This window comes from Nelumbo nucifera, chromosome 3 (assembly GCF_055504915.1).
Source record: "Nelumbo nucifera cultivar China Antique chromosome 3, China Antique-T2T, whole genome shotgun sequence".
In the NCBI taxonomy this organism is placed as follows: Eukaryota; Viridiplantae; Streptophyta; class Magnoliopsida; order Proteales; family Nelumbonaceae; genus Nelumbo; species Nelumbo nucifera.
The window spans coordinates 74,188,494-74,260,582 of record NC_142651.1 but is presented as its reverse complement, the minus strand read 5'-3'; the positions used below and the strand labels follow the sequence as shown (position 1 = coordinate 74,260,582).

General features: G+C 38.7%; 1 protein-coding gene and 1 pseudogene across 1 annotated transcript; one reads left to right on the top strand and one right to left on the bottom strand.

Annotated features, from left to right (window-relative positions):
• Positions 1-25,634: 25,634 nt before the first annotated feature.
• On the bottom strand, positions 25,635-50,566 carry LOC104585876 (cationic amino acid transporter 1-like; annotated as a pseudogene).
• Positions 50,567-55,534: 4,968 nt separating this feature from the next.
• Positions 55,535-58,538, top strand: LOC104585860 (cationic amino acid transporter 1-like). Its single transcript, XM_010242874.2, has 2 exons — positions 55,535-56,836; positions 56,974-58,538. Exons 1-2 carry the CDS (start codon positions 56,434-56,436, stop codon positions 58,386-58,388), a joined length of 1,818 nt encoding a protein of 605 aa, XP_010241176.2. The 5' UTR covers positions 55,535-56,433; the 3' UTR covers positions 58,389-58,538.
• Positions 58,539-72,089: the final 13,551 nt, after the last annotated feature.

Here is a 72,089-nt window from a genome sequence, read left to right as displayed (position 1 = left end):
AAAATGAAATAAATTGATAAAATATAAAAATATTATATAGTTACAAATTGAAAATACAAAATTATATGTTAAAAATTAAAAAAAATATCAAATAAATTAAATAAAACTAAAAAAATTTATAGTAATTTAAAAAAATAAAAAATTTTATACAAATAATCAAATTCATGAATTATGATTCATGACTTTCATCTAACTAACATAGCATAAGGTAGTAAATATGCTGAAATTAGGACCACCCTTCATAGAATCTGCATAAGTCACTCCCTCTTCCTCCAAATTCATACTCACCTTTGAGCTCTTACCCTGTTTCTCTTTACATTATGGTATACTCATATACCTCCAAATATTGGGCTGATAACCATGAAAATACAGGTCGGATGGCAGTCACTTTGTGCAATAAAATGCCAAAGGTTAGGTATGTATCCAACCCACCCTTTCCCCAAGACGCTAGATGGCTAGGACCAATGTTGGGTAATGTACCTTACACCTTCGTAACATTTTATTAATCCTTAATATTGAAAACTGTTATCTCCTTGCCTTGTAGAAAATGTTGGTATTGCCCAGTGTCCACGACATCGTGTCAAATTTCTACTAAATCTCCCTTTGCATGGAAAAAAGTCCCTTGATTTATTGTTCCTTTGCCTTCTGCAAAAGCCTACGAAGGACATAGATGACAATGGTGAAGAGGATATCATTTTTCATTGAGTTGTATTGGTTCCTTGAATGCATGATCATGAATAGCATTATTTGGCTTGAAATACTGTTCTGTATATTAATCTTAGCTTTATGAGTTGTTATTCATCTATGAGATTTCCCTCATTTCTCAGTGACGGAGACTACGGGTTGTCTTTGAAATGTGGGAAATCACATAGGGTGCATGGAGCCAACTGTTTCAGCTGCATAACCCCACCACCTTTCTGTGAAGGATCATATCCACTCATCATATGAGCTTTCCCTTTGGCTTCTGTCAGACAAGGTTCAGAGCCGTTTTCAGGTAAACCTTTCTGTCCAGTGAGTGCTTACCCATCATATTCGTGGACGCCAAGGTACCGTGAGAGAGTTCCCATTTTCTGGTGAAGCCCCTCCCACATCGGTCTATGACGCCCCTATCATCTTATGAAACACTCAGACAAGCCCAACAGCAAATGGATAGCCCATTTTCTGGTGCATTTCCTCATTACTGAAGGACCCATCTTCATGCTAATGATGGAAGGCCTTTAGAGAGTTCATCATATGAATCTTCCTATCACATGCACTCATATTAGCTGGAGGGAACAGTTAAATACGCCCTAGTTCTTATTTTAGGTCAAACCAAAGTGGCTCCCACTGACTTTCATGAAGCCAGATTTCGGTGGGCCTAAATCGGCTAGGGTTCCGCACGTAACCTCTTGATGAGGTGTGGGGCCCACCACTTAGGAAGGTCATCCAATGACCAAAAGGGATACCATGGCAATGATGTGCATTCAGCCATGTTGTGCACAAGAGCCATTGTCGATTGAGCTTGGGCCAAGCACTTATGGCCCATGTACGTAGCACATCACACATCCATACATCACATGCAGGGATAAATTGATCCAATCAATTAATCATCTGTAAGGCCCATTTGAAGCCCATTTTAAATCCATAATATTAATCATTAATATTATCTAGGTATATGGGCCGAATGGTTCAGCCCATATAGCTTTAAATGTTAAGTGGGCTTTTAGCAGTTTTAACTATTTAAAACTGGGCCTTTCAGGTTGGGCCGAATTAACTATTTAATTAAACATCAATCCTCAGGCCCATTAGTGGGAAAATTAGGGCTGACTTTCAGCCTTGATTAAACCCTAGATTTGGTCCAAACAGTTTGAACCAATCTTGGTTCGAATGGGTCTAGGGTTTGATCTTTAATTAAATCTTTAATTCAAGAAAATAATATGAAATTAAATACTGATAAAGAAAAATCAAGAATCAGTCAATCAAGGTTGTTCGCACAATCCATCCTACAAAACAGAGGTTAGATCACTGTTTGCAGTTTCATAAACTACAAATCGCAGATTGTAGTTCTCCCATCTGTGAAATCTCCTTCTCTGCGAAATCTCCTTTTTTGCGCCACCATCTTCGATCCAAAAATAAAATAAATAGAAATCATATTTCTATTAATGATTACATCAGATCGAATACCTAATACATTGAGTCTAGAAAATAAAAAAAAAATTATTTACAGACCAAATGTAATGAATAAATCAAGAAATGCAAATCTTGCAGGTTCCCTGCGCAAACCAAGAATTCGATCTCCTCTTGTATGAACAACCCATAAATCAAGAAAATCATAAAGAACAGTTCTAAATAATAATCAGATTTATATAAAATTAATTTCAGATTATTCGCCCATTAATTTTGGGAACAGATTTCCCAAAACCCATATCTGCGCAAATCGGGTAGAACGCCTTCTTTCCATTTGTGCAGGTTCAGATCTGAAACAAATTGGTTCAAGATTTGAACCATGGCTCTGATACCACTGAAGGGATGAGAGATCCATCCCATGGACGCCCAAAGATTGCGGAATAAGGGGCAAATTTCAAAAATTTTTCTCTCCCTTCAACTAGGAATCGCATTCCCTATTTTAGAAAATCATATTTTCAAGGATCATCCTTGAACCATGAACTGAACCAGATCTGAACCAGAAGGAGTAGGAGAGGATTATACCTGATACGGAGAAGTAGTATCTCCCAACGAAGGTGTTCACGCCCAAGGAAGGATCCAAAGATTGCTCCCACTAAAGATGGCGCAATGTAGGGTGGAGCAGAATCAACAATGTTCTTCTCCAAGAACTCTGTCCTTCGCAAGAATCAGCAGGATGGTACGTGAGCACAGCTTCCTTTCAATCATTTCTCAAAGAACTGAGGTCAAGATCCAATCTTGACTTCTCCTACAACTGGAGATCGAACTGGCAAAACAGGGCGGCAAGAACAGGGAAGCGGCAAGAAAGAATTCGCAGGGTGCAAAATTCTCTCTTCTTGTGATTTCAGCACTAAAGAAAATCTGATTGTGTGTCTCCTAAAAGCTGCCACCCCCTCCTTCTTTTGTTAACCTAAAAGATCAGCTCCTAATCCAATTAGGAGTTGCTTATCCAAATCATATTTGGATAAGACCCCTTTTAGGTGATAGGGTTAAACCCTTATCTTAACTGCAGATTAGATTAGCTTTCTCCTAATCTCATCAGGAGGTTTCTAGATCTGGACTCTATGAGTGGATAGGGTCAAGACCCTATCTTATCTGCTAATCCATCTCAGAATTCACCCCATTATTAACTAATAAAATAGCCCAGTTCGAAATGGGCTTTAGGCCCATTAAGCTTATGTGCTCACTTAACCTTCCTAACTGCTACCCAGTTTGGCTTCCTTGTGAGGCATGGGACCCAAGCATTGATTTACACATCAGCCACATGGGTTCGGCCCAGCCTTTGTTACAAGGCCTGGCCGAATACACTTTTATGGACAGTGCACCCCCTGAAACCCATCAAATGGGCTCTATGGGCCCAACACTTACCCTAAGTGGTCCCTGGGCCAAGCCACCTTGTAACACCTAGGGACTGTGGGCAGATGCAAGATTAGCCCATCAGGTATTATCCTCAATGGTCTTACACTTAACCTCTCAGCCCATAATGATCATACACTGCCCGACAAGAGAGGACCTCTCCCCCGGCTGCAAGGAACAGTGTTGCACTCTCTACTTGTATGGATCCCGGGAATTAAAACCTTCTTGCAAACATTTTAGAAACCATAATATATATACTTTTATATCTCATCTAAAATATACTTTGCAAAACAAACCTCAACGGTTGAAATCGACTGCCGGCAGTCTTGATTTCCATCAGTGAGAGTGCATCCCCGATCATTACCTTTGTCCGACAAAGGGGCTGATCCTGTCACTATGATCACCCACTCAGATAAATTCTCAGATTGTCCCAACATACCCAAGTTTTGACCCCCGTTAAGGATTTCACTGAATGGTACATCAAAGACAGCCCAATCCGACACCTAGTGCAGTATCATAATCGAGTCTAGGGGTCGGGTGTAACTTTCCAGTTTTACCCATCAATCTCCAAGGTCCAGGGCAATACTGGAAATCTGGTCTAGTTTAAAGATTCAATTAATCCTACACTGTATGTGCCTAGGGTCTCACCTTGGCAGCTGAGACAGGCCACCCCAACTGACTTGGTGGCACCACAGTGTCAACCTTGTCAGGATAGGTCTCCCTAGACCGATCCACTGGCTATGAACATTCTAAACTAACACAAGTCTCATTAAGTGTCCAGTTTAAGGGTATTATATAGAAACATACCAAGGGAACATGAATCAAATATGCACTTTTATTCATTTACAATAAACTCATAAAGTACATCATTCTGATTGAAGCTAAGGGCATACAAAACTGTCTAACAAACCAATGTAGAGTTTAAAGCTCTCTGATGTATATCAGTCTAAATCAAGTATGGTTATAGACTTCAAATCAATTCATTGTATGATTTCTTTGCAAATCTACCCATATATTGCAAATAATGGTTATTAGAGCACCCTAGAATATTTGGCACTAATAATTCTGTCCTCTTAAGGTGGATAAGATCCATATCCTATGTTGTAATAGTGGATAAGACCCACATCTTAATAATGGATAACAATGCTATAACCAAATGGCAATATGTGATGTTACTGGTGGAAAACCAGCTTCTAATAGTGGACAACAGTATTGTAACCAAGTGGAAAACCAACACATCTGTCTCGAACACATCTTAATTAGTACAAAATCTATTTGGCTCTACCTTGGAATTTGAAACTGAATCTCTAAAACTTGAAAATCAACATCAAGAAATTTTTGGACTAAATATGCTATAGTCCGAAATCTGTTACAGGAGAATGTTGGGTTGAATGTTAGCCCAACCAAATAAATTGTCAGTCAAAATGTAATGAACTGACTATAATATCACAAAATACTAGCCTAAATTACTTCCTTTAAGCACTAGAAAACTTCAACTATGGATAGCTCTTTAAATAGAGCTTAAATTTTGAGAAAAAAAACAAAACTATCACTTGGAATATTTATGAGCTCATCGGTAATATGAAGTTCAATGTTTTAAACCTTGAACCCCTCAGTTTTTAGAAGATTACCCTATGGTGGGTATTAAAAAAACTTGTATGGAGATTAGTGCTCCCTTTTGTCATTTCCTTTTGTTTTAATTGTCTCTTTTTATTTTATATAGATGGCTCATGTAAGTTCTTCGAACTATAGGTCAGAGGCAGAGTCCTTGGCCTCTAGTTTGGTCGGCGATCCTATCTCTTACTATCTTGGTCCGCCTTCTCTATCTTGTGTTCTTCATGATCCCTTATCTTTCTATTAGGTCATTCCTACTCGTATTTTAGTTGTGTCTGTGATTCCTCTGCGTTGATGTATTTCTGAGCATGGTTCATCAGCATGGCTATAGTTTGAGGAGGGTTCTTCAAGATGGAGAAGTTGAATGAAGAGGGGTGTAGACCATGCTCAATGGCTGTGACGGCCACCGACTGGTTCAACGATCAGACTTGCAAGGCCTCGGTGTTGAATCTTCCTAGGTAGTCTTTGAGAGATTCTCCCTTCCTTTGCCGCACCTACATGAGGCTTGCCAAAGTCTTCCAGTGCTTTTGACTAGCTGTAAACTGTGCCAAAAACTGGCTCTCCAACTGCTCCCAAGAGGAGATGGAGCGCAAGGGAAAGGAAGAGTACCACGTCAGGGCTACCCCTTTAAGGGTTGCCATAAAAACTTTACACATCAATCTTTCGGACGAGCCACGCAGCATCATTTGGGCTTTGAAGGCCTCAATGTGATCACCGGGGTCCATGGTTCCATCGTACCTCTCGAACTGTGGTGCTTGCCATCCGACTGGGGGTGCTCGTCTACAAACTACAGTGTCTTGTATGAAGGGTGGCTCCTTGGCAGGCTGGCTGTTCGGTTCCGTGAGCCAAACCACAAGAGGGGTTACACTTCTCTGGTGTTAGCACCTAATTTTTGCTCAGTCCCTTCACTCTACCTCTTTGTACCCCCTCTTAGACCCCAAAAACTCAAAAACACAACCAGATCAACTTGAGAGTTTCCAAAACCTGAAATGCCCTCCTTTGACACAATCCATAACACAAAAATAACCTTGAGATCAACATCAACGTCCGATTAGGGACCATACTTGAGAAACTACAACTTAGTTACACATCATTTTTCATGACTGAACTGCAAAGATCCACCATTCATCATGTCAACATCTTTCTAACGGCCCCCAATCCATACAATATTCAAACTCCAACTCCTTAAATTAGGTGATCGCCATCAAACTACGGTGTCTTGTATGAAGGGTGGCTCTTTGGCAAGCTGGTTGTTCGATTCCATGGGCCGGACCACAGGAGGGGTTGCACTTCTCTGGTGTTAGCACCTAATTTTTGCTCTGTCCCTTCACCCTACCTCTTTGTACCCCCCCTCTTAGACCCAAAAAATTCAGAAACACAACCAAATCAACTTGAGACTTTCCGAAACCCGAAATGCGCTCCATTGACACAATCCATAACACAAATAACAGCCTTGAGATCAACATGAATGTCTGATTAGACACCATCCTTATACTTGAGAAACTACAACTTAGTTATACATCATTTTTCACGACTAAACTACAAAGATCCACCATTCATCATGTCAACCCCTTTCTAGCGGCCCCCAATCCATACAACATTTAAAGTTGAACTCCTTAAAATCAAATCCAACACACCCATCACCTTAAGATCACTAGAAAACAATTACCTAACAAATCCCAACATGAATCTACAATGATCAAACGCAAAAACATCAAGATTTCATTCCGATGGTCCTGAGTGATTACCAAGATCAACCTTATCTTTCTCAGATCAGAACCATTCACTTGACTCCCCACCCTAATCCATGCCTACCTACCAAATTGTATCTCAAAATTCCCTCATTTGATCCATCATCAAGTCTAGTTCCTAGTTCAGCAAATCTCATTAATTAAAGCTTACCGTGTGTTATCCTAACTTCATATGACCAATCAGACCTTACAATAGTGTTCGGAGACCTAAAAAGCCACACCACATTAAATTTCATGACCAAATTCCTCCATTTGACCATTAAAAAAGTAAGATTTCAATTCGGTCCCTCTCGTTGATTGAAAAACCATAAGCTAAGACCATGATCTGAACTAAATCTATCAATCCTCTAATTAAAGATCCATCACTTCCATTAGATTCAGGATGTTCAAAAGTGTCAACCCACCAAATTTCATCTCAAAATTCCCACGTTTAACCCTTTATCAAACAAAGATTCTATTTAAGCAAATCTCATTGATCCGAACTTATCACCCAGAGATCACAATTATCCCGACCTTATTTGTCTGATAAGACATCACCACTGTGTTCAAGGAGCAAAAAACCCTAGCACTCCAAATTTTACACCCTAATTCATCCGTTTAACTATTAAGCTAGAAGGATACCATTTCAACGCACCAGATTAAATTGCCACATCATCTGTCCCAACCTGAAGTCCCAAAAGGGTTATGGCTGATGTCAGACCCATTCTTGACCCATTAAAACACCTGAACCAATCAAACAAAGCATAATAGACCCAAAAAGCACAAAATACCAAATAGACCCCTCCTTAAGACCAAGAAAAGACAAAATAGCTTTAAAAAGTTCAACAAATTTATGTTTTTTTGCCACTGTTAGCCCCAAATACGAGACTGCAATGTCTGGCACGCCCCAAGCTCCTATTTTATGCACAAAACCCATGAAAACTACCCCCAAATCGAAGAAATACTTTCACCAAACATATAAGCTTGACTGAGTATCCATTTCTTTGAAAAATCTTTACCTATTTTTGTGAAAAACCTCTGTTGAATCACAAACACTGTAGCCAGATGAGTTCCAGACCATGAGCCCCCTCTCTTGTCTATAAATATTTGTCTAATCTGTACTCAAAGGAAGAGGAGGAAGGGAGGAGAACCCAAGAGAGACCGGGGAAAGAGGGGAAACCTGAGGGAGGTCCTTAGAGAGAGGAAAAGGTCAAGAAGAAAAGAGTTTCCCAACTTCTGTAACACACTCAGTTTGCTTGAAACCCCAAAATACTTGTAGCTAAGCTCAAGCCTCATCTCCTGTTTTCCAGTTTCAATACTAGAAACGCCCAACCTAGCTCCTACCTTGCTTAAGTTTCATTTGAAGTCCTTTCAACTGCTGGAAAGATTGTTTCAAGGTCGTACACGAGAGGTAAGCCTTTCATTCCACCGTATCATTGCTTTTAGTTTAGTTTCAAATTACTTAAAGCTCTGAAATCCTGGGAAACTTGCATTCCCAGATTCCTTCGGATTAAGAAGAAAAAGTAGTGAGGCGAGGGTCTTAGGGAAACTAGTACCTAAGACCCGATAACATCGCCTTAAATCAATTTTCGACGAAGTTGGGAACATTTTTTCCAGATTTTAGGAGCTTTGAGCAATCTTGTTAGCTCGTGTTTTACCAAAATTTGAGCCTGAATTACTCCCATAGTGGGTTGCCATAGCATCTTGGAGAGACGGGTGCCTAATACCTTCCTTCTCCCAATCCTTAGAACCCAAACTCTCTCGGTTGTGTGCCTTTCCCATGAAAAATGGAGTCACTATCAAAGACTTGAATCGAGTTTTTCAAATATGAAAATGAGGGCCCATTTCCTCTAAAAAATGGGTGGCGACTCCAACTCTTTTGAGCCGGCCATGAGCTTCCCGGAGCTCACAGTTGGTGACTCCACTAGGGAAATCTAGAACCTTTACTGGGTGTTGCTCATACTCAGTTTCATTCTTTTTGTTTTGTCTTGGTAAGTTTAAAGCTTGCTGGTTTGTGATTCAAAATCGCACCTCAAGAAGGCTGGCCATGATAGACCTTTCCAACGCAATCACCCAAAGCCATTCCCATTCCAAAATCGCACTTGAAGCTTCACTCAAAACACTTCTTCAAAATCGCACCTTATTTCATCTTTGTCATGACTTTAAAGTCCAAAATCACACTTCCTTCCAACCTTATTGCAACCCAGAAGTCCAAAATTGCACTTCCTTTCAACCTCATCACAACCCAGAAGTCCAAAATCACACTTCCTTTCAACCTAATCGCAACCCAAAAGCCTAAAATCGCAATTCCTTTCAACCTCATCACAATCCAGAAGTCCAAATAGCACATTCTCAGAAGCGCATCGCAACTCAGATCAACCTCATCGTAACTCAGATCAATTTCATCGCAACTCAGTCTAACCTCATTGCAACTCAGACCACCCTCATCGCAACCCAGAAGCCCAAAATTGCAACTCAAATAAACTTCATTGTTTTTCAGTTCAACCTCATCGCAACTCAGGTCGCCCTCATCGCAACTCAGTTCAACCTCATCGCAACTCAGTTCAACCTCATCGCAACTCAAATCAACCTCATCACAACTCAGATCAACCTCATCGCAACTCAGATCACCCTCGTTGCAACTCAGTTTAACCTCATTGCAACTCAGATAACCCTCACTGCAACTCACATCAACCTCATAACAACTTGGTTCAACTTCATCGCAACTCATTAGCTATTCATCGCACCTTGGAACCTACCCATCGCACTGTATTTCAGTCTTACCGCACCTAATCGCATCCATCTACCCTTGTCGTGCCCTGTTATTGCATCACACCCTTCCTTTTTTGTTTTTTTTTTTTCTTGGGTTTTTTCCGTCCCCTTCTTTCCCATTCGTAATCTCTCAAAATTTGTAGTTTTTGCTTTCTCTATAACTGGGTGTGTTTAGCTTAGTTTTGTGTAGCAGTAAATTACATTTGTTCCTTGTTCTACTTTTTTCTCCTCTTTGTTTTAGTTGAAAAGCATCAAGAGAACTTAGCTTCTATTAGATCCCCAAATGTAGCCACCTAGAAACTTGTAGGATTGCTTGTAAACTTACACATGTGGCTGCATTCTCTGCTTGTTTTCTGTTTTCCTATTCAATTTTCTTGCATGCTTGAACACTCACAGTCACACACACTCATGTAAATAAAATTATAATCCCATTTTACCTATTAGGGGAAGGATAGTAAGTGTGTGCCTCTAGACTTTGGTCCTCAAAGGCTCCACCAAAACCTTCAAACTAGCTACTAACCAAAGAAACCTATTTTCTATGGGTGGAGGTTTGAAGGCTAGTAACCTTGCTGGAACCTTAGAGTCTAGAACCCACCCGACAACTCCATGCATCGCACCTAAAATCCCCATACATAGAAGCCTTAGATGAGAGTAGGATAAAAGAACCGTAGTATAATTAGGACTAGGACACTATGAGTGTTGCACTATGTGGTTGCCATCTTTAGAAGTAGGATAAAAAAAACATGAAGTCCAAACTCTTACAACCCTTTAAAAAAACACCAAAAAAGAAGATATGATTTTCCATTAAAAGACACTAAAACATCATAAAATTCATCGAAAGAAACACCTAGGCCTAAATTTCCAAATGTTATCCAAGTCTAAGCTAGATCCTAAGTAAGCTTCAACATATTAAAATCTTGAATCAAAGCCAAATAACAAATAATAATGTAGGATAAAAAAATCCAAACCAATTAAACAAATTAAAATCAAATCTACAAATTTCATTTAAGATTCAAACTAAAACAACAAAAAAAAAACAAACAACAAAAAGCAAACAAACAAAAAGAAGATTTGATTTTTCCTAAAAGTCACTGAAGGCAATACCCATGCCCAAATTTCTAAGTCTAAGCTAAATCCCAAGTAAGCTTTAACATATCAGCATCTAAAATCAATAGCCAGATAACAATAATAATGTAAGATAAAAAAATCAAAACCAATTAAAATAAAATCAAAATCAAATCTATATGTTCAAATTACAATAAAAAATTATCAAAACATACAATTATCAGAAACTCTCATCTAAGATGACCATCTTTCGACTCCAAGCTCTTTGTTCCCTATCTTGGCTAAGTAGATGCATGACTCTATGAGCTCAGCTCTTGAGGGGTAGCAACTATTAGACAGTGTATGCTCTTAGCTCCAATCAAATTGATGTACATTATTGACATTTATTGTAAATGAATAAAGTATATAATTGATTTATGTCATTATGGTGTATTTCTATGTAATACCTTTAAGCCGGACACTTAAGATACTCATGTTATTTTAGAATCTTCATAGCCGTTGGATAGACCTAGGGAGGTTTATCCTGCCAAGGTTGACACTAATATGCTGCCAAGCCAGTTGGGGTGGCTTGTCTCAGCTGCCAGGGTGAGACTTAAAGCACATATAGTGTGGGTTTACTTGAAACCTTGAACCAGACCATCTTTCAGTTATGCCTTAGACCTTAGAGTTAGATGAGCAAAACTGGAAAGTTACACCTGACCCCTAGACTCAACTATGGTATTACACTAGGTGTTGGATTGGGCTGTCTTTGATGTGCCAATCAGTGAGGTCCTTAGAGGGGGTCAAAACCTGAGTATGTTGAGGTAGTCCAAGAATTCACCTAAGTGGGTGATCATAGTGACAAGATCAACTCCTTTGTCAAACAAAGTGAATGATCAGGGAATGCACTCTCTCTGATGGAAACCTAAACTGCTAGTAGTTGATTTCAAACTTGTTAAGATTTGTTTTTGCAAAATATATTTATATAGAGATATACATATATATTATGGTTTTACAAAATGTTTGCAAAATGTTTTAATTCCCGGGGTCCATGTGAGTAGAGAGTGCAACACTTGTAGGTCTATAGTCCTTGGGCCTTCATAAGCTGGCTGGACCCAAGGACCATTTAGGGTAAATGTTGGGCCTACTAAGAGTCCATACTAATGGGCTTAGGGGTTCACTATCTTCAGTAGTGAATTCGGCCAGGCCTTGTAACAGAGGCTAGGCTGAACCCATATGGATTATGCTGAGATCAATGATGGGGTCCTATGCCATACAAAGAGAGCCAAACTAGCCAGTAATTAAAAGGGGAAGTGAGCCTGAATGTTTAATGGGCCTAAGGCCCAATTCGAACTGGGCTAATTAGATTAGTTAAGAGATGGGCAAATTTGAGTTTAGATATGCTTCTATATCAGCAAGAGGATGAGATATGTCTTATCCACTTGGGAGTTCTAATCTAAATAAGGATTTGGATCAAAGAACCATCTCCTGAAATGATTAGGAAGCTGATCCAGGAAGGATTATAAATAGAGGGAGAAATCCTTTTGTTAAACACTTTTGCAAATCTCAGATGTTTTCTCTATTCTTGCCACCCTACCCTGTTCGATCTCCAGTTCTTGGTGTGATCAAGATTGGATCTTGATATTGTTTCTTTCTAAATGGTCCTTGGGTCCACCAATAGTGAACCCTTGGCCCAACATTTACACTAAATGGTCCTTGGGTCCAGGCATCTTATGAAGGCCCAAGGACTGTGGGCAGATGTGATATTAGCCCATTAAGTTTATTATCCCTAAATGGTCTTACACTTAACCTCTCATTACATAATGATTAAACACTACCCAACAAGAGAGGACCTCTCCTTCGATTGCAAGTGTTGCACTCTCTACTCACATGGATCCCGGTATTTAAAACCTTTTTGCAAACATTTTGTGAAACCATAATATAAATGTATTGAAGGGATGGGAGATCCATCATATGGATGGTCGAACCCTATAGGAAGGTTGGGCGAAATTTCAAAAATTTCTTTCTCTCCCATCCGGGAATCGTATTCCCTAATTTAGAAAACTACATTTTCAATGTTCGCTCTTGAATCAAAATCGGACCAGATCTGAAACCAAAAGGGAAGAGAACGACTTTGAATCAAACAAGGGCTAGTGAATGGACCAGAACCATCAGCAGGATGGTTCTTCAGCAAGAACCTAAATTCTTCAGCAATAATCAAACAAGGGCTAGTGAGAACGACTTTGAATTGTTTATTCCAGCAAGAAACAATATCAAGAACCTTTCTTGATCAGCTCTGAGGTGGAAATCGAACTGGGTAGGGGCGGAAAGAACTAGGGAAGAATTCTACAGGTTGCTGAGTGTGTCTAAACTGAGGAATTCGCCCCCTATTTATAGCCTTCTTTGGACCAGCCTCCTAATCCAATTAGGAGAGAGTTTCTTGATCCAAAGCTGATATTTGGATCTGGACTCTTAAATGGATAAGACTTATCTTCTCCTTCATCTAATCCTAATCAGGTTATAAATCAGATTTCACCCCCTTTTAATTAACTAACTTAAGCCCAGTTCGAAATAGGCTTTAGGCCCATTAAGTCACATAGCTTACTTTCCCTTTAATATGCTGGCTAACTTGGCTTTCTTTGTATGGCGTGGGTGTTAGACAGTGTATACCCTTAGCTCCAATTAGAATGATGTACCTTATGACATTTAATGTAAATGAATAAAGTATATATTTGATTCAGATTATTGTGGTATGTTACTGTGTAATACCCTTAAACTAGACACATATGAGACTCGTGTTAGTTTAGAATCTTCACAGCCGTTGGATAAATCTGGGGAGATTTATCCTGCCAAGGCTGACACTGATGTGCCGCCAAGTTGGTTGGGGTGACTTGTCTCAGCTGCCAGGGTGTGACTTGAGGTACATGCAGTGTGGGTTTTCTTGAAACCCTAAACCAGACCAGAATTCCAGTATTGCCTTGGACCATGGAGATAGATGGGAAAAACTAGAATGTTACACCTGACCCCTAAACTCAATTATGATACTACACTAGGTGTCAGATTGGGCTGTCTTTGATATGCCAATCAGTGAGATCCTTAGAGTGGGTAATCATAGTGACAGGATCAGCCCCTTTGTCAGACAAAGTGAATGATCGGGGATGCACTATCTCTGATGGAAACTCCTAATGGGGTTAGGAGAACTTCTCTTTAAGGCTATAAATAGAGGAGAAGGGTGAACCCCAGTTGAAACAATCAGATTACTGATACAAGAGAGAAGACAGTTGTAGTTGGACTGACGCCATCTTCTGCTCTTGCCTTGTCTTGTTGCTGCCACCATAGCTAATTGGGAGTTACTACTACTCTATATCAGGTATTTCCCTCTCCTACCTTTTGGTTTCAGATCTGGTTTGGTTTAGGGTTCAAGATTGATCCTTGAAAATGCAGTTTTCTAAAATAAGGAATGGTGATTCCCACATGGGAGAGAGAAATTTTTGAAATTTCGCCCAACCTACCTGCAGGGTTCGGCCATCCTTATGATGGATCTCTCATCCCTTTAGTGGTATCAGAGCCAGGTTAAAATCTTGAACTGAAATTGGCCAGATCTGGATCTGCGCAAATGGGCAAAAGGCATTCTACCCGATTTGCGTAGATAAGAGATTTTCTAGGAAATCGGTTCCCAGATTAAGGGCGATTGATCTGAAATTAAATCTTTTAAATCTGATTTATATTTTGAATTGTTCTTTATATTTATCTTGATTTATGGGTTGTTCGTACGGTGGAGATCGTAATCTTGATTGGTGCAAGAAATCTGTGCTTTGTAGTTCTTTTACATTTTGGTCTGTAATTAATTTTTTTTATTTTCTAGACTGAATGTATAGGAATTCGATTTGATGCAATATTAATAGAAAATTAGGGTTTTTTTTATTTTATTTCAATCAAGATTGAAACTGGTTGCGCAGAAGGAAGGATTTTTGCAGATTAGGGTTCGCCCATCTGCGATTTGTAGTTTGAGAAACTACAAGCTGTGAACTAACCTCTATTTTGCAGGGTAGCAGGTCTACAAACAGCCCTAGTACTGATTCTTGAATGTCTTTTATCAGTAATTTAATTTCAGATCAATTCTTGAATTAAAAATCTTGAATTAAAAACCAAACCCTAGACCCATTCGAACCAAATTGGACCAAACTGGTTGGACCGAATCTATTGTTCGATGGGGGCTGTTCTCAGCCCTAATTTTCACTCTTGGGTCAAGGGATTGATAGTTAATTGAAAGATCTAATTTGGCCCACACCTGTACAGCCCAGTTTTAATGTGTTAAAACTACTTAAGCCCATTAACTACATAAAAGCTATATGGGCCGAACTGCTCTTTGCTATTCAGCCCATATACCTAGATAATATTAATTAGTAATATTATGAATTATTATGGGCTTTAATAATGGGTTTTACAGATATTAATTGATTGGATCAATTGTATCCCTGCATGTGATGTATGGATGTGTGATGTGCAACGTTCATGAGTCATAAGTACTTGGCCCATGCTGATACGATAGTGGCTCTTGCGCACACCATGGCTGAATGTACATCATTGCCATGGTGTCCTCAAGATCATTGGATGATCCTCCCTTCGTGGTGGGCCCCACACCTCCCCAAGAGAAATTGTGCGGAACCCTACCCGTTTAGGGCCCATCGAAACCTAGCTTTATGAAAGTTAGTGGGAGCCACTTTGGTTTGACCTAAATTAAACTAGGGCGTAATAATTTTGTTCCCTCCTGAAATATGAGCGCATGTGATAGGGAGATTCATATGATGAACTCTCTAAAGGCCTTCCATCATTAGCATGAAGATGGGTCCTTCAGTAATGAGGAAACACATCATAAAATTGGGCTATCCATTTGCTTCTGGATCTGTTGGAATGTTTCATAAGATTATAGGGGCGTCATAGACCGATGTGGGAGAGCCCTATCCTAAAATGGAAGACTCTTTCACGGTACCTTGGCATTCACAAATATGATGGGTGAGCACTCACTGAACAGAAAGGTTTAACCTAAAATGGCAATGAACCTTGTCTGACAGAGGCCAAAGGGAAAGCTCATACGATGAGTGGATATGATCCTTCACAGAAAGGTGGTGGGTTTATGCAGCTGAAACAGTTGACTCCATGCACCCTATGTGATTTCCCACATTTCCAGAGACATAATTCGTAGTCTCCGTCACCGAGATAGGAGGGAAATCCCGGAGATGAATAAATGGAAATGCAACATAGATTAAAAGTCATATCTATGTGAATAACATGAATCAAATTAGGTTGTGGACTAATATTTGCTTTTTATCAGAAATGGCAAACGGACAATTCGCTAAACTGTTGGACGACAACAAACTTAAGGGCCCAAACTATGTTGACTAGTACCATAACCTTATGTTGGTCCTCACTTCAGAGAAGTTGGACAAAGTAGTTAAGAATCCTGCCCCGGAACATCTAGGTGATAGGGCTTCTGAGGCCCGTAGGAGGGACTACCCAGAATGGGAGAGAAAAATTCCCTTGCCCGTTGCTACATCATAGCCTCCTTGGATAATCTAATATAGCGATAGTTCGATCAGATCGAATTGTCCAATGATATCTTGGATAGTCTAAGGACGATGTATGAAGAGCAAAATTGTTCTACTCGACAGAAGGTCTTGAAACAGTTCATTACCGCATAGATGTCCAAGAACCAACAGGTTCATGACCATTGCCTAAAGATGATAAGTTATATTAATGAACTTGAGGCTCTTGGATCCGGGCTGGACCATGTGACCAAGGTAGATGCCATCCTAAATTCTTTGTCTCCTTCCTTCAATCAGTTCATCATGAACTATAACATGAACAAGCTAAATGTTAGCATCCAGAAACTCAGCAATATGTTGTAGATGGCCGAGGAACTGATTAAGAAGGATGAGCCCATTGCCATGCTTGTTGAAGCCAGCAAATCGGGCAAGAAGAAGAGGAAGGCAAAGAGAAAGCCTCAAAAGAAAGCTACTAAGTTTAAGAAGTAGAGGAAAGACAAAGCATCGGATGCTTGTCACTTCTGCAGACAGGCCGACCATTGGAAGAGGAACTGTCCTCAGTACCTGGAATCCAAGAGACAATGTAATTTCGAATCCTGTGTCATAAAAACCAATTTGTTGGTAACTTCTGCTTCCTGATGTATTGACTCTGGGGCTTCGACTCATGCATGTAACTCACTGCAGGGGTTCAGAATAAGTAGAAGACTGAGTGACAGAGAAGTAATTCTTTATGTACAGAATTTGAGAAGGAACTATTGTACTAAAATATTGTCTTTATGTACAAAATTTGAGAAGAAATTTGATTTCTGTTTCAAAACTGTGTGCAGATGGATATTCTGTTCTTTTTAGTAATTTGACTACTATTAAAAGAAATAACAAATTCCTCGCATACGGAGAACTTGAGAATGGTCTCTATGTTCTCCATCCTTCTTTGGAAACTAAAATAACCGAAACTACGTCAGGTGACATCCCCAAGAAAAGAACCCGTGATACAGTTAATCCCACGTGCCTGTGGCATTACCGACTTGGCCATATTAACATAGATCGTATCACAAGGTTGGTAAAGGATGGTCCTTTGGATTTTCTAACTGTAGAAGATCTTCCAACCTATGAACCTTGTCTTTAGGGTAAGATGACGAAACAACCATTTAACGGTAAGCCTGAAAGATGTACAGGCATGCTTGACCTTATACATACTGATGTATGTGGTCCCATGAGTGTTAGGACACGTAACCAGCACGTTTATTTTATAACATTCACCGATGATTATTCTCAGTATGGTTACATGTACCTAATGAGACACAAGTCTGAATCATTTGAAAAGTTCAAAGAGTTCAAACAAGAAGTCGAGAAACAGTTAGAGAGAGAAATTAAGACCATTCGATCGGATCGAGGTGGTGAGTATCTCTCTGACGAATTCAGGGACTACTTAAAGGTCAATGGGATAGTATTACATTTACCTCCTCCTGCTACACCACAACTAAACGGTGTGTCAGAGAGGAATCAGACTTTATTGGATATGGTCCGATCACTTCTCGTACACTCAGAGTTACCCACATTCTTTTGGGGTTACGCATTAGAGACTGTGATATACGTGTTGAACCGGGTTCCAACCAAATTAGTTCTGAAGACTACCTATGAGCTTTGGATCGCAAAAAAACCAAGTGTGAGACACTTGATGATTTGGGGTTGTCCGACACATGTTAAAAGAATGAGTGCGGACAAATTGGAATCCAAGACCAGCTGTTGCCTATTCGTAGGCTACCCCAAAGGCTCTGTGGGTTACCTATTCTATGACCCAAGAGAACAGAAGGTGTTCTGTAGTCGAAATGCCCATTTCTTGGAGGATGATTACATCCTGAACAATCATCGTCAGGAAGTTGTTCTTGATGAGGAGAGCTCAGGGGTAATGGGAGGTGTCGCACAAGTTCCAGGTAATGACCAACTTAGAAGATCTACCCGGGTTTCCAGGTCTCCAGTCCGTTTCGGCTATGACCAGGATAGTTACCTGGTGGAAGCTATGATCAGTGAGGAGGATCCCGTGACTTATATGGAAGCTATATTGGATATAGATTCCTTGAAGTGGGTAGATGCCATGAGAGTTGAGATGGACTCAATGGAGACCAATAGAGTCTGAACTCTAGTAGATCCACCCTTGGAATAAAAGCAATTGGTTGCAAATGGATATATAAGAGGAAGAAGGGCCCCGATGGTAAGGTTGAGACCTACAAGGTTGAGACATACGCCTAAATGGGTCTTGTGGTTACTTAATTAGGTCCTTGCGAGAGTAAGGGGAGCCTCCCACATCCCCACCTCTTACCTGGCTAACCAAAGGAAGTGGTATAATTCCAAGTGAACCTAAAAGGATTCACATTGGTTGAACTACTAGTTTAGGAAACCCTAGGTCAGCCCCTAGGTCGTGTGGTTGATATATACTAAAATTATATATACTAAAAGCAATCTTTAATCTGTATTTATTATATAATTATATATACTAAAATTAATATTTATTGTTTTTTGTGATAAACGTGTTTTCAATAATTATGTATAAATTTATTTTGTTTTGTGATTTAAAAGATTACTTTTAATAATTATTGGAGATTAAATTACTATTATTGAAATTCTTAAATTTAATTTATTGTACTTATTGTATTTTTGTTATAAGTTATTGATTAATACTTATTATATAATAAACTATTATTTGAAATTGTACTATTTATTGAATAAGTTAATATATTTTTAATACTTATTGTATTTTTGTAATTTCTATAGTTATTGTATTTTTTATTATCAGTATATTTTCAATTGTTATTGGAGATTAAACTATTGTTATTTATCAGAGATAAGACTATAATTTAGCAGGAATTATGAGTGTTCATGTGTTGGTTCAGTTCGGTCGTAAGCTATTTGGCCAACCAAATTGACCTGGTCAGGTTAGGGAGTTGATCAGCTGAAACCGACTAACCTTTTGTGAAAACTGACCCACTCAAGTTGTATCAGTTTGGATCAATTTTTTGGTTTGATCAGTCGAATCAAAAGATTTAAACTTGAAAATTAAATTAAATTTTAAAAAATTATAGTGTAATTATTAAAAAATAAATTTAAAAATTAGATTTATGATATAAAAAATTTTAGACTAAGAAACATGGGAAAATTCCCACTTTTCCAAATTAAAAATTATATTTAAAATATAGAATATTAATGTATATCTATGGTTAGGTCATTCGATTTTGGTCGATTTACAAATAGCCAAAGTGAAACTGATCCAAGTTTGTCGAATTGGGAAATTCTTTATCCAAAGCCAACCTCAAATACTAGAAAAACCGAACCAACTCGGGTCGAGTTAATCGGGTTAGTCGGTTTCATAAGTTTAATGAATAAACCTAACAGAAATTAATTATTGTTATTTTTGTATGATAAAAATTGTATTAAAAGTAGTATATAAAAATATTAATTATTAATTACTTAAAAATTTGAAAATATAAAACAATTGTATACTCTTATTTATTTCTATTAGGGTCATTTACTAGAACACACATTTAGGGATGGCAATTTCCCCATCCCCGACGGGGACCTGACTTCCCCGACTCAATGGGGCTAGGGATGGGGATTGTTTTGGTAGGGTAAAGGCGAGGACAGGGATTAATAGGAATCCCTAGTCAGGGCCGGGGTCAGGGATGAGGATTGAGGACCCCGCCCCGCCCCGACCCCAATTATATATATATATATATTACATGTTATTTATATTAAATATAATATTATACTATTTATATTATATATATCAAAAAATATTTAAAACATTATTTCTAATTTAAAGTTTTTATTTATTAAAAGAATACTATTATCTGAATACATTTTGAGGATTTGGGTCCCCACAGGGAACCCATCCTCGTCAGGGATCGGGGATGGTGGTTAATTTTAGAATCAGGGTTGGGGACAAGGAATATGATCCCCTTTCTGTTGCCATTCCTACACACCTTATAGTTTTACATATTTACTTAAACATACCTTATAGTTTTCATTATACTAAAACATCCCATATATTTTACAATTTATTTACTTAACCAACCTTTCATTAAGAAGTATTTGTTTCGCCATTAGGCCCATTAGTTTTAATTCCAAAAATACCCTTAGCACTTTTTTGTATAAAAAACAAAATTGACCAAATATAGCCAATAGAGTGGTTGCTTGTGTCTTATTAAGGGCGAAAATGGTATTTTATTTTTATTTTCTTTTAATTAAATTTATTTAAATGAGCATTAGGGTCAACACTATCATTTTCCACTATCATCTAATGGAAGATTGATTAAATCCATTGAAAATTATAAGTGGTGTTTTAGTAAAATGCTAACTATAGTCTAGATTTTAGTAAATCCATGATACTATAAAAGCTTTTCTATTATTTAGGTTTTGCTTAATAAATCCCATGCATCACACGGGTCCTCGCTAGTATATATTAAAACAAAGCGGTCAAGCAATTTTCTCCTTTTTTTAAATTTTTTGTTTTTTTAATTCCATATCATTTTTGAAACAACCAACGAGATGCACTTTCCCAATAACCTAAATAATCTCTTCTCCTAAAATTTATCCTAAACTACGTCCCTCACTATGCCCCAATTTCTCCAAAATTATCTCAAATTCCTATATATCTTCTAAATTATCTCTAATTCTTAATTATCTCCAAAATTATCTTTAATTTAGTAGAGAGTTTCTCTCCTAAAGTATCTCTAATTCATATTTACCCTCTCCCCTACTTTTTATCTATATCTATCTAAAGAAAGTTTGGATTAAAAAATTTAATAATTATTTAAGTATTCTAACAAAATTATATAATAACTTTAAAATATTTATTAAAAACATAAAAATAATTTTATATTTTTACAAAATATATCACGAAATTATGTACTAACAATTTAAATTATATTTTTCCAAATTATCAATTTAAATGATTTTCAAATATTTAATAATATGTAATACCTTTAAATAAATAAAATTCAACTAACAAAAAATTTAAAATATTTTATATATTATTTAAATATTTAAATAACTAAATATTTATCATAACTACATTCTAAATAGTTAAAATAACGAAATTATGTAATAAATTTAAAAATTTTCTTCAAAGTAGAAAAATAATTATAACATAATATTGAAATTAATAATAATTTAACATATTACAAATTTAATAATGAAATTATGTAATAATAGTATAAACTATGATTTTATGGATAATTAAATTCAATAAATAATTAATATCTTAAAATTTAAATATTTTACATATTATTTAAGTATTTACATAACTAAATATTTTGAATAAAAAAGCATTTAAGATAACTAGAACTAGATTTTAAATAGTAAAAATAAAGAAATTTTGTAATAAATTTTAATAAAAATCTAAAAAATAGAAAAATAGTTATAACATAATATTGAAATTAATAATAGTTTAATATATTTTCATAATATTGTAAATAATTAATTTCACTTATATCAAGTAATAATTCGGGAAAATAACTTTCAAAACAATATTTATTAATAATAATTTTAAACTCTTAATCTGCATTTATTATATAATTATATATACTAAAATTAGTATTTATTGTTTTTTGTGATATATGTATTTTCAATGGTTATGTATATGTTTATTTTGTATTTTTATTTGATAGTAAATTTTCAATAATTATTGGAGATTAAATTACTATTATTGAAATTCTTAAATTTAATTTATTGTACTTATTGCATTTATTGTATTTTTGTTATAAGTTATTGGTTAATATTTATTAGAGATTAAACTATTATTTGAGATTATACTATTTATTAACTAAGTTAATATATTTTTAGTACTTATTGTATTTTTGTAATTTCTATAATTATTTTATTTTTCATTATCAATATATTTTCAATGATTGTGTATTTTCGCTATAAATTTCCAATAATTGTTGGAGATTAAACTGATGTTATTTATCAAAGATGAGACAATTAATTTAGTTGAAATTATGAGTGTTCATGAATTGGTTCGATTTGGTCGTAGGCTATTTGGCAACCAAATTGATCTGGTCAGGTTAGGAAGTTGGTTAGCTGAAACCAAGTAACATTTTGTGAAATCTAGCCCACTCAAGTTGATGTAGCGCGATCTGGTCACTCCTAGCTGGCACTCACGTGGCTCCTGAGAGGTACCTGAAACGAAGGGGAAGAAGAAGAATTCCCGGGGGGTTTGCCCGGCAGGAACGCTCTGACGATTAAGTCAGTATTCTGTGTAAGAAGCAATGGGAAGATGAAGGCTAAGAGTGCAGATTGCGCAAGTGGTTCGAAGATACCTCGTTCCTTGAGAATTAGCCCCTTATAACAGAATTCCATCGCATCAGGCCCTCTGGCTTCTGACAGGGCAGGTATAACCGCCACTGTCAGTCTGCCACAGCCGTTACAGGCAAGGCTAAGGTGGCACACGCGGGGCCGTCGTCGCAGGGTATGTGCCTATCAGGTGTAAGGCACCTTCTAAAGGTGGCAGGCGCGACGATGTCTGACGAGGGACATGGCTGCTGCCCCCAGATTTGTCGGGTACGGTTGTCAGGCAGGAGATCTTTTGGCGGTACGCCGAACTACCCTTTCTCGAGTTACCCTGTGCTGGGTTATCCCATAGGCGGCGAGCTGCCTGTGGCAAGCTATATGGCAAGCTATGCCAAGCTGTCTGGCCTGAAGTGTTTTCACCCTAGGGTGTCTAGAGGTGGATCAGTGAGCTCCCGTCAGGGAGTGGCCCAAAGTCCATCGGGAGGAGCTCGGGTATCGAGAAAAGTCAGGGTACCCCGACCTCGGGGCACCCCGAAGTGTCTTAACCCCGGGGAGGAGATGTAGGCAATTCGGCTTCTGACGAGTAGTTTATCTACCCAATTGCCGAGCTCAACTCGGTGAGATCCTCCCCCCGAGTTGTGGTCATATCAGTTGCGCTGTCACGCTGAGTCACTGTTTCAGCAAGGTCACGCCCACTTGTACCCGTGCTGCGAGGTCGGGCCAAATCACCCTCCATCACAAGTATTATCTATTTGGGTCGATTTTTTGGTTTGGTCAGTCGGTTCAAAAGATTTAAACTTAAAAATTGAATTAAATTTTAAAAATTATAGTGCAATTACTAAAAATAAATTTAAAAATTAGATTCATGATATAAAATATTTTTGACTAAGAAACATGGGAAAATTCCCACTTTTCCAAATTAAAAATTATATTTAAAATATAGAATATTAATATATATCCATGGTTAGGTAATTTGATTTTGGTCGGTTTACAAATGGCCAAAGTGAAACTGATTCAACTTGGTTGAATTGAAAAATTTTTGAACCAAAGCCAACCTAAAATGCTACAAAATCGACCAACTCAGGTCGAGTTAATCAGGTTGGTTGGTTTCATCAGTTTGATGAATAACCTAACTGAAATTAATTATTGTTTTTTTTTTGTATTATAAAAATTTATTAAAAGTAGTATATAAAATATGAATAATTATTAATTATTTAAAAAGTTGAAAATATAAAACAATTGTATACTCTTATGTGTTTCTATTAGGGTCATTTACTAGAACACACCTTTAGAGATGGAAATTTTTCCCATCCCCGACGGGGCCCAACTTCTCCAGCCTGATGGAGCTGGGGATGGGGATTGAAGTCCCCACCCTACCCCAACCTTGATTATATTTGTATGTATGTATGTATATCAAAATATATTTAAAATTTTATAATTTAAATTTTTTATTTATTTAAAAAAAAATACTATTATCTGAAAACATTTTGGGGATTCGGGTCCCCACGAGGAACCCATCCCCATCGGGGATTGGGGATGGGGGTTAATTTTAGAATCGGGGTCAGGGACAAGGAACACGATCCCCGTCACGTTGCCATTCCTACACACCTTATAGTTTTACATATTTACTTAAACCTACCTTATAGTTTTCATTTTACTAAAACATCTCATATATTTTACAACTTATTTACTTAATCAACCTTTCATTAAGGAGTGTTTGTTTTTCTATTAGGCCTATGATTTTTTATTCCAAAAATACCTTTTACACTTTTTTGTATAAAAAATAAAATTGGCCAAATATAGCCAATAGAGTAGTTGCATGTGTCTTATAAAGGGCAAAAATGGTATTTTTATTTTTATTTTCTTTTAATTAAATTTATTTAAATGAACATTAGGGTCAACACTATCATTTTGCACTGTCATCTAATGGAAGACTGATTAAATCCATTGCAAATTATAAGTGATGTTTTAGTAAAATGCTAACTATAAGATAGATTTTAATAAATCCGTAAAACTATAAGGGGTATTTTAGTAAATAACATTTTCCCTACTGGATTGCCTTACCAGCCGAAAGGTGTTCTACAGGACATATTTACAGTATCTAGGTTTTTTGAGTCTTTCTTGTTTAAATTTGTGAATGAAAACTGTAATGCTATAGCTCTTGCGAGTCCTTTGTGTATTGGCCTAGAGTCCTAGAGTCCCAAACACGGGGATAAAATAGTCATTTAATCTTTTTCGGAAAGATTATAATCAAATATCAACTTTCTGTTTCTGTCTTATTTACTATAAAACCAAATATAACATAATTTCTGCTTTTTAACACACAAAAAATATTCCATATTTAAAAGACAAAGTCATCGTCACAAAAAATGAATGCATTTTTTAACAAAATTAGGGCCTCATATACCCAAAAAATTACTGACGAAGAAAATTTGGTAAAAAAAGGTATAACAAAACATAGAGTTCGAGGAATACGGTTTCATTGAAAATCAAATCGGGATTCTGGTTTTGGACACATTCCCAAAAACGTGGATCAAATAGTCATTTAATCTATTTTGGAAAGATTATAATCAAATATCAACTTTCTGTTTCTGTCTTATTTACTAAATAACCAAATATAACATAATTTCTGCTTTTTAACAGAGAAAAAATATTCCATATTTAAAAGACAAGGTCATCCTCACCTAAAAAATATTCCTCAGGAGAGAAGCGATTTCTACCTTGTTGAATTAGATTTTTTTTTTAACGTGTCAAGAATAAAAAAAGCAAAATGCCATTGAGTTGCAACTACTTCACTGTCCAATGAAGAAAATGTTTGAAATGATCATATATTCATGTACACATTAGTAAAGTCAATGAACAAACTTTAAAAAAAAATCCTAAATCTAAAATCCCCACAGACTGCAATAACTGATAAGAAATGCTAATTCTATATGAAGCCTAAGCATAATGAATGTTGTCCCGAATAAAGTAGCAAAGAACTACTTGCAACTCCATCCAAAGCTAGTTAACTGCTGGGAGTTGTAGAAGCTATGCCACCACTGGCATCCCCCTCTCTTGAACTCATAGTTCCTTCTTCAATCTTCTGCAACTGTTTTGTATCTTTTAATCTGCTCTCGCTCAACTACTTGGCAGTATCGTATGAAGCATGCAGCCCAAAGAAGAAGTAGTAGAGCAGAAGCAACCCTGTCCACATTGCAAATCTCGTGTAAGACTTTCCGTCAATTGATCCCAGCAGGAAGATAGTGATGGGGAAGGAGGCCGAAGGCAACCATGGCACAAGTGGGACTCCCCAAAGCTTGGGGTTCCGAGCATGTGGCACAAACAGCCTGATCCCCAGAGTCGTGAGAAGCCACAGAATCCCCACGACCAAATACGCTACCCACCGCGACTCATCCAATGCCCATAAGGCAGCCATGGCGCATGATGATCCCAATATGGTCAACAGGAAGGTTATGGGCAAGTTACGGTCTCGCGGCGTGGTTACACCGGTCACATAGTATCAGCGGACAAGCAGGGCGACGGCAACAAGCATGAAGATGAAGAGGGTTGAGAAGGATAGGAGGTTGTAGAGGATATCAAGATCTGTAAAGAATGCAATAAGGGCTGTTTCTATAGCATAGTGGTTGTGGCGTTGATCGGTTTCCCAGTCTTTTCGTTCACATGAGCCAGCCATGGCGGTATCATGTGAGTGCGGCCGATGTGGGTCAGGTACCTGGCCTGGCCTATGGCGCTGACGAGCAATACCGAGCTCATACCCTTCAAGGCTTCAACGCCCCAAGAGCAACAATGTACTTGGCCCAGTTCATTCCCACATCCTTGAAGGCCATTGAAAATGGTGTGTCTGGGTCGAGCTGGTCGTAAGGTTGCATGAGGCAGAGCATGTCTACAAGCTGGCAGTAAGCTACTGTGATGATCGACATGGACCCCAGGGGCCCAATTGGAATGTCCCGACCTGGGTTCTTCGTCTCCCCCACCATGGTCGACACAGCGTCGAACCCCACATAGGCGAAGAAGAGAATGGCTGAGCCCTTGAAGATGCCACGGGCTCCAAACTGAGCAAACACAGTATAGTTCTTGGTATCTGATGCGACGCAATCCGGATGCTCCTAGCTAGAGATGACTTCGCTTCTAGTAGACGACAGACTTGACTAATCTACACAAAGAAAATCAGAGAACCCGGGGGTGCTTACCCGGCGAGGTCGCTCCGATGCTTAAGTCAGTAACTTGCGAGCTGAAGGTAGCTTAGAAAGTAAGGGAGCTAGTGAGCAAAGATTACACGTACCTTCGCCCCTGGAGGGTTGAGGTCCTTATATACTGGAGTCCTCAAGGGTTTTTTAGAGTGGTTTCGGGATTCTTGCTATCAGGCTCGTTTCCATATTAACAGGAGATAACGCTGCTAGCCGATAAGGCTTATCACTGCCGCCCGAATAGGACAGGGAGATAGTGCTAGCGGTTACGAGGCGTGATCCTATAAAGTGTGGAATCTGGTGGCGAGATCTTCGGGGTTGTCATGCAGAGGTCGGTCAATATTACCCGAGTTAGTGCCCTTTGGATCTGACCTGGTACGAATGCTAAAGTGCCTTGGAACCGAGGTGGTCCTAATGCGATCGTGTTTCGAGGTGAGCTTGTCCCGAGGTGGACTTGCCCTGAGGTGGTTTGGTTATCCGAGCTCAGTCTGTTGCAGACTTGATGCGTCGGAGTGAGTTGTCATCCTATCGGTTAGGTCGTGTCCATGTGTCCCCCTATTACTAGGTCGGCCAAATCACCCTGCATCAATTGCCCCCCAATCCCCGAGCCAGGGGTCCTAACCCAGTGCGGGGAGTTCATGATGAACCAAGTGGATTTGGTCCAAGGTCCGCGCAGCTAGCCAGATGAATCACGGGTTGGACTTGTTCGGCCACCCGGCTCAACCAAGAAAAACCCGGCTCGCGTCTATCCCACGCGCAGACGTCACACGATCTATAAACTCCACGGACGTAAAAAAATGCGCTAAACCGATTTTATCCTCGGGGGTCGCGCAGCCGGTTTTCCTAAGAACGTTGGATCGCTTCGATCTCGACCGTTAGTTCTCGAACATAGCAGCTATAAATACGGGGGCTCGTGACTCAATCTTCTCGTCGTGAATTCTGTGATTAAGCTCTCCCGAGGTCGCGTCGAAGTTTTCCAAATCGGACTTCTTTCTGTTTTCCAGTTCATCATTTCCTTTCGGTGAGTCCTCGTTCCTTAGTTTTTTCCTGTTTTTCAATCATGTCGAGTCCTAGTGTAGATAGGCTCTTAGATAGTGCTAGCGATGTGGAGGGTGTTGTTATTCCTACTGGGGAAGTCAGCTCACGGCAGGGTGCCTCCCCTCTCTGACCTTTAGAGGAAACCTCTTACCCTGAAGTCGAGCCATCTCGGCTCGGGGAGACCGAAGCTCAGGAAGAGCTTCAGTCCTTCCACACTGTCTTCAGATAGATTGTTGTACTTAGTGTCCCGCTATCGTCTCCCTGATAGCTTGGTTTTTAGCCTACCTTTAGGTCAATACCCTTGGGCTCATGATCACAATGAGCTCGCTATTTTTGAGGAACAGCTCACGGCAGGGCTGCGTTTCCCACTTCACCCGTTCTTAGAAGAAATAGTTAGGTTTTACAACATTACCATTGACCAGCTTCATCCGAATTCTATTCGGAACATTGTTGGCAGCATTTCTCTGTTCCACGCCTATGGCCGACCCTTGACCCTAGATATCTTTAGCTCGATTTGTGCGATCAAGCGAAACTCAGCGTGTCAACGCGAGGACGTCAGACAGAGCTACTACATCTCTCCCAGGCCTGGATTCAAAATTTTGCTCGGCTGCCCGAACAAGGTCCCAGCCTGGAAAAGGCGATATCTCATCGCCCGTAACCCGGAAGGGTGGTCTTTCCCAAACCACTGGAGGGTAGCTACTCAGGACCGTGGGGTGAGCTTGGACGCAGAGACCAAGGCGGTGATCAACTCATGGAAGGACCTCGGCCTCGAGATGAAAAACTTCTTGGCCGAGGACGCGCTGGTACGAGCTGGTCTGAGCAATTTCTGGTAGGTTTCCTTTCGAATGTTTATTTGAAATGCCCTTTAAGTTCTTGACTAACTGTCCCGTTTTTTGCAGTTACAATGCCCAGAGGTCAACACGGAGAGCCTCCTGAGAAGCTCCCAGAAGGGGAAGAAGCAGAAGGACGCAAAGAGACATCGCTGGGAAGTCAGGCCTTCAACCTCCGGAGGCCCTGACCGTGGAGCCAATCTCCACCAAGTCCCCCAGGGAGGAGGCCCGATCAGCGTGCCCCGAAGTGGTCATGGACGAGGGCTGTGAGGAGGATACTCGTCCTCAGGAACCGAAGGACACATCTGTGCCAGAGGGGCCAGTCGGCGAGCCGGAGAGCACCCCCGTGAGCAGGGAGAAAGCATCACGACTCACGTGCTCGCGGTGCACAAGAGCCGGGACGCCGTCTTTCCGGATGAGGTCGTGCGATGGGCTGATATGCCTCCGACCCGACTCTTGGGACTAGCTTCCAGCCACTGCATGGTGGTAAGTATCCTGCCTTCAGTTCCGCTTTCTTTTTTTTTTTACTTACCTCGATGTTCTTTTGATAGGTCAATTCTGCCCTTCACGCATTGGCATGCCAGTCCGCGATCCGCTCAAAGGAGGCTCGGGACGCCAAGGTGGAGGTACGAAAGCTCCATCGCGAGCTGGACCTAGCTCAGGACGAGGTACTTCGGGGTAAAAAGGGAGTCGAGTGCTAGAAGCAGCTGATCTTGGACCAGGAGGGACAGATCTCCACACCGACCGAGGAAAACGCAAAGCAAAAGGAGCTGATCTCATCGATGACCGAGGAGAAGGAGCGGCTTCAACGAGAAGTCAAACACCTCGAAGCGATGGTCCAAGAGCGTACCCAGATCTTCGAGACCACCATCCAAGAGGCGCGGACAGAAGAAAGGAACCAGGGCGTTGAGTGCTTCAAGGAGTCCTCGGAGTTCCGTGCTCTCTAGGTCGAATATGACTCAAGCTCCTACCGCTCCGGGTTTAAACTATGCAGGTATCTGGTCCAGCAAAAGTTCCCCGATCTTGACCTCGGTGCCATCACGATGTCGGGCTTAGCCCCCGGAGTGGCCAAGGCAGCGAACGAGGAGCCCGACTCGTCAGGGGAGGAGAGCGATGACGAGGTCGAAGCGGTAGACCCTCAGATATGGTTGGCAGTCTTCCTTTGTGATAGCTTCTTCTTCTTTTTCTTTTCCTTATTGAATCATGGATGTACACCCCGAAGCCACCGAGCTCGTGTCATGACAAAATTTTTGTAATTGCCCTCTCTTTCATCAATGAAATACAATGTTTCTAGGTAACCTGTGTGCAAAATAATTCTAAGTGTGAGTGAGCCCCGGTCTGGGCAACGAATGTAGAGGTTACCCGAGTTGTCGAGCTACCGAGCTGGACAACAAGTAAGGATAACCAAAGTGTTCGTTACCTCGGACTGTCCGCGCACGGGCTACTCATTAAGTGTTGGTTGTCCCTAATGGGCCCAACCTGTTAATATATGCCAAAGTGAATTGGACATTGTAGGGCCCACGCCCAAGCTGTCTACACTTTAGGCATTATAAGCACTTTGCCTATGCCGAAGATGCAACTAGGACTTATATGCCCATGCCGAAGAGGTGACTGGGTCTTATGTGCCCATGCCAAAGAAGTGACTGGGACTTATACGGTAACGAGTCCGTCAATTCAATACATTAGCCCTTAGGTCCTAGGGGCGACTTGTAGTCCTGGGGGCGACTTGTAGTCCACCCTTAGGTCCGTGTCGTAGGTGAAGTTGAAGGGGGTTTCGCCCGTCGCGGTCTTCATAGTGGTTCGATAAGCCCATAGTACACTGGGCAGCTCGTCTACCCATAGTCCTTTAGCTCGGGCTAAGCGTGCTTTCAGTCCACGGAGGATGGCCCTGTCTGTGACTTCCGCTTGACCATTTGCTTGAGGGTGTGCCACTGAGGTGAAATTCTGTTGTACCCTCATCTCGGTGCACCAGTTCTGAAACTTGATATCCTCGAATTGCTTGCCGTTGTCAGAGATAAGCACACGAGGTAGTCCGAAGTGGCATACTATGCTCCTCCAAAAGAAGTTTTCAACACTTCGTGTCGTGATCGTCGCACGAGGTTCCACCTCTACCCACTTTGTGAAATAGTCCACCGCTACCACTAAGAATCTCCTCTATCCTGTCGCTGGCGGGAATGGTCCAAGAATGTCGATTCCCCACTGTGCGAAGGGCCATGGGCTAGTGAGGTACTTCAGGTCAGTAGCGGGCTGGTGGTGGACGTTGGCGTGCCTTTGACACTTGTTGCATCTTTTGACGAGCTCAAATGCATCTGCCTTCATCATAGGCCAGTAGTACCCCTGTCATAGCGCTTTCTGGGCGAGAGCCCTGCCCCCCAAGTGTCCGCCACACAGGCCTTCATGAGTGTCGCGGAGAACGAGCTCAGCTTCTGAGGGTCACAAGCAGCACAAGTAGGAGAGCGTGTAGGATCTTCGGTACAGCCGCCCGTCTATCATTACATACTTGGCTGCTTGTCGCTCTACCCTTCTAGCCGCGTTGCGATCTGCAAGGAAGGTCCCGTGAAGCAGGTAGCTCGCGAGTGGATCGATCCATCTCGGCACTACTTGTGCAACAGGAGCGACCTCTTCTGCCCCCCGAGAATGCTGGGCCGAGGCAGGTTCTCTATGTACACGGTCCTCATGGTGTTGTCGCTTGTGCTGGCTAACCAGGACAAGGCATCGATGACGGGTTGTTGAAGCCCTCAAAATTAATGCAAGTCCCACCCTACAATAAATTTGAAGTAACAGTGGTACCAGGTCGAATCCCATAGGGAGCTAGTAATTTCTCAGCCGAATGCGCAATTTAAAGAGTGGGAAATTCGAATGATTAAATTTCTAAAATAACAATTAAAGCAAAATAGCAAATAACAATCAAGGAAAATTCAGTCTTACCGAATTTTGATCCAAGGGTTCTGATTGAGTCAATTGGTGATTGATCATAGGTAAACTTCAGCAATTTTGCAATTCAAATATTTAACCTTAGGATTTATTAGGACAGCCATAATAAACCTCGTGTTTTCCTAATTTAGTTGACCAAACCCAGCATTCAATCAGCACTTATCATTAACCGACTAGGTACGATAGCGTTCCATATCAATTAATGATAATAATAACCTTTGTGAAACAGTTAAACCAAAATAACAATAATTGAGATAGTTGCAATTATCGAATCTTGTTCCGTTGATTCCCATTAGGTTAAAACATACCCATACAATGGTTAAAGGCTGTCACGAACAATTAACCCATGTAGGATAATAACCTAAGTGCTACTTGTACCACTATTCGTGACAATTACGGATCATCGAATCATGAATAGCAGTAGAAAGAGTAATACTAATTAATTTGTCAGACTAATCAATATTAACTTCCATAAAAACAATATGCGCAAGAATCAATGAATACTTGAATTAAAAGCAATAACTTAAATTAAACACATAACCACAAGATGACACAATCGAATCAACAATCCCCCTTGAATCAGAAAAGAAAAGCTCAGCCGCTCATGGTCGTCATCACCTTCTTGCTTTGCTTCCCAGATGGATGGACTGATCTTCTGAATTGATTGCTTGATTTCTTTTGAATTGATTGAGTCTTTAGTGATTGAGTGATGCCTAAAGTTGGCCTGCCCCCCACCCCCACCTTTATATAGCTTTTGGAGGAGGGGCTCTCTCCAACTCCTCTTAGGAGATTATCCTCAAAAATAGAAAGTCCTAATCAGTTTTGATCTAATCCTATCCTATCTCTTATCTAGTAATCTCTCTTATCTAGTAATCTAATCTTAATCATCTTATCCTTCTAGGATTACATTTGAAATTTGAATCTGATGGGACTCTTTATTCTTGAATTCGAGTTGGGCTTATTTAATAACTTGGGCCGCTACAAGGCTTTCCTGCGAATTGGGCTTCAGCTGCGAACTGGGCTTTACTATGAATTTGCTCCGAATTCGGGCCCGAGTTTGACCTCGATGTAGAAGTAATCTGTCCAAACCCAAAACATTAGAGCTGTAGAGTTCTCCCTTGTCTTTCCAGTGCATCTTGAATCATCTGAATCGGAATCTGGAGTTAAGAGTTATTCCCTGATTACTGAACGGTGCCGAAACTGTGCAAAATCATCCGATTAGCCTTGTTTTCCTCCAGTTGCCTTCTTGCTTGCCCTGAATCGAAATACAAGAATAATGAGTCCAATTAAGTGCTAATTTAATGTAAAAGAATGAATAATTAGGGATAAAAATATATTACTTTTTATTCCTATCAAATCCCCCCACACTTAAACATTGCCCGTCCTCGGGCAAGACAAAACTCAAGCAAAAACAATCTAACTACCTATTGATTTTCAAAACTCTCTCTCTCAACATGATGCTTGGCCTCTCACATGCTTCAATCCAGACTTAATAATCTTTTCATTTTCCACTTCCTTCTCCTCTTTAACTTGTCAAAAAGTAATCTCAACTCACCATTCCTCATGAACCCAAGTTAAATCAACAGTCAAGGAAAATAAGCATTCCATCGTCTGAACATTCTTGGACTAAAATAGACACTCATTGTTTTAACAATCAAATGCAGCCTGATTCAAATATCTCTCCTTGTTTTTGAGGTATCATTAGTTTCCAGGGTCAAAACAAGGTATGTTATCATCATAAGCTTGCTATGTATCACATCTCCACCACTAAGCATGAGTTCTATGCATCAAAAATTGAAATGGAGTGCTAGGGGTGAGTGCATTTTATGCTCCATCTCACCCTTTTCTTTTGTTCCTAAATGTGAGTGCATCTTATGATCCATCTCACATTTGTCTTTCGCTTCTAAATGTGAGTGCATTTTATGCTCCATCTCACATTTATCACGAATTTTTTTTTTTTGTGCAGTAGTATACATCACCATTTCCATTCCGACCATGAACTCTTTGACGTGGTCTCAACATGACTACAAAGCAAGTTCTAGAATAATCAAACCATGTTTTACAGGCTTTTGACAGGCCTTTAGGCATAAGGGTTACATTTGTACAAAATCTTGCCTATTGATCCTTTAAAATAATGAGGTACCTTATGTAGCCAAAAATTTCAGTTAGTCATGCTTGCATCCTATCTTGTCTATTCAACCTAAGCACATAATTCATGATAGTTTGAAATTATTCACAAATAAGTTTCTAGGGAGCAGAAACTTCGAAGGACAAGGTTAAAAAGTGACAATCGAAGCATGCTAGGGTTACCCCAGAAACTATCAAATTCCCCTGATCAATCCCCCCACACTTAAGGTATACATTGTCCCCAATGTATATGACTATGCGTACGATAGAAGGATATAAAGGAACTTCCCTGAACGTCTTGTTGAGATCCTTCCTGTGTGAAATCAGCTACTAAACACGACCATGTTTCTAAAATTGAAAATAATAAGAACAAAAAAAACTAAACACCATGGGTTGCCTCCCACAAGCGCAATTGTTTAACGTCGTTATGCTCGACGTCATTCTTGCTTTCTTAATTCGATGAATAATGAGGTAGATCTAATGAGATGTCTACTAAGGATGAGACATTTGCATCCTCATGGAACAACTTTAATCTATGCCCATTCACTCTGAAAACCTTATTTGTATCAAGACTTTTGATCTCCACTACACCATAAGGAAACACATTAGTAACAACAAATGGACCCATCCACCTAGAACGTAACTTACCTGGCATGAGTTGGAGTCGAGAATTATATAATAACACCTTTTGACCAGCCATAAACTGTTTCCTCAAAAGTAGATTATCATGGAACAACTTGGTCTTTTCATTATAGATTCTTGAATTCTCATATGCTTCTAACCGCAACTCCTCCAATTCTTGTAATTGGAGCTTTCTTGCCTTGCCAGCTTCTTCTATGTCCATATTGCAACGATTGATCGCCCAATATGCCTTATGTTTGATTTCAACTGGTAAATGACAAGATTTGCCAAAAACTAACCTATAGGGAGACATCCCTATTGGTGTTTTGTATGCGGTCCGGTATGCCCAAAGTGCGTCATCTAGACGTAGGCTCCAATCCTTTCTACCTGGATTCACCGTCTTCTCTAAAATGGAATTGACCTCTCGATGGGAAATCTCAGCTTGTCCATTCGTCTGAGGGTGATAGGCAGTGGTGACTCGGTGATGCACCCCATACTTTTTCAGCAAGGCTTCAATGGCTTTATTGCAGAAGTGGGTCCCTTGATCACTTATGATGGCTCGAGGAATACCAAACCTACTGAAAATGTTAGATTTGATAAAACCTACAACACACTTAGAATCATCAGTTTTGGTGGCTTTTTCTTCCACCCATTTTGAGACATAATCGACTGCCAGAAGTATGTAAACAAAACCACAAAAGGAAGAGAAGGGTCCCACAAAATCAATACCCCAAACATCAAAAATTTCGCAAATAAGAATGGGGGTTTGGGGCATCTCATTTTTATGAGATAATGCACCTGTTCGTTGGCATCTTTCACAATTCTTATAGAACAAGTATGCATCTTTAAATAAAGTTGCCCAATACAACCCACTATCTAAGGCCTTCATAGCAGTTCTTTTTTGCCCAAAATTACCACCACAAGCATAATTATGACAAAAATTCAAAATTGACATATGTTCATTTTCAGGGACACATCTCCTAATCACTTGATCATAGCAAAATTTCCATAAATAAGGTTCCTCCCAAACATAATATTTTGCCTCATACCTGATTTTATTCTTCATTGACTTGCTAAGATAACTAGGCAAAATTCCAGTAACCAAGTAACTTACGATATCAGCATACCAAGGGACCATACCTTTTATTTGGAACAGTTGCTCATTAGGAAAAAGCTCAGAGATGGATGAGGAGTCTTCATCCTTTACCAACCTACTTAGATGGTCCGCCACCAAGTTTTTAGCTCCCCTTCGATCCTTGATTTCTAAATCGAACTCTTGGAGCAAAAGTATCCACCTTATCAGCCTCGGTTTTGACTCCTTTTTCGCTAATAAGTATTTCAAAGCTGCATGATCAGAAAACACAATCACTTTAGATCCAAGCAAATATGATCAAAATTTATCTAAAGCAAAAACAATTGCTAATAGCTCTTTTTCGGTGGTTGTGTAATTGCATTGTGCAGCATTCAGCGTCCTTGAAGCATAGTAAATGACATGGCTCTACCCATCAATCTGTTGACCTAGAACAGCTCCTACCGCATAGTTGCTTGCATCGCTTATAATTTCAAAGGGAAAGTTCCAGTCCGGTGGTTGAATAACGGGTGCAATCGTCAACAAATTCTTGAGCTTATCAAATGCTTCCTTGCATTCATCCCCAAAATTGAAAGGCACATCTTTTTGAAGCAATTTGGACAATGGTAGGGCAATTTTTGAAAAGTCCTTGACAAACCTAAGATAAAAGCCTACATGTCCAAGAAAAGCACGCACTTCCCTAACAAGTGTAGGGTAAGGTAAGCTCATAATTAAATCAACCTTTGCCTTATCGACCTCTATGCCTCTTGCAGAGATAACATGTCCCAGCACAATGCATTCCTTTACCATAAAGTGGCATTTTTCATAATTCAAAACCAAATTAGTTTTGACACATCTATCCAGAATTTTACTCAAATTATCTAAACAATCATCAAACGAATCACCATAGACAGTAAAATCATCCATGAACACTTCAATGCACTTCTCAATAAATTCAGAAAATATACTAATCATGCACCTTTGAAAAGTACCTGGAGCATTGCACAAACCAAAAGGTATCCGTCTGTAGGCGAAAGTACTAAATGGGCAAGTAAAAGTCGTTTTCTCTTGGTCCTCTTCAGCAATAACGATTTGATAATAACCTGAAAATCCATCAAGAAAACAAAAGAATGCCTTGCCAGCTAACCTTTCTAACATTTGGTCTATGAAGGGCAAGGGGAAATGGTATTTTCTAGTGGCTAAATTAAGTTTTCAAAAATCAATCACCATACGCCAGCCATTTTGTACCCTCATTGGGACCAATTTGTTATTTTGATTTCTTACCACAGTGATCCCAGTTTTCTTGGGTACAACATGTATTGGACTCACCCACTTACTATCCGAAATCGGATAGATTATCCCTTCATCTAGTAACTTAAGCACTTCCTTTTTTACCACTTCTTTCATTGTCGGGTTGAGCTTCCTTTGCGATTCTCTGACTGGCTTGGCACCATCTTCCAAGAGAATTCTATGCATGCAGATTGAGGGGCTGACCCCTTTTATATCAGCTAAGGTCCAACCAATCGCCGCCTTGTGCTCTTTCAGAACCTCGATGAGCCGTGCCTCTTGATCATCCGTCAACCCTTTTACAATGATCACTGGCAATGTTTCTTTGTCACCCAAGTAGGCATACTTAAGGTGATCTGGCAAGGTCTTCAGCTCTAACTTCGGAGCCTACAAAAAAGAAGGCAACAATTTCTTATGAGAAAACGATGATGAAATATTAGAATTTGTTACCTTTTGTTCTACTATCAGCTTCGAAGCTTCACAGGATGTATCTAATTCTTCCTCCATATCCAATTGTGCACTTAATTCGAGTTTTGCATTCATATCCTCTTCCCCAAAAATTTCCTGCACAATTGAGTCAACAATGTCAACTGAACAAATCGAATGACATTCATTGGGGTACTTCATTGCTTCAAAAATATTAAATTTAACAATCTCGCCGTCAAACTCGACGGAGAGGGTACCCTCATCCACATATATTTTGGTTTTGGCCGTTTTCATAAATGGCCTGCCTAATAGAAGTGGGGCTGAACTTGTGATAGTATCCTCCTCCATCTTCAAGATGTAAAAGTCGGCTGGAAATATAAGGTCATTAACCTGCACCAAAACATCCTCAACAATCCCTTCAGGGTAAGCGTTAAAATGGTCAGCTAACTGAATAACGATCCAGTTTCTTTCAATTGACCTAAATTCAAAGCACAATAAATTGAGTATGGCATGACATTGATGGATGCACCTAAATCTAGCATGGCACGCTCAATTCTTTTATTGCCAATCACGCAAGGTAAAGTAAACATACCTGGATCAGCACACTTTTCCGGTAGGGTCCTCTTGATGATAGCTGACACATTCTCCCCAACCTTTACCTTCTCATCTCCTCTCAGCTTCCTTTTGTTAGTGCACAACTCCTTCAGAAATTTTGCGTATTTGGGGATTTGTTTGATGGCATCTAACAAGGGAATATTTATTTCCACCTTCCTAAAGGTCTCCAAGATTTCTTGCTCGTACTCTTCTTTCTTAGATTTTTCCAATCTACTAGGGAATGGTGGCACAATGACACTAGACATCTTAGGTAGAGGGGGGTTGGGGTTTACCTCATGTGATACTTGTTCCTCCTCTTCTTTCTGCTCTTTATCCTCTTTCCTTGGTGAAGTAGGTTGTGACTGTAACTCCTTCCCACTTCTCAGCACCACTGCACTCGCATTCTCCTTGGGATTGACTACCGTCTGTGATGGTAGCTTTCCAGAGTTCTGTGCCTCCAACTTGCTAATGGAAGTAGCAAGTTGACTGATTTGGTTCCCTGAGTTCTGGATGATGGCCATTGTTTCCTGTTGGAATTGCTGAGTGTTAGTCGCAAGAGCCTTAACGATCTCATCTAAAGACATACCTGAACTTGAGGGTTGAATTTGAGCTTGGGTAGGTGCTGGAATTGGATGTTGTCTGTTGAAAGCTTGGGGATGGAATCTTTGTGGTCCTCCTTGATTTCCGTACCCAGGATTGTAATAGTTGGAATAGGGATCATACTTGCGTTGAGGTTGGCCCAAAAATCCTTCTACGACACTGACTTGCTGCATTGAACCATCTTGTAATGATGGGCACATATCCGTAGGATGCCCAGGAATCGAGCATATGCCACAAACCCTTGTCGTTTGTAATTTCCCTACAACCATTTGACGAACCAAAGCAGTTAGATCAGATATTTGACTTTCCAAATTAGAATGGCTTACCTCATTAACACGTCTGATAGCACCATCTGTTCTTGCTCCAAATTGTTGGGAATTTTCGGCCATGTTGGAAATCAATTCCCTAGCCGCTTCAGGTGTTTTGTTGACCAAGGCTCCTCCACTAGCTGCATCTACCATATTCCAAACCATAGGTTGGAGTCCTTCATAGAAGTATTGGATTAATAGCTGTTCAGGTATTTGGTGGTGTGGGCAGCTAGCACAAAGTTGTTTAAACCTTTCCCAATACTCGTATAGTGTCTCACCACTAAACTGCCGAACCCCACAAATCTCCTTTCTAATATTTGCAGCTCGTAATGCAGGGAAATATTTATCTAAAAACATCCTATTCATCTCATCCCATGTATGTATTGAACCAGGAGGAAGAATATACAACCAGTCCTTTGCTTTATCTCGTAAACTAAAAGGAAAAGCTATAAGTTTTACCTGATCCTCAGTCATACCCCATGGTTTCATGCTCGAACAGACGACATGGAACTCTTTAAGATGCTTATGAGGGTCCTCACCTGGAAAGCCATGAAAAACAGGAAGCAATTGAATCAAACCCGATTTAAGTTCAAAAGCTGCCTCGAGAGTGGGATAGATTATGCATAAAGGTTGTTCATTCATGATTGGCGCACCCCGTGGTTTCATGCTCGAATAGATGACATGGAACTCTTTAAGATGCTTATGAGGGTCCCCACCTGGAAAGCCATGAAAAACAGGAAGCAATTGAATCAAACCCGATTTAAGTTCAAAAGCTACCTCGAGAGTGGGATAGATTATGCATAAAGGTTGTTGATTCATGATTGGCGCAGCCAACTCTCTTAGCGTTCTTTCTCTATCAGCCATCATTTCTTTCTCTTCAAAAATGGGTCGATCACAAGTTGTCAAATCAATATCATAATTCACCCTTGGAGGTGAACGGTCCTTCCTTTGTTTCGCCTCCTTTCTCAATTGACGGGTGGTCTTCTCAATTTCAGGGTTATATTCTAGTTCACCTTGGTGAGAAGTACGAGTCATAAAACAAAGGAGGTTAACACAAACAGAAGGTACAAAGCTAAGAAATTAAAGTAGCTTCCCGGCAATGGCGCCAAAATTTTGGCGGGTTGTCGAGGCCCTCAAAAGTAATGCTAGTCCCACCCTACAATAAATTTGTAGTAACAGTGGTACCAAGTCGAATCCCACAAGGAGCTAGTAATTTCTCAGCCGAATGCGCAATTTAAAGTTCTAAAATAACAATTAAAGCACAATAGCAAATAACAATCAAGGAAAATTCAGTCTTATCGAATTCTGATCCAAGGGTTCAGATTGAGTCAATTGGTCATCGATCCTAGGTAAACTTCAGCAATCTTGCAATTCAAATATTTAACCTTAGGATTTATTAGGATAGCCATAATAAACCTCGTGTTTTCCTAATTTAGTTGACCAAACCCAGCATTCGATCAACACTTATCATTAACCGACTAGGTACGATAGCGTTCCATATCAATTAATGATAGCAATAACCTTTGTGAAAACAGTTAAACCAAAATAACAATAATTAAGATAGCTGCAATTATCGAATCTTGTTCCATTGATTCCCCTTAGGTTAAAACATACCCATACAATGGTCAAAGGCTTTCACGAACAATTGACCCATGTAGGATAATAACCTAAGTGCTACTTGTACCACTATTCGTGACAATTACGGATCATCAAATCATGGATAGCAGTAGAAAGAGTAATACTAATTAATTTGTCAGACTAATCAATATTAACTTCCATAAAAACAATATGCGCAAGAATCAACGAATACTTGAATTAAAAGCAAGAACTTAAATTAAACACATAACCTCACGATGATACAATCGAATCAACAATCCCCCTTCAATCAGAAAAGAAAAGCTCAGCCGCTCATGGTCACCATCACCTTCTTGCTTTGCTTCTCAGATGGATGGACTGATCTTCTTGCTTGATTTCTTCTGAATTGATTGCTTGATTTCTTTTGAATTGATTGAGTCTTTAGTGATTGAGTGATGCCTAAAGCTGGTCCGCCCCCCCCCCCCCCCCCCCCCCCCCCCCCCCCCCCCCCTTTATATAACTTTAGGAGGAAGGGCTCTCTCCAACTCCTCTTAGGAGATTATCCTCAAAAATAGAAAGTCCTAATCAGTTTTGATCTAATTATATCCTATCTCTTATCTAGTAATCTCTCTCATCTAGTAATCTAATCTCAATCATCTTATCCTTCTAGGATTACATTTGAAATTTGAATCTGATGGGACTCTTTATTCTTGAATTCGAGTTGGGCTTCTGTAATAACTTGGGCCCTTACAAGGCTTTCCTACGAATTAGGCTTCAGCTATGAACTGGGCTTTACTACGAATTTTCTCCGACTTCGGGCCCGATTGTGACCTCGATGCAGAAGTAATCTATCCAAACCCAAAACATGAGAGTTGTAGATTTCTCCCTACTCTTTCCAGTGCATCTTGAATCATCCAAATCGGAATCTAGAGTTAAGAGTTATGCCCTGATTACTGAACGGTGCCGAAACTGTGCAAAATCATCCGATTAGCCTTGTTTTCCTCCAGTTGCCTTCTTGCTTGCCCTGAATCGAAATACAAGAGTAATGAGTCCAATTAAGTGCTAATTTAATGTAAAAGAATGAATAATTGGGGATAAAAATATGTTACTTTTTATTCTTATCAATCGTCCTCAGCGTTCTCAGACCTCGGGATCTGCCTGATGAAGTAAGACTAGAAACTGCGCAGAGCTTCTCTAACCTTGGCTAGGTAGGCGACCATGGTTGGCTCACGAGCTTCATATTCACCGGTGACCTGGTTGACCACGAGCTGGGAGTCACTACAGATAATGATGTGTTTGGCTCATACTTCGTTCACTAAAGCAAGCCCGGCTATCAATGCTTTGTACTCCGCTTTATTAGTGGATGCGGTGAACTTGAACCGAAGTGCAAACTCCAGCTTCACCCCACTTGGCCCGTACAGAATGATACTAGCTCCTCTACCTTGCTGATTTGATGAGCCGTCCACATGGAGGATCCAGGGCTCCTCATCCCAGGTTGGCTTTTCTCTAACTGGGAGAGGTGCCGCGTTGGTTGAAGCTTCCTCTCTGTGCTTGGGCTCGATCTATTCGAGGACTACAGTGCTGGAGGTACATTCCACGACGAAGTCGGCTAAGGCTTGGGCCTTGATAGCTGTTTGAGGTTCGTATTGGATGTCGTACTCGTTGAGTTCAATGGCCCACTTCGTCAATGTTCCAGAGACCTCGGGCTTGAGCAAGACTTGCCTCAGAGGTTTTGAAAGAATGGTAGGATCCATCGTATGGACGCCAAAAAGATTGCGGAAGGGGTGGGCGAATTTCAAAAATTTCCTACCTTTCTTCCAACTGGGAATCATATTCCCTAAATTTGGAATACAATATTCAAGGATCTACTCGAACCAAACCAAATCAGATTTGAACCAAGAACAAAGGGAAGGGGTATACCTGATACGGAGAATCAAGATCTCCCAACGTCGGTATTCACACCCAAAGAAATATCCAAGATCCGCTCCCTCTGAAGATGACACAGTGACAGTGGAGCAGAACCAACAGTGTTCGTCTTACGAACCAAACTCTTCACAAGAATCCGTTGGAGACTTAGAGCACCGAACCAAATCAGTCTTTCAATAAAGAACTGATTTCTTGATCGTCCCTTCAGAGAGATTCGAACTATGCAGTAAGCTGGCGGCGGCTGGAGGAGAACCCTAGAGCTGAAAGTGGCGTGAATGCTAATTTCACTCTAGGGAAGATGAGATCCTATCTCAGATTGCAGAAGTAGTTACTGCTTCAACCCTGGTTCGAATTCTTGTAATTCTTTATTAGGGTTTTTCTCCTTTCTTAGTGATTAAGAAACCTCCTAATCCTATTAGGAGTTATCCCAATCCAAATCTGTATTTGGATAGGGGATAATCTCAATCTTATCTGTAGATTGGGTTAGCCTACTCCTGATCTCATCAGGATGATACTAGATTCAAATCATATTTGAATTTGGTTTCCAAGAGTGGATAGGGTTAAAACCCTAATCCTTTTAGCTAACCCTAATCTCAGATCCGCCCCCTTAAGTGGGTGATCATATCATCCCAGTTCGAAATGGGCTTTAGGCCCAATAAGTAATCAGGTGCTTAATAAGTTTTCAAACTACTACCCAGTTGGGCTTCTTTGTATGGCGTGGGACCCAAGCATTGATCTACACATCAGCCACATGGGTTCGGCCCAGCCTTTGTTACAAGGCCTAGCCGAATTCACTGGAAAGCCCAGTGAACCCCTTAAGCCCATCACATGGACTCTATGGGCCCAACACTTACACTAAGTGGTCCCTAGGCCAAGCCATCTTATAAAAACCCAGGGACTGTGGGCAGATGCAAGATTAGCCCATTAGGTGTAACCCTAAAAGGCCTTACACTTAACCTCTCAGCCCATAATGATCAAACACTACCCGACAAGAGAGGACCTCTCCCTCGGCTACAAGGAACAGTACTGCACTCTCTACTCACATGGATCCCGGGAATTAAAACCATTTGCAAACATTTTGAAACAGTTTATGTATATATATCATATATATAAAATTTGCAAAACAAAATTCCAACGATTGAAATTAACTGCCGGCAGTTTGGTTTCCATCAGAGAGAGTGCAACCCCGATCATTACCTTTGTCCGACAAAGGGGTTGATCCTGTCACTATGATCACCCACTCAGATGAATTCTCAGTCCCAACATACCCATGTTTTGACCCCCGCTAAGGATCTCACTGATTGGCATATCAAGTACAGCCCAATCCGACACCTAGTGTAGTATCATAATCGAGTCTAGGGGTCAGGTGTAACTTTCCAGTTTTTCCCATCAATCTCTAAGGTCCAGGGCAATACTGGAAATCTGGTTCGGTTCAAAGATTCAAGTAATCCTACACTGCATGTGCCTTGGGTCTCACCCTGGCGGCTGAGACAAGCCACCCCAACATTTGGCAGCACACCAGTGTCAGCCTTAGCAGGATAAATCTCCCCAGACTTATCCAACGGTTGTGAACATTTAAAACTAACACAAGTCTCATCAAGTGTCTAGTTTTAGGGTCTTACACAGAAACATACCACACAACATGAATCAAACATGTACTTTATTTATTTACACTAAATGTCAAAAGTACATCAAATCTGATTGGAGCTAAGGGCATACAAAATTGTCTAACAGCTCCCACTTGCACTTAGGTCCAATCTGGTACAAGCCGAAGTTCCATACTTTCCACGTGTTTCTCAAACACCTTCTGTGTGAGTGGCTTAGTTAATGGGTCTGCCACATTATCCGTTGATGCTACCTTATGAATCAGGACGTCCCCTCTACCAACGATCTCCCGTAGTACATGGTACTTCCTCTCGATGTGCTTTGACTTCGAGTGGGCCCGAGGCTCCTTAGCCTGGGCGATCGCTCCATTGTTGTCACACAACAACGGGATGGGTGATGTGCTGGATGGAACCACTCCTAATTCGTGAACGAACTTCTTCATCCACACGGCTTCCTTGGCAGCTTCACTTGCGGCAATGTACTCGGCCTCGGTCGTGGAATCTGCCGTGGACCTCTATTCGCTACTTTTCCAACAAACAGCACACGATCCTATCGTGAAAACATACCCAGATGTAGACTTTCTATCATCTGGATCCGACTGGAAATCGGCATCAGTATACCCCAGAATTTGTAGTGAACTACCATCGAATACTAGAAAAAATTCTTTTGTCTTTCGAAGGTATTTGAGTATGTTCTTCACAGCAGTCCAATGCTCCTGCCCTGGGTTGGCCTGGAACCTGCTTACGAAACTCGCCGCCTGAGCAATGTCAGGGCGAGTGCACAGCATGGCATACATGATGCTCCCTACGGCTGAGGCCTAGGGAACATCTTTCATGCCCTCAATCTCCTTAGAAGTCTTGGGAGACATCTTTTTGGAGAGAGTGACTCCGTGCTTGAAAGGAACGTTTCCTTTCTTGGATTTCTCCATGTTGTACCTTTTAACAATTTTGTCAATGTAAGCAGCCTAGCATAATCTAATTATCCGCTTCGATCTATCTCTATAGAGTCGAAGACCCAGTATATAGAAGGCTTCTCCAAGATCTTTCATGGAGAATTGCTGCGAAAGCCACACCTTGACCGAAGTCAACATTCCTACATCATTCCCAATGAGTAGAATATCGTCCACATACAACACCAAAAAGGTGACCTTATCCTCACTGGACTTCCTGTAAACTCAAGGCTCATCCAGATTCTACTTAAAGTCAAACGATTTGACAGCAGAGTCAAAACGGATGTTCCAACTTTTAGAAGCCTACTTAAGTCCATATATGGATCTATTAAGTTTACATACCATGTGTTCCTGACCAGCAGCAATGAAGCCTTGCGGTTGCTACATGTAGATATCTTCACTAAGATCTCCATTCAGGAACGTGGTTTTGACATCCATTTGCCAAATCTCGTAGTCATGGTATGCTACTACAGCTAGCAGGATCCTAATGGATTTAAGCATGCCACGGGCGAAAAGGTTTCCTCATAGTCGATACCTTCTTTCTGAGTATACCCTTTTGCCACCAAACGAGCTTTGTAGGTCTCAATCTTGCCATCGGGGCCCTTCTTCCTCTTATAGATCCATTTGCAGCCAATTGCTTTTACCCCAGAGGGCGGATCTACTAGAATTCAGACTCCATTGGCCTCCATCGAGTCGATCTCAGCTCTCATGGCCTCCACCCACTTCTAGGAATCTATGTCCAACATAGCTTCCGCATAAGTCACGGGATCCTCTTCACTAGTCAAGGCTTCCACCAAGTAACTATCCTAATCATAACCATAATGGACTGGTGGCCTGGATACCCGGGTGGATCTTCTAGGTTGGTCACTACCTGGAACTTGTGGGACATCTCTCACTGCTCCTGAGCTCTCCTCATCAAGAACTATTTCCTGACGATGGGTGTCCAGGATGTAATCGGTCTCTAAGAACTGGGCATTTCGGCTGCAGAACACTTTCTGCTCACTTGGGTCATAGAAAAGATAACCCATCGAATCCTTTGGGTAGCATACAAATAGGCACCGGCTGGTCTTGGATTCCAACTTGTCTACACTCGTTCTTTCAACCTGCGCAGGACAACCCCAATTTTTCAAGTGTCTGACACTTAGTTTCTTTCCAGTCCAAAGTTCATATGGAGTTTTCAGAACCAATTTGGTTGGAACCCGATTCAACACGTAAATAGCAGTCTCTAATGCATGTCCCCAAAAGGATGTGGATAATTCCGAGCGTATGAGAAGTGACCGGACCATGTCTAACAAGGTCCTATTCCTCCTCTCTAAAACACCGTTAAGTTGTGGTGTAGAAGGAGGAGCCAATTGTGACACTATCCCGTTGACTTTCATGTAGTCCCTGAATTCGTTAGAGAGATACTCGCCACCTCGATCCGATCGAAGGGCCTTAATTTCTCTCCCTAACTGTTTCTCGACTTCTTGTCTGAACTCTTTGAACCTTTCAAAGGATTCGGACTTATGTCTCATTAGGTACACGTAACTGTACCGAGAATAATCATCGGTAAATGTAATGAAGTACACGTGTTGGTTACGAGTCCTAACACTCAGGGGACCACATACATCAGTATGTATAAGGTCATGTGTGCCTGTACATCTTTCAGGCTTACCGTTAAATGGTCGTTTTGTCATCTTGCTTCCGAGGCAAGGCTCACAAGTGGGAAGATCTTCTATGGTTAGAAAATCCAAAGGACCATCCTTTACCAGCCTTGTGATTCGGTCAATACCGATATGGCCAAGTCGGTAATCCCATAGGCACGTGGGACTAAATGTATCACAAGTTCTTTTCTTGGGGTTTTTGACCAACGTAGTTTCAGTTAAGTTAGTTTCTAGAGAAGGACGTAGAACATAGAGTCCGTTCTCCAGTTCCCTGCATGCGGTGAATTTATTGTTCTGTTTAACAGTAATCATATTACTAAAATAAACAGTATATCCATCAGCACACAGTTTAGAAACAGAAATCAAATTTCATCTTAAGTTCTGTACATAAAGACAATCCTTAAGTACAAGAATTTCTTCTCTAAAAACTAATTCTACGGTTCCTATTGCCGTAGTTGCAACACTTGCAATCGTTCCCAAGAAAAGCGTCACTTCCCCTTCACTTAGTCTTCTACTAACTTTGAACCCCTACAGTAAATTACACACATGAGTTGAAGCCACGGAGTCAACACACCAGGACACAGAAGTGACTAACAAATTAGTCTCTATGACACAAGTTTCGAAATTACCTTTCTTAGATTCCAGGTAGGCGGGACAGCTCCTCTTCTAGTGGCCAGCCTGCTTGCAGAAGTGACAGGCATCGGATGCCTTGTTTTTCTTCTACTTCTTGGGTTTGGCAGCTTTCTTTTGGGGCTTCTTTGCCTTCCTCTTTTTCTTGCCCGATTTGCTAGCTTTAGCAAGCATAGCCACAGGCTCATCCTTCTTAATCAAATCCTCGGCCCTCTGTAACATATTGTTGAGTTCTTGGACACTAACATTCAGCTTGTTCATATTATAGTTCATTATGAACGGATTAAAGGAATGAGGCAGAGAATTAAGGATGGCATCCACTTGTGTGCCAAGATCTAGCCCGGATCCAAGGGCTTCAAGCTCGTTGATGTATCCCATCATCAAAAGACAATGGTCGTGAACCTGTTGCCCCTTGGACATCTGTGTGGTTATGAACTATTTCAAGACCTTCTACCGAGTAGAACGATTCTGCTCTTCGTACATCGTCTTTAAACTATCCAATATGTCCTTGGCTAGGGGGGACCACAGAGGGTTCAGTGAAGGTTGCACCCACCATAGGAGGGAGTGGGGCATTCACCGACACTATGACTTGGGGTATGTTCAATGTGGGGACCCCATCTGCAGAGAGAGACATGGTGAACTGACCAATGCACACGGCTGGGACTTGAGGTTGCCCCCCAGAAACGTTCACGTTGGTGTTCTGTCCGACATTACTGGAAGATTCCATGGATGCCTTTTTTTTTGGAAAAAGAGCTTTTTGTATGAGATTCCCACAGACGGTGCCAAATGATGTGAAGCAATCCGACTGCTCCTAGCTGGAGATGACTTGGCTTCCAGTAGACGACAGACTTGACTAATCTGCACAAAGAAAATCAGAGAACCTGGGGGTGCTTACCCGGCGAGGTCGCTCCGATGCTTAAGTCGGTAACTTGTGAGTTGAAGGTAGCTTAGAAAGTAAGGGAGCTAGTGAGCAGAGATTACCCGTACCTTCGCCCCTGGAGGGTTGAGGTCTTTATATACTGGAGTCCTCGCATGTTTTTCGGAGTGGTTCCGGGATTCTTGCTATGATGAGGCCCGTTTCCGTATTAACAGGAGATAACGCTGCTAGCTGATAAGGCTTATCACTGTCGCCCGAGTAGGACGGGGAGATAGTTCTAGCGGTTACGAGGCGTGATCCCGTAAAGCATGGAATCTGGTGGCGAGATCTTCGGGGTTGTCATGTAGAGGTCGGTCAATATTACCCGAGTTAGTGCCTTTTGGATCCGACCTGGTACGAATGCCGAAGTGCCTTGGAACCGAGGTGGTTCTGAAGCGATCGTGTTCTGAGTGAGCTTGTCCCGAGGTGGACTTGCCCCGAGGTGGTTCGGTTATCCAAGCTTGGTCCGTTGTAGACTTGATGCATCGAAGTGAGCTATCATTCTATCGGTTAGGTCGTGTCCACATATCCCCCTATTACTAGGTTGGGTCAAATCACCCTGCATCAATATCGGCATAGGCCATTCCTGCAATATTGACGAAGAGGATGATGCAGACGTGGATGATGGAAGAGACGTAGTTGATGCGGGACGAGGCTTTTGTGCTTCTGCTTGCAAATATGGCTACAATGGCGATGATAACAACAGCAATCGGATCGAGGCGGCTGTAGTCTTCGGCGAGGCCGTTGGCAATGATACGGAATTCATCGGGCTTGTGATTGCAGAGAGTTGCGAAGTAAGAGGTCCAGGAGCGGGACACGGCAGCTCCACTGACCACATACTCGATAAGGATGTTTCCGGCTGCAATGAAGGCCATCAAGTCTCCTAGCTCTACCCTCAAGTAAGCAAAAGACCCACCTGAAAAATCAATGCCAAACATGTATTCAAGAATGAAATCAATCAATTTCATATTTAGTTTCTTTTCAAGACGAAAAGAAAAAACAATCATATATATTTAGTTCAATCGGTGTGTTTGTGTTTATTGAATGTACCGGCGGCGGGGATTTCGACGGCGAACTCGGTGTAACAGAAGACGGAGAGCATGGCTGAGATGCCGGAGACGACATAAGAGAAGACAACAGCAGGGCCGGCATCGTACCTGGCCTCTTGGCCGGTGAGGACAAAGATACCAGTACCAATAACAGCGCCAATGCCCAGCCATATGAGGTCCCACCATGAGAGGTTCTTCTTCATGTCATTATGGCTTCAAGCCTTCATCTCGTTCAGCTCGGTTTCGTCCAGGGACCGAGTCGGGCCGGCACGGCACAGCCCACGGGCAGCCCGGTGTCCATCTTGGGTCTTGCCACTCTCCCTAGGATAACTTGCGGGGTCGTCCTGGCACGGCCCATTGGACCCAAGTTATTTTTGCCTATTTATTTAAAAAATTAAAATATGAATTTTGATGTATACAATTGTTTATGTATACAATAATTTAATAAGTTAGTATAATAAAATTGAAAGTAATTGTTTATTTTATTAATATATTATTATATAATTATAATTTATATAATATATTATATTATATATATAAATAATATATATGGACCGTACCAATTTGCGGGCCGCAAAAGGCACGGCCCACTCGGTCATGCCATGCCAACTTGGCCTGCAGACCTAAAACCCCAAGCCTAGCACGAGATGGACCATCTGGTCGGGCCTGGCACGACCCGCGTGCCATCGTTTCATGTTGTCCCAAGCCGGTCCAAACTTGGCCTGATTTACACCTCTACGTTGAGGAAGAATGGCAAATTAGAAAATTAAGTCTGGGCATAAGAAATATTCTCTAAAATTGCAACATGTAATACTTTATTATATATTAATTCTCTAAAATTTAAGCATTCACCAAAAATAAAAAGCTTTTAAATAAATTACTAGTTTTTACATAAATTATTTATTTTATGATATAATTAGCATAGAAGAATTTTAATGCCTATAATATATTTGTCAAGTTGTTTTGGTTTATCCAGAAAGACATAAACTATTATAGTTCTCACAAAAAAGACATAATTAATTCTCACAAAAAAACATGAGTCAATTTTCTAGGAATATGCATAATTTATCTTGCCCTTTTGCACCTTAAAAAGTAACGCCTATAGCAAAAGTTCAAAATCTTCTTTATAATTGCAAATACAGCTAATGAGAAAGAAGATGAGTTGAATGAGAGAGAAACCCTGTTTTAATTGCAATTGCAAACCCTCTTTATAATTGAAAGTCCGAATTGGAATGAAAAACGTAAAAGGTAGAAAGTTAGAGAAAGGCGTTGGGACAGGTTTTCCGTTTTTGTTGGAGAGAGAAAGGAGTTGGGACAAGTTTTCCTCTTTTGTTGTTTTTTTATTTTTAATTAATTTTAAAATAAATAATAAAATAATAGATAATTCTCGCACAAAAAACGTTAAGATGAAAGAATCATTAGCTGAAACAGGTGTCGCATAGCTATTAAGTGTCACTCGTAGTGCTTAGGTAACGTGCCTACTACATCCGGATCCTAACAAAACAGAGTTCGAGGAATACGGTTTCATTGAAAATCGGGATTCTGGTTCTGGATGCATTCCCAAAACCGTGGATAAAATAGTAATTTAATGTTTTTTGGGAAGATTATAATAAAATATCTACTTTCTGTTTCTGTCTTATTTACTGTAAAACCAAATATAACATAATTTCTGCTTTTTAGCAGAGAAAAAATATTCTATATTTAAAAGATAAAGTCGTCCTTACCTGAAATGAATGCATTTTTTAACAAAATTAGGGCCTCATATACCCAAAAAATCACTGACGAAGAAAATTTGGAAAAAAAAGTATAACAAAACATGAGTTCCAGGAATACGGTTTCTTTGAAAACAAAACCGTCTTCATTTGGATGTATTTTTTAATAAAACTAGCGGGAACTCCTGCCATGCACGGAAAATCTTGAAAGATATAATTATTTCATTTACTTTTAATTAATATTAAATTAATAATCAAAATGTGTTGTTAATTAAATAAAAGTATTCAAAGTTATTGTTAATATTTAAAATTTTAATAATTATATTTTTCATTTAATGTTGATTTACAGAAAATAATTATTATTAATTTAAATGAATAAATATTTTTAATAAATTTAGTTCTATTAATAATTTGAAGTAATTTTAGTAATTGTTATTATTTTTATTATTTTCGGAAAAGTACAGATAAATCCACTGCAGAATTCTGATTTCCACTACAGATCTACAACATTTCAAAATGTCAATTACCCCCTCCCTATGCATCAATGTCTGCTTGTGAATTGGCATCCATTCCGAACTGGCATCTACCCCAACTATACGTTGGGTTGAACCGTCATTCTCTCTATTATTTTTTAATAAAAAATTTGATTAACTTTGAATAAATAAAAATAATAACAAAAGCTAACATTTTTATTAATTTCACTAATAATTAACAATTACATAGGAATGACAACGGGGTGGGTTCAAGGCGGGCCACCCCATCCCTATCCCTGCCCTATAGCACTCTACCACATCCCCCTGCCCCCATCCCCAGTGTCATGTGTGTTTAGGGCAAGCCAACCACTCCTCAATGTCGGGTGAGTTCAGGGGCAAGGCACCCCACTCCTCATCAAGGTTGAGGAATCCTCGAACTTTCTCACCCCGTCCCTAGTATTGGGCGATTTCAAGTAGAGGTGTAAATCGGGTCATGTTGGGCCAACACGACATAACCCACATGCGGCCCACATAAAATGCGGGTCGTGCCTCCCTCCCTTGGGATAATTTAGGGGGTTGGTTCAGCATGGTCTACAACTTGAGCCGTGCCATGGGCCAAGCCAGGCGTAGACCGAACCAAGTTGTGAGAGGTCCATTTAAAAAAAAAATGAAAAAAGATGTTTAAATTTTTTTTTCATTTGATTTTTGATGGGTCGGGTAGCCCGATGGCCCAACTTGGCCCTAACCCATTATTTTTCAGATTTAGACAAAATTTCAAGCCTGTGGGCTCGAGCTCGGGCTTTCTCAAATTAGCCCGGCCTGAGCCCGAGCCCAGCCAGATACTATTACATATATAAAAAAGTACTTATATATAATAATATAATATATATATACATATGCTTCTTAAATTATTAATAAATATCAACTTACTATTAGGAAATAAAAATTAGTTTATTAATTTATTAAACTATTACTAAATTATTGTAGTATTAGTTTATAAAAAGTCATTTTATCTACAGATCGGGCTTCGAGCTCGGGCTCCAACTTCGGGCTTTATATAAAGGCTAGGCTCAAACTCAAGATCTAGGCCCGATGGTCGGGCCGGGCTTGGGCTTGGGGTTGCACATTTTCTATTGATAAAGAGGCCCGTGTTAATTATAAAACAATGATTTTTAACAAATTAAATTTTTTATTTATTTCTAGCCTAGTATAAATGAATATATAACATTTCTATATATATTAATATAAAATTTGTTATTTAAATATTATATAATAATATTTACCATATATGCATATAACTTCCAAGTTGAGCTTATTAGGGGTCGTTTAGCTTGGGCCCTATCCACTAAAACCATCATTGGACCCCAAAAGTTTAATACCCAATTAGACTTTGAACCTAATTATCCTTGATATGTGTGGGCTTGTGTGGGCATGGTGCATATCCTTGATAACGATTTGTTACTTTTTATTAATTATTAAAATATTGTTATCTATTAAAACATTATAATTATTAAATTATTGTATTTATTTAAAATATAGTAACTTCTTGAAATTCTCATATTTTCAGAAATATTGCTAATTTCTTGGCTAAAACTAATTAAATGTAATTTTTTAGTAATTAAGTATAACTTTTTGGTAATTAAATGTAATTGTTAACTATTTAAAACTAATTATTGTTAATTATATTACTATTAATAATAAAAATGCATTATTTTTTCATTATTATTTAGTATTTTTTGTAATAAAATACAATTAACTTAATTTTTTAATTCTTTTTGGTATTTTAATTAAGCTTTAGGTTTTTCAGAATTTTTGAATTTTTAATTAGTCTTTGGTGTTTTTTCATTATTATTCAGTAATTTTTGCATATAAGTATTTTTCAATAATTTTCAGTATTTTCATCATTTATTTTTGCGTATTAGTCACTACAAAATTAATTTGCATATGCTTTCAGTAAAAATAAATTAAATAACTAAATAATTACCATAGTTAATAAAAAAATACAACTAATTCTCAATATTTTTCAATAATTTCGGATTTTCAGTAAATGCCCTTATTAATATAAAATATTATTAATTTTCAATATTTTTTAATTAGTTTTAGTATTTTAATTATGTTCAGATTTTTCAATTTTTTTTGGATTTTTAATTAATATTTTTTATTAGCGTTTATTAAGGTCTTAACTCATAAGTTATCTAATAATATTACTAAAGCTATTAATTAATATTTTTATAGTTAAATTTCTTATTTTTATTAGTGTTTGTTAAGCTAGATTTTTAAGTGGAATTGAAACACATTTTTAATATTTACTAAGTTTTGTTAATATTTATTTTTAATGAAAGTTTAGTGGATTTTTAAATTAATAATTTTATGATTGCTTAACCTTAACCTATTTATATTATTTGATTTATGTCATGGTTTTCAAAACCGGACTAGATCGGAAAAACAGAACTTCAACATAACTTCATTATTAATTTTACAAAATATTAAATTATTATAAATTTGAATATTATGTTTTTTTGCATAATTTCTTTATTTTAACTATTTAAAAATAGTTATGTTATTTATTTCGTTATTTAAAACACTTAGTTATTTAAATAATATATAAAATATTTAAAAATACATATTATTTGAATTTATGATATTTAGTTATTTTAATATCGAAATAATATTTTATTTTTTTAATGTTAAATTCTACTATTTGAATAACATTTAATTTGAATAATCTAGAAAATCATAATTTATATTGTTAGTACATAATTTCATGATGACTTTTGTAAAAATATAAGATTATTAATAATATGAACATTATTAAATCTATTAGAATTGCTTTTTGTGTTTTTAATAATTATTTTAAAGTTTATACTATTATTACATAATTTCTTTATTAATTTTGTAGAAATATTAAATTATTATTAATTTGAGTATTATGTTATGATTTTATTTGTTTTGTTTTATAAATTTGTTAGTTTAATTATTTAAAATATAATTATGTTAAATATTAGTTATTTAAATATTTAAATAATATCTAAAATATTTAAAAAATACTCATTATTTGAATTTAAGATATTTAGTTATTAAAATATTTAAATAATTATATATTTTCTATATAATTAAATATTTCTTTATTTAACTATTTAAAAATAGTTATGTTAATTATTTCGTTATTTAAAACACTTAGTTATTTAAATAATATATAAAATATTTAAAAATACATATTATTTGAACTTATGATATTTAGTTATTTTAATATCGAAATAATATTTTATTTTTTTAATGTTAAATTCTACTATTTGAATAACATTTAATTTGAATAATCTAGAAAATCATAATTTATATTGTTAGTACATAATTTCATGATGACTTTTGTAAAAATATAAGATTATTACTAATATGAATATTATTAAATCTATTAGAATTGTTTTTTGTGTTTTTAATAATTATTTTAAAGTTTACACTATTATTACATAATTTCATTATTAATTTTGTAGAAATATTAAATTATTATTAATTTGAGTATTATGTTATGATTTTATTTGTTTTGCTTTATAATTTTGTTAGCTTAATTATTTAAAATATAATTATGTTAAATATTTAGTTATTTAAATATTTAAATAATATCTAAAATATTTAAAAAATACTCAATTATTTGAATTTAAGATATTTAGTTATTAAAATATTTAAATAATTAAATATTTTCTATATAATTATTTATCTATTTTTAGTATTTATTATTTAAGATATTTAGTTATTGAAATAATTATTTTAAAGTTATTTGAATAATCTAGAAAATCATAATTTATATTGTTTGTACATAATTTTGTGATGAATTTTGTGGAAATATAAAACTATTAATAATATGAATATTATTAAATCTATTATAATTATTTTTGTGTTTTTAATAATTATTTTAAAGTTATTGTATAATTTGTTTAAATATTTAAATAATTTTTGAAATTTTAATTTAAACTTTCTTTAGATAGATATAGATAAAAAGTGTTAAAGAGGATAATTAGGAATTAGAGATAATTTGGAGAGAAATTCTCCAGTAAATTAGATATAAGTTAGAAGATAAATAGGAATTGGAGATGATTTAGGATAAAGTGGAGAAGGTAGTTTAGGATAAATTTTAGAAGAGATTGTTGGGAAATAGGAGCATCTCATTGGTTCAATGATTACTATTTTATATTTTTAAAACAAAAAAATAAGAAAAAATACAAAAATTTGAGAAAATAGATAAATAAAAGAAGAGAGCTATGCTGACATAGCAGGACTAGTTTTAATATATATATAGATTCAAGGCCTGACAGTTCCTCCTAACCTACTAGTAGCCTCTGGATTTGGAATTGATCTACGGTCAGGATTCATCCCACCTATTCCGTTTCCGTGGGAGCTTAGATTTCTGAGGTGGATTGAACAATAAAAACCCCAATTAAAAACGGTCCTGATCATCTGGACGCAAATTTGAACAAAATTCAATGCCTCGTATACCAGAGACTAAGAAAGAAAATCAGAGAAAAGTATAACAGAAAATAATTCAGGAGCAAACCCATGATACCGGAAACAAATGGTACCGGAGGAGCTCTGACCAATCAAAGCACTTCCGCGAAGGGTTCGACTATGACAAGTCTCCGCTATATACTTGGGAAGTTGGGATTCATGGATTTATATGCAACTCCGCCCAGCCTCTTCCTATATGGTTTTCTACGCTGATGTGCCCTAATTCCTCACATTTGCTCTTCTCTCTTCCTTCATTCCCGTCCGAGCCCAGTGTCCAAGGCAAGTTACTCTACACAACAAAGCTGCTGTATCTTTTTTCTTCTTCATTTGTTACTTTTGTTCTGCATAAAATGCTCATCTGATGCACTCCCACCCCACCACCCGAAATCTCTGAACATTCAAACACCTTTCTCTCACCCCCATCTTCCCCAATGTATGTGAATATGCATTTTAGGATTCAGTTTCTCTGTATTTGCTTTTGTCTGTTGATCTTCATGGATCATCACTACTGTTAAGTAGATCATCCCTTTCTCTGTAAAATAGTAGCACTTAAGATCATCGATCCTATATTTTTGTTGCATTCCACTATTCCAGCCCCTTAAACCTAAACAGTAATTTTTTTTTGCTATTTTAATGGGATAGATTGTACTGTAAGATCATCCTAATAATTATTTTATTTGTTTCATTGCTATTAAGCCTAAATATCTTCTGTAAAATAACAAGGAAAAGAAAGAATCATCAAAACATTAGGTTGTTCAATGCGGCCCTTCGATGGTGGTCTAGAAGATCCCATATGAATGACCAAATGGATTAATTTCTTTAGTTTCTCATTCACAGTGATAGATTTTTATAGAAACAAGAGTTTTGGATTTCCTAGCACAGATTAGAAGATAGAAAAAGGAAAAGAAGTTGCTAAAAACAATGGAAGGTGAGAGGAAAGGGGTGAGAAGAAGAGGATGCGTTTGCGGTAAAGGAGATTTTCTACCAGAGGAATCGTTCAAGAGTTGGGGGAACTATGTCAAGGCATGGAGCGAAACCGGAATGCGGTTAAAGGATCGCATTCTGACTCGGTCCCTGGACGAAACCGAGCTGAACGAGATGAAGGCTCGAAGCCAGAATGACATGAAGAAGAACCTCTCATGGTGGGACCTCATATGGCTGGGCATTGGCGCTGTTATTGGTACTGGTATCTTTGTCCTCACCGGCCAAGAGGCCAGGTACGATGCCGGCCCTGCTGTTGTCTTCTCTTATGTCGTCTCCGGCATCTCAGCCATGCTCTCCGTCTTCTGTTACACCGAGTTCGCCGTCGAAATCCCCGCCGCCGGTACATTCAATAAACACAAACACACCGATTGAACTAAATATATATGATTTGTTTTTTTTCTTTTCATTTTGAAAAGAAACTAAATATGAAATTGATTGATTTCGCTCTTGAATACATGTTTGGCATTGATTTTTCAGGTGGGTCTTTTGCTTACTTGAGGGTAGAGCTAGGAGACTTCATGGCCTTCATTGCAGCCGGAAACATCCTCTTCGAGTATGTGATCAGTGGAGCTGCCGTGTCCCGCTCCTGGACCTCTTACTTCGCAACTCTCTGCAATCACAAGCCCGATGAATTCCGTATCATTGCCAACGGCCTCGCCGAAGACTACAGCCGCCTCGATCCGATTGCTGTTGTTATCATCGCCATTGTAGCCGTATTTGCAAGCAGAAGCACAAAAGCCTCGTCCCGCGTCAACTACGTCGCTTCCATCATCCACGTCTGCATCATCCTCTTCGTCATTATCGCAGGAATGGCCCATGCCGATACCAAGAACTATGCTGTGTTTGCTCCGTTTGGAGCTCGTGGCATCTTCAAGGGCTCAGCCGTTCTCTTCTTCGCCTATGTGGGGTTCGACGCTGTGTCGACCATGGCGGAGGAGACAAAGAACCCAGGTCGGGACATTCCAATTGGGCTCCTGGGGTCCATGTCGATCATCACAGTAGCTTACTGCCTTTTTGCTGCCACGCTGTGCCTCATGCAGCCTTACGACCAGGTCGACCCAGACGCACCATTTTCAATGGCCTTCAAGGCTGTGGGAATGAACTGGGCCAAATACATTGTTGCTCTTGGGGCGTTGAAGGGTATGAGCTCGGTATTGCTCGTCAGCGCCATAGGCCAGGCCAGGTACTTGACCCACATCGGCCGCACCCACATGATGCCGCCATGGCTGGCTCATGTGAACGAAAAGACTGGAACACCGATCAACGCCACAATCACTATGCTCATAGCAACAGCCATTATTGCATTCTTTACAGATCTGGACATCCTCTCCAACCTCCTATCCATCTCAACCCTCTTCATCTTCATGCTTGTTGCCGTTGCCCTGCTTGTCCGCCGATACTATGTGACCGGTGTAACCACGCCGCGAGACCGTAACTTGCTCATAACCTTCCTGTTGACCATATTGGGATCATCATGCGCCATGGCTGCCTTATGGGCATTGGGTGAGTCGCGGTGGGTAGCGTATTTGGTCGTGGGGATTCTGTGGCTTCTCTCGACTCTGGGTCTCAGGCTGTTTGTGCCACACGCTCGGGACCCCAAGCTTTGGGGAGTCCCACTTGTGCCATGGTTGCCCTCGGCCTCCATCGCCATCAATATGTTCCTGCTGGGATCAATTGACGGGAAGTCTTACATGAGATTTGCAATGTGGACAGGGTTGCTTCTGCTCTACTACTTCTTCTTTGGGCTGCATGCTTCATACGATACTGCCAAGGAGTTGAGCGAGAGCAGATTAAAAGATACACAACAGTTGCAGAAGATTGAAGAAGGAACTATGACTTCAAGAGAGGGGGATGCCAGTGGTGGCATAGCTTCTACAACTCCCAGCAGTTAACTAGCTTTGGATGGAGTTGCAAGTAATTCTTTGCTACTTTATTTCGGGACAACATTCATTATGCTTAGGCTTCATATAGAATTAGCATTTCTTATCAGTTGTTGTAGTCTCTGGGGATTTTAGATTTAGGATTTTTTTTTTTTTTTTAAGTTTGTTCATTCCTAATGTGTATATGAATAAATGATCATTTCAAGCATTTTGTTCATTGAATAGTGAAGTAGTTGCAACTTTTTTTTTCTTGACACGTTAAAGGAAATTCTGTTCAACCAGGAAGGAATTGCTTATCTTCTGAGGACTCATGTTAGGTGTTGGCTGTAGTTTCAGCTAACCATGGATGCATGCAAAGTGGAAAAGAATGTTCTAGAATAGAGGACTTACATACAATAAATTGAAGTAAGTAGAGAGTAGAAAACAAAGCTGAAGGGATGAGAGATCCATCATATGGATGGCCGAACCCTATAGGAAGGTAGGGCGAAATTTCAAAAATTTTCTCTCTCCCATCTGGGAATCACATTCCCTGTTTTAGAAAACTGTTTTTCAATGATCAATCTTGGACCAAGAACCGAACCAGATCTGAACAAAATCAGTACGAGAGAAATATACCTGATACGAAGATGCAATATCTCCCAATGAAGGTGTTTACACCCAAAGAAAAAACACCAAAGACTGCTCCCGCTGAAGATGACACAGCGTATGGTGGAGCAAAATCAGCAGGGTCCGTCCAATGAACCGAATTCTTCAACAATAATCCAATGGAGGCAGTGAGCACAACTTTTGATCAGCCTTTCTCCAAAGACTGATATCAAGACTCTTCTTGATCGCCCCTACAATGGAGATCGAACTAGCAGTATGGCATCAACTAGAGGAGAACGTAGGAAGAAGATGGCACAGTCACACTGGTGATGTCTTCTCTCTATGTAAACTGAGAACTGATCTCTAGATGCTAGGATGGACTGAATGGTTTGCCCTCTCATCCTTTTATAGCCTTAAAGAGAACTCATAATCTCATTAGGAGTTTCCTAATCCAAATCTATATTTGGATAAGGAGTTCTCTTTAAGAGATAAGGATAAGACCTTATCTTATCTGCAAATTAGATCAGCAATTTCCTAATTTCATTAGGAGGTTTCTAAATCCAAATCTGTATTCAGATCTAGACTCTCTGAGTGTATAGGGATAAGATCTTATCCTATCTGTTGATTTAATCCCAGATCCGCCCCCTTTATTTAACTAATCAAATTAGGCCAATTCAAAATGGGCTTTAGGCCCAATAAGTCTAAGTGCTCAGAATGCTTCCAAATTGCTGCCCAGTTGGGCTTCTTTGTATGGCACGGGACCCAAACATTGATCTACACAATGACCACATGGGTTCAACTCAACCTCTGTTACAAGGCCTGACCGAATTCACTGAAAAGATAGTGAACCCCTTAAAGCCCATCACATGGACTCCTAGTGGGCCCAACACTTACACGAAGTGGTCCCTGAGCCAAGCCACCTTATAAAAACCCAGGGACTGTGGACAGATGCAAGATTAGCCCATTAGGTATAACCTTCAATGGCATTACACTTAATCTCTCAGCCCATAATGATCAAACACTGCCCAACAAGAGAGGACCTCTCCCTCGGCTGCAAGGAACAGTGTTGCAATCTCTACTCACATGGATCCCGGGAATTAAAACTTTTTGCAAACAATTTGAAACCATAATATATATATATATATATATATATATATATATATATATATATATATATCTGTATATAAAATATATTTTGCAAAACAAATTTCAACGATTGAAATCAACTGTCGGCAGTTTTGGTTTCCATCAGAGAGAGTGCATCCCCGATCATTACCTTTGTCCGACAAAGGGGCTGATCCTGTCACTATGATCACCCACTCAGATGAATTCTCAGACTGTCCCAACATACACAGGTTTTGACCCTCTCTAAGGATCTCATTGATTGGCACATCAAAGACAGCCCAATCTGACACCTAGTGTAGTATCATAATCGAGTATAGGGGTCAGGTGTAACATTCCAGTTTTGTCCACTTATCACCAAGGTCCAGGGCAACACTGGAATTCTGGTCCGGTTCAAGGTTTCAAGTTAAACCTACACCACAATTACCTAGGATTTCACCCTGGCGGTTGAGATAGGCCACCCCAACCAACTTGGCGACATATTAATGTCAACCCTATCAGGATAGATCTCCCCAGATCGACCCACTGGCTGTGAATATTCTAAACTAACACGAGTCTCATTATATGTTCAATTTAAGGGTATTACATAGAAACACACCACTATAACATGAATCAAATATGTACTTTATTCAATTACAATAAATGTCATAATGTACATCATTCTGTTTGGAGCTAAGGGCATACACTGTCTAACAAGAGCTTCATAGGTATTCTGGTTTCTTGCAAAGATTAATACAAGAAGATAGCTTTCTAAGCAAGCCAAATAGAAGTTTCTTATGTACACTTTTACACTACACCGCTGCTTCTCCTTTAAAAAAGAACCTGTTTTGTTGCTTTAAAATTGATCTTCTTCAACAACACAGGAAATTAATTTGGGTTGCATTCATCTGACCCAGATGACATACAAATTTCAAATTACTGAGACTGAGAGGAACATTCATAGTTCAAAATGATAACAATTAAAATAAAATCTAATATATGATCCTAAATACCAAAATTCTAAAACTAATATACAAGATTTTTTCTTGTGCTTTCAAGATCTCCTTAGCTCCTAATTTAAAAATTTGTGGTTTTGTTGCTTATTAGATTAGTTCAATAGTTCTAATTTGAAACTTGTAAGTAAATTCTAATTTTTTATTCTGCTTATTAATTTTGTTTCTTTAGATATTTTCTGTTTTGATTGATTAGTTCAATAGTTTTAATTTAGTTTCTTTAGATATTAATTTAGTTTCTTAAGTAAAAAATTTCATTCACCAAAATTTTAAGTGGTTTTACAGTTTTGATTGAGTGTTATTCTATTGTTTATTGAGTATTATTTTTTTGTATTTCAATTGTTGTTTAAGGTTTTATATATTTTTTATTTTCTTAAATTGGATTTCCTTGTTTTCTGTACAGGGGGTTGGCTAGGCCAAGCCCGGTGGGCTGGGCAAGGGGCTGGCCAGGTGGGTGGGTTGGGTAGGGGCACAGGGCAGGTGACCAAGTGCAGGTGGGTGGGCTGGGCACTGGGCAAGCCCAGGTAGGTGGGCTAGGCAGTGGGCAGGGGGTGCAAGCATAGTCGTGCGAGACTCGCACTGCGAGTGCTTGTGTGTGCTGGGCAGGTCATGCCATGCATTTACACGAATGTCTCATTTGGGATTTTTGTTGAACATATAGGGTCCATTCATTGTTAATGCTTGTCTAATTCAAAGTTGGTCATTCGTTCTTATCCATTAATCTTTAGGATCTTTATAGAGGAAAAATAATAACAAATACATCAATAAATAAAATAAAAAAAAAACATAAAAAATCCAAATAATTTATAAGTTGTATCTCAAATCTATAATGTAAAATCTTTTTCTTTTGGTATTCCAACTTCCAACGTATTGAATGAAGGAATTCCAGCACACAATGACAAACTAATAATAAAAAATTAGGATCATATATTAGTTTTAAAATTTTGGTATTTAGAATCGTATATTAGATTTTATTTTGATTGTTAGCATTTTTAATATAAAAATTAAGATCCGTGTTTAAGTAGTAATCATATTAGTTTTTGCCCCAAAAAATCCCTGGCTCCGCCCTTGACTAACAAGAAATTTACTCAAAAATAAAAGAAAGAAACTTGTTCATGCTTTCTCTCAAAAAAGAAACCTTGTTCATGCTTCTCAAAACCAGTTTAATTGAGCAAATCCTAAGCATAGTGGCCTTGCTGCCACGATCCATTGACACAACACACTCTCTTCTATTTCTGGGAGAGAGTTTTGAGCAAGAAAACATTACTACTAATAAGAAGCTTTCATGTAAGGAGTTTGGCTTCGATCAAGGCAAAGCCTGTTCAAGCAGTCTTTACAGCCTTGTATTGAGAATATCTTTATGCTTATTTGCTTTATTTCATGGGGAGATATTCTCAATGCAAAGTTGAAAAAGGTGGTTGGAATGGTATAGGCACGGGCTTGCCCTGATGGAAACCGATCTCCTATGTAAGTAGACGTACAAATGGTGAGGGTGAATGTTGACACAACAGCAACCTTTTCCCTTGAGTTTGTAGTTTGTGGTTGGGTCTTTACGTTTCCTTTATATCTGTTCTATCCTTTACTTAAATGGGTGTGGTTTCTATATATAGTAAATGATGAACTTACAGCACCTACAATCAACTCTTGTACATCAGAGGAGACAAGGTAAAGATTTCGAAGGGTTTGTACAGTCAAGCTTTCTCTTTCTAGTTCCCATCCATGATTATCTCTCCCTCTAAGGTTCAAGGTCTATTGATGGGGAATAAGAAGACTAAATTGACTTTTCTGCTTTTTACCAAAGAGCTTTCATTCTTTGGAGACTAAGGCTCAGTTTGGAAGGAGTACAAATACAAATATGTAGAATGCAAAACCTTGTATTTGTATTATTTTTTATCTATTTGTACTGTACGAATTTGTATTTGTACTCCTCACAAACTGAGCCTAACTAACAATGTCAAGCTGAAAGAGCTAGCCACTCAATATGGCCAATCGAATTCGAACTTGATTGCTAAAAGATTGAAGAAAGACCAGCCAATCTAAGAATCCACCCAGAAATAAAACTAGAGAGAAGGATTTAAGGATATGTTTGGTTTGAAGGGAAAAATAAGGAAAGGAAGGGAAAGGTAAGGAAACCTTTAGAAATCTTGTATAGGTTTCTTTACATTTTCCTTCCTTTCCTTACCTCTTCCTTCAAACCAAACATAACCTAAAGGTTCTAGGCATCAAAAGTTTAGAAAGAGGCTCGATGATAGGAGAAGTAGGAAGAAATGGTTTAGGCGTTCATGGCACTAAACAAAATGTTATAGTTAATTAGACAAGATTCATGTAACCGACCCATATAAATAGATAATAGATTGGTATGTAACCTTTTGAATTCGGATTTGGTCCTCACGAGACTGTCCTCACAGCCCCTTGCAGCTGTGCATTGAAAATATCTCCCTGAATAAAAACATACAGTAAGAGGTTACTCCCAATGCATGGCTGCAAAAGGCCATGAGGACGGTCTTGTGAGAACCAAATCTGAGTTCTAATAATCTTTTACCAAAAATAAAAAAAAGGCTGATATGTAATCTGATTAGTAATGATAAACAAATGCCCCATTCGTTTTTTGGTAAGTTATTTACCTGGATAAATACAGTTGTCTAGGTAAGTGTTTCCTAGGAAATACTTATTCAGGTAAATTCATTTACCCATGTTCTTTTATTGTCCAGGTATAAATAAAACAATGACCGTTTTAGCCATAAAAATTCATTATTAAAAGGGACATTTCTGTCTCATTCAAGTATTGACAACTTTGCCTTTAGGTGGAAAAGTTATTTATCCACTTAGGAGATGGGTAATAATACTAAAAATAAATAAACTTTCCCTAATCCCCACATAAATCTGAAAAAAAAATATGCTCAACCAGAAATAAAATCTCATTGACCAACTTTCCCCCTCTCAAAATCCAAAAATAAAACCCCCAAAAAGTAAAGCCAAATAGAATGTAGCATCCAAAAAATTCTTGTTGAAATAGTAATATAATTAATAAATTCCTGCAAGTAGAATAAGAGAAAAATGTTGTATCCAAGCTGAGACACGGGCAAACGCTGTTGTCCCTAAAACCAATTAGTGCAAACTATAATACAACATCTCTCAACTCTGGAGAGGTGTGCACTCACGATCCACAACAATAAACCAAAGTATTAAGCATACGCTCAAACACAGGAAGATGAACACCGAGTGAAACGTTGTAAAAACCAGTTGATCGGTGTAAATAAAGGTAGGACCGTGGACCGAAACATTGTGGAACGGTCATCTTCTCCATTGACCATTCTTCCCACCGCCATTCCGCAGATCTCTACTCATAACTCACCTAAACCTTTTTCTTCAAGGTAAGTAAAATTATTTAGAGAGGTATTTCAAGTTTTTAAGTGAGAAAAACCCAAGAAAAACAAGAGGGGAAAGAATAAAATGGAAACAAAAGATAGTCCAGGACTATACGCATGACACGACACAACACCGTGCAGTGGGCGCAAGCTTGTGATAGCCCAGCCCAGCCGGGTGCATGTGTGGAGTGTTCCCAGCCCACTCTCTCTACATGTCTATTAACATATAGCAACAATAATCAACTACAAAAGGTCAAGTGGAGTTTCTTTCCTACTCTCTATGGGATTCTAGTACTTTTCACAACTTGAAAGGCTGTGTTTGTTTGCGGTCTAAAATGTCATTATCGGTTTGGTTTTGTCGGCGTTTGGATGCAATGAATATCATCAACGATTTAGTTTTGTTAATGTTTGGATGGAGGTTTAGTTTACATCGATTATGGATGTAAAGCGTCACTGCTTGTAGTGAAATTTTACATCTACAGTCACATTTTTCAATGCTCACTTTTTTTAACGGTTCAGTGTGAAACACCATTGATGTTGTTTTAAACTCCAAACAAACGCAGCCTAAGAGAGCAAAAAACAAGAAGCAAAAGCCTTGTAATCTTTGGAAACTTGAGCATACCAGAAGCACAAAAGAAACTTCAAAGGCATTAAAACCAACCACAAACAGGAAAAAAAACTTAAATGATTTAAATAACACCAATAAAACTCCAACAATTGGGATAATAAGGTTTGGATGATGATGATAACCAATTAAGAAATAATAATTGAATGATGATTTGTTATATAAAGAACTTCAAGCATTTTCAATAGTTACTATTCAATTAGATTGTTGTAAAAAACGCTTTGTTTTTTTTTTTTTTTTTTCAATTCCTACCTTTGCTGTATTTCCTTCGTAGAATCTATACTTTCCCTTAGCTGTGTTTGGTTTGAAGGAAAAAATAGGGAAAGGAAGGAAAGGTAGGGAAACATTTACAAACCTTGTATGAGTTTCCCTACCTTTCCCTGCCTTTTCCTTCAAACCAAACATAGCCTTAATATCTGTTTCCTTTCCCTACCTTTTCCTTCAAACCAAACATAGCCTTAATATCTGTCCGTTGTTCACCATTAACAATGACCTCTCTGAAGTGATTGTCGTCATTTAATGTAAGTTTAGGAGCCTGTAAATTCTAAGGTTAGGCCTATGCTATTTAAAGAAAACACTTTAGAAACAATGAAAAAACTAGCTGATTAAAAGTCGGGCTTATATTGCAGATCTAGCAAAGGACACACAAATAGGTAACTGGAAAATTTGGATTGCCTCAAAAGTGGAAAGGTAGGGGTCATCATGGGTCGGGCTTGATTTTTAGTCAAAAGATTTTGCATGTAAAGTATTAAATTTGTATAATATTTTATATTATATTAATAAATGTGCACATGCTTTAAAAAATTAATAAATGTGCATGTGCATCACACTGATAATTTCAAATAACAATAATAATTTCAATATTATTATTATTACCCATTAAATAGATAAGAAATTAAAGCATGATGTGCTAGTGGATTTAAATTGTATTTTATTTCAATTGCTAATAAAAATACTTCTTATTTATCATATTTATTTTTATTTAATATGATAAACATATAATATATATCAGAGAAAACAATGTGTTGACATATTTATTTTTGTCTATTATGACATCATGTGTTGAAATTATAATCAATTGTAAAAACAATTATTGTTTGTCGTACTTATCTACGACATTTTAAATTTCTATTCTATTTTCATAATCAATTGTAAAAATAATTATTGTTTTTCATACTTATCTTTGTTTAATATGACAAATTTATAGTATTGAGATATGTCAAAATTGTCTATATTTTTTATAATTCCATATATTTTCATTTTTATTATTTAATAATGACATCATTGGTTAACCCATTTTTCCCAAATGATTGGATCATTATGGTGCAAGTTGTATAGGTTGTTGAAATTATGTGTTTTGATGATAACAAATTCATTGAAAGTATTAATGTGGTATGAATCCAAGTGTATAGATACTTAATTTATTGATTTTCCTTTGTTTGGGATGAAATTTGGATAAGAAATGCAAAATTCCTCTGTTCGAAGAAGAAGAAAATCAAGTTCAAGAGATTTCAGGAGTCTTATGTACAAGAACTTGATGTAATAAATATGCATGTGCACTACAAGCTAGGGATGAATACACACTTACCTTTCTTCACTTCATACCTTAGAAATCAATAGTTAGCCTAGGGAAAGCCTTAGGCAATTTCCTAGACCTTAACTTGATGGCTGGGCAATTTTCAAAAAAATGTCTAACCCAACTCGGGAACCAATTTCCCAATGATTTTGAAATCTGAAATTTTTTTATCAATCTTGCACTGAACTGGACCAGATTTGAAATGAAAATCAAGACTGATTATACCTAATATGGAGTCCACAAATTAGAGTTCCCAAAGTGGTAGTTCACACCCAATAGAAGTCCCAAAATTGGCCTCCAACTAAAGATGGCGTAGAGTGTATGAGAAGCTGATTCAATAAAACCATTTCAACATAACTACTATCTAACTAACTTGGATCGAATGGGATTTGTGAGTTTGATTTCCCCAACATTTTTCTTGCAAAAGATAAGTGGAAAAACTGATAAAAATCAGTTCTTGCAATGGCTAGGTCATGATAAGGTTTTGGAGAGGCAAGGGAGAAGAGGAGAGAACAAGAGAGTGGAGAGAATTAGTTAAATTGGATTCTCCCCTCTTTCTTCTTTATATACAGCACTCTCCTAACCTAATTAGGAGTTTATCCAAATCAAATTTGGACCAGAACTCTATCTTTAGTTGGTAATGATTATCCTCTTAAGATAATTGGTGCTCCATACCCAGATCCAAGCCAATTTGGACCAAAATCACATGACAACATGTTGATCACTTAACTAATCACATTAGCAATGGGCCTTAGGCCCATTATCTCCAATGGCTCACATCCCTAAGTGTTGCATGGCTACTTTGGGCCTGAATATTGTATAGTGTGGGAACCCAAGGTCTCACACAAGTCCATAAGGGTTCGGCCCTATCCATGAAAGATGTTAGGCCTAATTCACTACTCAGGGCAATGAATCCCTGGCCCAATCAACATGGGCTTTGGACCCAACATTTACAACTCAATGATCATTGGATTCTCCCACCCTATGAAAACCCAAGGATAATGGACTTATGTAAGATAAAAACCATCAAGTAGTCAGCTCTATAATGGTCTCTTACACTTGACCTCTCAGTCCATAATCATCAGAACACTACCCACAGGGAAGGACCTCTCCCTTACCTATAAGATGTAATGTCATACTCTCTGCTCAGATGAATCTTGAAATTAAAATCTTTTGCAAACATTTTTATAAAATAACATAATGTAATAATATAAATATATTTTGCAAATCATATTTCAAATACAGTTGAAATCCATTGCTGACAATTTAGGTTTTCATCACAAAGAGTGTAAACCTTGATATCCACTTTGTCTAACAAAGGGATTGACCTATAACTATGATCACTCATTTAAGTGAATTCCTAAGCTGCCCCAACATACCTAAGTATTTTACCCTTGATGGATCTCACTGGTTTTCATATCAATGATAGCTTAGTCCAACACCTAGTGTAGTATCATAATCAAGTTTGGGGTAAAGTGTAACTTTCCACTTTTGCCCATTTATCTCCAAGGCCTAGGGCATAACTGGAAATTAGTCTGGGTTCAGTGCTTCTTGTAAACATCCACTGGTTTGTGCTTGGGGTCTAACTCTAGTAGCTAAGACAAGTTTCTCCAACTGTTTAGTAGCACACCAGTATCAACCTTGTCAGGATAAACTCCCCAAGTTTATCCAATGGCTGAGAACATTCTAAATTAACATGAGTCTCTTAAGTGTCGAGTTCAAGGGGTGATTCACAGAAAACATACCAATATAAACATGAAACAATAATTTACTTTATTCATTTATAGATAAATGTTTATGTACATCAATTTGATTGGAGCTAAGAGCATACACTTTCTAACAACTCTCACTTACACTTAGGTCCACTCGGATTTTTGCCTCAATCCCATACTATCCATGTGTCCTTCAAATACTTTCTCTGTCAATGGCTCAATTAGTGGGTCTGCCACATATTCCACTGATGCTACCTTCTAAATCTAGATGCCTCATCTACCAACAATCTCCTGTAGAATGAGATACTTTCTCTCGATGTGCTTCAACTTCGAGTCGACTCTTGGCTCCTTAGCATAAACAATGGCTCTAGTGTTATCATATAACAGTGGAATGAGTGATGTACTAAATGGTATAACTCCTAATTCTTATACAAATTTCTTCATCCATACCAATTCCTTGGCAGCTTCACTTGCAGCAATGTACTTGGCCTTGGTCGTAGAATCCGCTGTGGACCCTTGTTTCTCCAACTAACTGCACAAGACCCCAACATAAAGATCTAGGTCAGACTGGAAGTCAACAACTGTATAACCAATCATCTATAGTGAACTACCATTGAAGATAAGACAAATAATCTTTACTCCTTTGTAGGTATTTCAGTATGTTTTTCATAGTTGTCTAGTGCTATTATCCTGAGTTGGATTGGTATCAACTTACAACACTAACGGCCTAAGCAATGTCAAGTTAAGTGCACAATAGAGCATACATGATGCTCCCTACAGTAGAGGCATAGGGAACCTTTCTCATGTCATCTATCTCCCTACAGCAGAGGCACAATAGAGCATACATTCCTTTAGAGAGAGTGACTCCATGTCTGAAAGGAATGAATCCCTTCTTGGAATCCAACATGTTGAATCTTTAGAGAGAGTGACTCCATACCTACACTGTTGTTAACACTCCTGAATCATTCCTAATCCTAATGAGCATAATGTCATCTACATATAGAACCAAGAAATCAACCTTGCCTCCCATTATCTTTCTGTAAAAATAGGGTTCATCTGGATTTTGCTCAGAATCAAACTGTTTGATTGTCTAGTTAAAACAGATGTTCCATCTTTTAGAAGCTTGCTTAATCCATATATGGATTTATTCAGCTTACACACCATGTGTTCCTGACATTTGGCAACAAACCCTTCCAACTATTGCATATAAATATCTTTAATAAGACCACCATTCAGGAACGTAGTTTTGTCATCCATTTTCCATATTTCAAAATCATGGTATGCAACTATAGCCAATAGTATCCTAATGAATTTCAGCATGGCCATAGGTGAGAATGTTTCCTCATAATCAACTCCTTTTTGAGTATAAACTTTTGCTACAAGTTGAGATTTATAAGTCTCAACCTTTCCATCAAGGTCTTTCTTCCTCTTCTTGTAGATCCACTTGCAATCAATTGATTTTACCCTAGGAGGTAGGTCTATGAAAGTTCGGACTCTGCTAGTATTCATTGAGTCCATCTCAATTTTTATGGCATCTACACACTTCAAGGAGTTTATGTCTAACATAGCTTCCATATAAGTCAATGGGTCCTTTTCACTATCCATGGCTTCCATTAAGTAACTTTCTTGATCATAGCCGAAACATACAAGAGGTTTAGACACCCAAGTAGATCTTCTAAATTGGGTACTCGTATGTGAGACTTGTGGACTCTCTCTCACAACCCCTGAGCCCTCATCATTAAGAATAATTTCCCGATGATGATTGTTCAAGATGTAGTAAACTTCCTGTCTACACTAGTCTTTTTTGACATGTTCTGGACAACCCCATATTTTAAAGTGTTTTGACACTTGGTATCTTGCCGATCCAAAGTTTAAATGGAGTCTTAGGAACTAAATTATTTGGAACCTGATTCAACACGTAGATCGTAGTCTCTAATGCGTATCCCCAAAAGGATATGAATGACTCTGAGTGGATGAAGAGTGATTAGACAATATCTAATAGAGTTTGATTTCTTCTCTCTGATACATTATTTAATTATGGTATAGTAGGAGTAGATAGTTGTGATATAATCTCATTGTCCTTTAGATAGTCCCTAAATTTATTAGAGAGATATTCACTGTGAACGTTGGAAAAATGGCTCACTTCGCCACTTGGACTGAAATGGAGTCACCACCCATCAGTTCTGGAAATGGAGGTGCTGGGACCTCCGAGAATGATTTTTAAAATGCCTTGTTTTAATAGTGACTCTGAAACCAAATCCAAGGCACCGGTCCAAACCAGTTCGGGTAAGAATCAAATGGGAGAGGGAAGGGATTAGGCACCCCTCTCCCGGGTCCAATAGGTGGGGCCCACATGGGATTATCAGACAAGCATAAACACAAAAATACAATTCTTTAATCAGATAAAAAGCATAATAAGCAACATAAATGAGAAGTGGAGCATCACAAGAGAAACCTCCTTAAATATATTTTATTTATATATATGTATATATATTTTGCATCGTTCATATTTTTATATATTTTTTAATATTTATTTCTTTTTATTTCTTTTATTATTATATTTGTTTTTAAAACTTATTTCCCCTTTGCAAATATATTCTACTTGTCAAACTAAAAACTAGATCTGTTAACTAAACCTACGATTACAGTTTTTTTTGTTCTTATATTTTCTCTTTTCTCATTTATTATTTTTTATTTTATTTTATTTTTTTAATTTCATGTTATTACCATTACTTTACTTCAAGCATGCTCTGTTTTCACCGGCCTAATCCCTCTTCACTCCTCTAATCTGCAAAACCGAATATCAGTGTTTGTCCATAGATCCACTATCCTCATACCACAGTTTTATCATGAGAGGAATTAACAGCAAAATGACTCGATAATAGAACAATAAATAAAATACCAAAAAAAAGGAGAAAAAATAATAATAATAATAAATAATAAAACAGGAACTGAAACCTATGGGTGCTAGTTCAACGGAGCCGATTGTCGGCTCCACTGATCCTCGCTCCTCCCAACTCGCAATCGATTCAAATATCAGATAAAGACAAGGGAAGGAGAATTAAAAGAAAAACTAATATGTGGAGAGAATGACGAGGTTTCCTATATGTCAGCCTGAATCTGAGCGATGGATGAAGAGGGGAGGCTCCGGTCAGCTGAGTTCAGTGTACAATGACGGTGTGGAGGAGGATGACAGGATCCGAAGAGAAGACGATGAGATGAACCACTGAAGATCTGATGAAGTATTGCTTCAAATGCTATCTCTATGCGAGATCTCTCACCACTTGCCGCCGATGTGTGTCGAAGAGAGCCGAAGATGAACAACGCGTGAAAATAAACTGATTAGGGCTTATTAGAATTTGAGGAAGAAGAAACAGAGAGAGACAAAGAAGGATAGAGAGAATGAGGAAGATCAGGAGGGATACGAATGAAGCACCTCCGTTGTTAAGAGTTGCAGCACAGTCATAGAAAACAGGGGCAATGGAAAGGGATGATGGTAGGAGATGAAGAGATTTCGGAGATGAGGGCCAGAGATGGGGGGTCATTTTGATTCGTCGTCGTTGGTAGTCGTTCGAATTAGGGAAGAAGGGGAACTCTCTCTTCTCCTTCGAATTCCCCGCCGTTTTCTGCTTCGGTCAAGAGGAGGAAGAAGGGAATCATGTATTCTCTCCAATACAGAGCTTCAGTTTGGTTTTATAATGGGGCAGGGATAATTCTGTGATTTTGGGGAGTT

Coding starts and splice junctions, on each gene's coding strand:
- LOC104585860 (XM_010242874.2), top strand. CDS start 56,434: ATGGAAGGTGAGAGGAAAGGGGTGAGAAGAAGAGGATGCGTTTGCGGT. Junction 56,837..56,973: donor CGTCGAAATCCCCGCCGCCG/GTACATTCAATA, acceptor TTGATTTTTCAG/GTGGGTCTTTTGCTTACTTG.